The following is a 61,570-nucleotide window of genomic DNA, read 5'->3' on the forward strand; positions in this document are numbered from 1 at the left end:
TCTGGTAGGAAGATATCAGTAAGTCACACTCATGAAAGTCAATTTTTCAACAGAAGAATATAATATAGATGTAGAGCCTAAGTGAAATGTCACTAGAACTACGATCTCTGTCTTCTGTGGCATCATTCATGTCATTGTAGATATTCAAGTGAAGTGTGTGCTTTGCTTCATTTTTCCTTTCTTTTCATCTACAAACGGAAAAAAACCCACTAACTAAAAACCTCAGTTCTGTCAATGAGAAATAAAGTGTGCAAGCCCTTGTACTCTGAGATCCAAATGTATCAGACTGCAAAGTGAATTCACCTTTGGAAATCCAATTTAAATTTAAATTGAGGTCATGTGTTACCATTTTAATATGCAACAGTAGTATTGTTTTCAATTGGAGTCTGCTAATCACTCTGTGAAGAGCTCTAACAGGACTTTACAAATGAAACTGGTTGTAAAAGAAAGCAAGCTTTTCTGCTTTTTTTGCCAGTAGAAACCAGTTTGGAACTTAGCTGAATATTCACACTAGCCCTTCTTAGGTTTTTATTTTTGCTATTTTCATTTTTGTAGTTTGGAGGTCATGGAAAATATGAATGTGAAAAAATTCCATTATGATATACTCTACAATTGAGTCAAAAAAGAGCATTGGATTCTGGGAAATGCACCACAACAGAAAACAAACTCCATAAGGCTGTTGTTTGTCTTATAAAACTATGTAACAAGCAGACACCTGCATAGGAAAATATATTTTCTATATTCTCAGATTTAGTAATTAGTGTTTAATGTATACACATTTATACATATGAAAAGTTTAATGTGTATATATATATATATACACAAAAGTTAATGAAAAGCATGATAGTCAGAACCAACTGGGCAAGTATGGCAGGTGTCACTTTGCATTAGACTTTGCTCCTAGTGCTTTTTTGACTTGCCATTAGATCAATTCCTTGTCCAGAAACATTGTGTCTCATATCAGTAAGCAGGGGAATGGCATGATGGAAGAGCATCAACATCAAGCAGCAGAGGTTTCACCAGCACAGCAGAAAAACCTCAGGCATAGAACTTTTTAGAACCTGAATTTAATAGCCAAAGTCTCATTCATTGATTTTTGGCCTGTAGAAAGGACGGCAGAGCCACTGATTCCTGTGGGATATCTGCTCTGAGAAGGGCCGAACTTAACAAGGTTGGCTCCATTGACTATACCAGACTTCATGTTGGGAAGCAGATGGCTATTCTGGGTCAGACCAGCCTCTATCTGAACTAGAAGCTTGTCTCCAGTACTGTGATTTTAACCTTGAGGTAAGCTCAAGGAAGAGCTACAGAGGACAACAGCAGGATTAACATAGCTCACAGCACACTTTCCTCCAACCTTTCATACTTGGAGGTGGAGTGCCCTCCTAATGAAGTAGATCACCTAACAGATTGGATCCTCTCTCAGACTTCGATTGTTTCAGCCTATTTTTTAAAGTCATGCCTAAGGATATTGTTTTTCACAAAACCATATAAATATTTTGACTTGTTAGGTATATTTTTATACATAGTTGCAGTTGACCATGCTCCCCCCATCCACACAAGAAGCAAAAGCCATTTTGAGATCTGGAAGCTGTGTGAATACAGTTCATTTGCTGAAGAGTGTGACCTAATTAGCCATGCTGAAGGGGAATTTTACTAGCTGAGGAACGGTGTTTATTATGACAGTCCAGAATAGAGAGGACCCACTTCTCCCTTGCACCTGTCCCCCCAACCACAGGGATGTCTGTTACGTGATTTTTGATCTCTGAAACACCCTGTATGTCTTTACTTCTTTTACATCATTTGGATGCTCCACCTTTTGTTTTCAATTAATGTCTTGCTAATTTTGGGGGTGCTTCTGAGGACTGATATTTTTTCCCCTTCTTATAAAACAGACAGAGGAGAAGTTTTTACTTTGCCATCTGTAACCTGTATTTTTCTGTGTGCGTGTGTTTGCGTGTGCAGTTTGGAGGTCATGGAAAATATGAAAGTGAAAAAATTCTATTATGATGTACTTTCTCTTATTCATCGTGTTCCCTTGGTAGCCAATATCCCACTTTTTATACACAAGTTATTTTGGAAAGAATACTTTCCCAGAATTCTGACATGGAATTCTGAACCGTTATGTGTTAAGGACAACAATAATAATCTAGCAGAGGATTTATCTTTTTAAGTGCACTGAACTAAGGTAAGGCTGGATCACTTTTTCTGTTTCCATTGCTATTTTCTCAAGTTTCGAATAGATTTATACAAAACAGACAAACACACAAAAAAATCCTTCACTCACAAAAAAGCTTTCAAATTTCTTGAAGAAAGAAGGAAATAATTTATAGGAAGTCCTTGATGCCTACAAAAACATAGAGGCCTTTAGAACTCCAGATGACTGAAATTCTGATAACTGAAATGGAAAGACAGAGGTCAGACCTTGAGATCTGCAGAAGCTTGGAAGGAATTTGGTTGCTAGGAAGTCATATATTTTTAAATTTACTATATAAAAATATGTTGAAAGGATTTTAAAGAATTGCATATAAAATATTTTTTTAATTTACACAGTTATTTTTATTATATGCCCCACTTTTATTAATTTGAAATTATAATGTCAGCTGCTTTCTATCTTGCAAATGTACAGTTATGCAGATTAACCTCTGTGCTACTACGTTACTGTCGCATCAGAGATTATGCCTGCAAATGCCTATTCATCCATGTTTGTACATGTGGGTCACCCCATTGAAATTAATGGGAAAGTTCCTGAATATGTAACGTTTGTCACCTGTTTGAACTTTCTTCAGAAATCTATTTAGTTTACCACTTTTTTATACTAGAGGCTAAGGAGAGCACCCTGCTATCAGCAAATTCAGAGTAAAGCCAAAATAAATCTAAATTCACTGGAACCATCTGGGATTTACACCAGAGTGTACAGGGAATGGCAGCACTTCACTAATGCCAGTGGCAGGAGGAGCCCATATGCAGTGCTGCAAAGAGCACAGGGAAAAGGCAGGGGCAAACACGGGCAGTCGGGTGGGGAGCAGGTCCCTTGGGTCTGGGCTGTGCCTCCAGCACAACCCCGGGTCCACTCACGACGAGAAAAGGCAGCAGACTGTGCACACATCTTCCGCTTAAGGAGAATACTGCAACAACAAAATCCCCTGCTAAACAGCATGAAAATAAAACCATGAATAGACTTGAAATATTTTGATGCAAGGCCGGTTTCACATTTTTCCTTCTACAGTCTGGCTGCAAAATGACATCAGCAATCAGCTCGGACTTTATAGCTGTACATTTGTCACCATGCCCAGAATACTCCTCTAAGGCAGTGCAGTCTGTGTGATACAAACAAGATCCCCAAGGTAGGACGGGTGGCTATCTGTCCAGAGCACCTTCCCAGTGATTCCCTTTATAAATTTACATTCTTACGATTGAGGAGAGGAAAAATAGGATCACATCCTAAACACTGCCCTGAGAAATAGTCCAGCCGACAGTAACAGAGAGAAAAATTTGCAGTGATCTAATATTCCTATTATGCTATGATAATCTGCAGAGCTCTGGCTCTGCAGTCTTTCTCTCTTTCTCTTGCTCTAATCTATGTGGGCATTTCTATTATGCCTGTCAGCACAGCATCTGAATGCCTTCCAAGCAAGAAGAAATACTACCTCTTTTTCCGCGCCATCAGCAAAATATGGACTTTATCTCAGCTAGCATGGAGTCTTCTAAAAATGTCAGTATGCTGAGAAGGAGAGCATGGAGATTTATGATAGATACAACACCTCATTTTCCAGTCTGTTTTCTGTTCTGTTTATGCATTGCATTTGGGTCTCTCTGTGGCAATGAAAACAAGCTGATGACTGTGGTATTAATAGGGTATTTATATAAGGAATTGTTCTTTAAGTATAGTGACAAGGTTAAGCGTGATGTAGCAAGTCAAAAAGTGCTTTCGATAAACTGGGTAACTCCTCCCAGAAGAGCATCACCTGCTTTATTTATATTGCAAAGGGCACTTAAATGTAAGACACTTAGTGATGTTACTTGCAGTACTAGGTCTGTCTTCTATATGGTTTTGTCATACACAGTCTTTGTAGAAAGACACAGACCTACCAAAAGCCACAAAGTCACTGTGTAACAGATGCTTTAGTTGTGGTTTCCATGATGTAAAACTCATAAAAAGACGCTCACAGCAAGTTATGCTGTCTTAATGAGGCTTTAATTCAAGTTTCAACTCACTCAGCCCCTCTTCTGCTGCTGACCAAGGAAGCAGAGTAGAGCCCTCACACCTCCATTCACACTTCAAAATGAATGAACCTACTGACAACTCTTTGTTTGCATTTTCACGGAATAGAGGGAGAGACAGAGAGGTACTGTGTAAAGGTCCTTATAATTTTATGAACATTTACTTTACCTTCTTTCTTCATATTAGTAATTCAAACTGTCATACAGTATACTTCAAGAATGAGACAGGAAGAAGCTTGTTCACTTCTTTGTGTGTGGTTTTTTTTTTCGTCTCAGAACAGTCCTTTGAAATCTTATTTGCATTGAAAATACTTATTGAAAAGCTGAGTCTCATGTCAGGATTCCTATTCTACTCAGAGGATGTAATTTTGCTTTGTATATTGGTCTCTCATCTTGAATGAGGAAATAAGCATCCTGGTGGATGCCAATTAGATGAACTTTTGTATCCCAAGTAGAACTGCTGAGAGCAATTTTGATGGACTGATTTTGCATTTGAATATGCTTTCAACTGGATCTAAAACACATTGTAAAATCGAATTGATCTCTCCAGAGTTTCTCCAATGAAGAAGATTCCAGTAATGTTTAGACATTTTATTTGGACAGATTCAGAGCAAGACATTTTGATTTCTGTTTAGTTCCTAAGGCTTTTCTTTTTTCCTTTTTTTTTTTTTTTTTTTTTTAACTACCTAAATATCATATCTTAAAAAGCCAGTGTGAAAATATTTCAATTTTGCCAAAAGTAAACATTGAGAATGAGTCCAGCTTTTTTATTTGTGTGCTTTTAAGACTTATCTTCAAGGAAAAATCTGGAACACTGATTCCTATCAGAATCAAGTCAAACACTGAAATCCAGAAATTCTTTTGAAATGCAACTTCCATTCTCACAGCTCATCTGTAGAGGGAAATGCACTGGTTGCTTAAAATGTTTCCAGCTGCAATAGTCTAAATCAGGAATTTAAAAACATTTTTGATAGACGCTGCCTTTGGTAATGGCAGCACTGGGTATAATCACTGACAGGAATAGCACTGATTACTGGTATCAGTCAAAAGCACTTCCAGCTCAGATTGTCTATCATTTAGAGCCAGCTTCCATACCCTTAATGTTATATGTAGTGCCTCCAGAACTGCTGGGATTTGTACTGGGGTTTCTGGTTTACTGACTATGTACGAACCTGGACTTTCACTGCTTCCTCATATCCAAGGCTGATGTTAAGGACGTTCTAAGTAGGTTCAGGGAAACTATTTTTCAGGAGGAGGTGTCGATCACCATCCTTCCACGAGAAGGCAGGACTGGTGTCCACTTTTAAAACCTGTTCCACTGCATCCTAAACCTCCAAGGCTCCAGTGAAAGCACATAATTACTCCATCTTGCCTTTGGACAAATGATATAGCAGTCTTTTGCTGTAAAAATACTTTTCTCTCAGCTCCACAGAGCTACAGACTGGTGTTATTGATGTACTGTAATTCTTGTTCATCTGGACTCACACAGATAACAGCAAATCTTTTTGGAAGAAACTGTCAGGGAAGATCAAAGGTGCCGGACTTCCTATAAAACCACCTGTGAATTGTTAATTCTGGGTTTAAAAGATCAGATTCAGCAGCAGCGGGCATTGCAGCATGAGGACAAGCACTGGCCAGTGCTCTGTGATAAGGGATCACACCAAGCGGGTGAACAGAGCTTACCCAAGAAATCACTCCTACGTAGTTCCTGAAGTCTAAAATAAAATCTTGTATCAGCGAGAGGCATCGAGGCCAGCATTTCAGGCTAAAAAGCAATCACTAAAGGAAAGGCAGCTCAGTGAACATATAGACAATCTCTTATTCTTTAAGGTAGCAATGGTGAAAGTTACTGTGTTCCACTGAAAGAGAGGGAGAGCGAGCAGGAGATGCCTCTCTCCCTTCTTTTATCAGCAGTCTATTCTACATCAAGGACATTTTGCTAAGGATTTCCCAGCATGGCTAATCTTATCCCAATGCTAGACATGATGGCAGCCTTGATGAAGACATTTGGCTACTACTGTTGTTTTATGTAACCCTGATCAGAATAAATGCAACTGAATCAGTTATTTAAAATTAGCAACCAGAGGCTGAGCTGGAGGAGCTGTTCTGCGGGAAGCCTTCTCCTGCAGCAGGCTGCAAAGCGCAGCTAAGGGACTGCTCTGCAACCCAGAGTCTCCCGAGAGCGGCCATCCTCAGATGGCTGCCGGGTCCCCCACAGGCTCAATTCCCAGCCCCAGCACCCCTTCTCTGATGGAGTTTGCAAAAGACGGTGAATAACACCAGCCCTGAGGCGTTGTGCTGCTTCCACTGCTCTTACAGCACCTGTGTGCACTCAGGAGAACTGGGAAGGAAGAAATGTCTTTCCTAGCTTTTTGCCCTTTCTTTTGAACAGAGCTATTTTTTCAGTCACTGCCTTTACAATTCCCTCATGCTCCTGTGCCGTGCACTGCTTCTTTGTAGCCAAAAGGAGGCTGAATTTACCAGATGATGTCTGTTCAGCCACTAAGCCTGTATTGTGGGGAATGTTTCTGTGGACAGCTGAGGTAATGATGGGGAACCTTTGAAAGGCATGGAAGGGACGAAGGAGGGAGAGCTGTGTCACCTTGACGTCTCAAAAGGCTATCAGTTTCCACCCTTACCCCTTCCACACCCTACCAGCCATCAGATCCCACCTCCCCAGCCCCATCTCCCACAGAACTCTGGGCTGTATTGCTCTGTGAAGGCAAACCCCACATTCTTCACAGTCTTTACATAAAGATGCACACAAAGGCAGGCCGGTGTTTATAATGGCAGCTAGACAAACTTATAAACAATACCTCTCATAATAGCCCAAGTTCATTCAAAATCCTAGTCTTCAGGGAGCTGGAGGATAAACATGAATCTGTGTCGTTCTTTGCAAATGCTGAAGAGCAGAGCCTTAAATAGAACGTTCTACAGCAAATGACGGTTATCCATTTAAATGCCTGCCCCACAATTTTGGGGGATAAAGTTTGACTCTTTATTATAGGTTACTAGAAGCACAAGAAACACTTCGCTACAGCTAAGAAAAGCCTTCAAATCATTATGCATTTAAAGCTTCATGTTGTTCATGCCACTGGGTTAGCAGCTTCCTAACTGCTGTAATTTTTGTAGCTGCAGAAAATGGCATGTTACAGTTCAGAACTGTTTGGGAGAAAATATCTATTGCATACAGATGGAGGGGTTGGGATTTTTTACCCCCAGAAGGGCTCTCTGAAATGGAATATATCAAAAGCAACCCATAAACTTTTCATATTCTCATATAAAGATGCTTGCATGTATGCACACATGCACGTTTTGGCACACTGCTTTGTTCTGACTTATGTCCAGTGACAGCGCTTCATCTTGTAGGCCAAGTTTGCTTTAGCCATTTCTTTTCCAGACAGAGCTGGCCTAACATCTTCACCTCACTTCTATTCAGCTAGCCTGCGGAGAGGTCACAGTTAGAAGTCTAGTTTCCAGAGACTCTCTGAATAACCAGCACCACAGTACAGTCACCTTCAGAAAGATTATCCAGGTCATCTTGCCCCTAAGAAATTTGGAAAATGGCAAAAGAAAAAAAAAATCCTTAACAGAAGGTTCAAAAGCTTTTGGATTGCTTGGCACAAGGTGTGGGGGAAAACACCAGCCTAATCCTCTGCTTGAGCTTCTTTTTGTTGGTGGTCAGCTGGTGTTGCTGACCTGGGCCCCTCCTCGGACAACACGAAGGGTTACCTGGCAAATGTTTGTGCAGTGCTTTGGAAGCCTGAAATGGAGATTTGATGCAGTCCCGCTGAAGGCTGCAGGCTTGTCTGGAAGAAAGTGAAGGCAAAATCTGCCCTCATTACATTGCATGTTTTTTCCCTCATCATACAAAATTGCCGAAGGGCAGAATGTTTCACTGCAAATCACTTTCCTCAGAGGAAGAAAGCGAAGCTAATGAACCTGGGAAAGGAAAACTCAGTGTTAGCAATACAGAACCTCTCCTATTCACGAGGAACCCTCTGTTTCAGCCTGCCAGACTGAACAGTCATTATTAACCTCATTCCACAGCACTGATTACATTAACATTATTCTATTGTACAACACTATATAACACTGAAACCTTGAGGAGATAGAAGCTAAACAATGAGGCTAACAAGAAGAAACCATTACTCCACAAGCTAAAAAAGTCTGACCTGTGGCTTCTGCAACTTGAGTAGGAAAGATCCACTTCCTAATAAACTATTCAGAGAGAGGGAGAAAGAGAGAGAACAGGCTGAACCTCTTACAAGATGCTAAGTGCAAGTTTTTTCTTGGCTAACATTTTTTCAGTCATGACAGCTCTCAGTCAATTCCAGATGAAAGCAGCTGCTTCCCTAGAATGGGCTGAGGCTTTCCTGACTCCTCTCTCTTGGCCTCATGTCTGTCAGAATTTGATATACAAACTTTCATTAAAAAGCATATGTAAGCCTTTTTTTCATTATGAAAATATTCTTGCAATAATCTTTAAAGCTACCACATGTTCCATTGCCTCAGAAATGTGTTCTCTGTAATACCTTTTTTCAATACTCTCTTTATAACTACTCAATGTGTGGCTTTTTTATTTATTTTGATTGTATATGTAAATTCTATGATATGTTCCTGTTCTCTGTCACTAGGTGGATTTTATTTGATTTTAGCATTCAATTAACATTAAGAAAATGGAAACATTGAGGCACATTCTGACTTTTGGCACTTTTGCTTATTTTCACAAATCCTGTACGCTGTTCTTGTTGCAGAACCCATTTACAAAGCAAGTAACATTTCAGGACCCAATTCTATCAAGTGCTGAGTACTTCCAGCAAAGGGCTCAAGTCCTTTCACAAAGGGACCTAGGTAGCAAGGTCTTTCTTGGTATTAGATTCTCCTTCAAAGAGGTGTCTGGGTTCCCACTTATGTTTAGAAAAGTCAATCTCTCTGCAGCAAAACCTTCTTTACAGGATTTCCTATTGACTGCACTGAGCTCCTTCTGCAGTATGCTGGCTCTTGCTGCCTCACTGACTTGCTGAACTCTTCCCTCTCACTTTGTCGGGAACTTCACCACTGTTCTCAGGGGGGAGAATTTTGCTTCAAGAGCTGTTTATCTGTGTCTAAATCCCTTTACCCTGCATAAACTGTGGGGTAGATGCATTTCCCAGCACCCAGGTCTCGATGTCTGCCTGAGCTACCTGCTGCAATGAGAGCCACCACCTGATTTTGGGTGCTTAAGAACTGATAAATCTAAAAGCAAAGGCAATCTTTGAATATGCTGTACTTTAAAATCAGTGAGTCTGTTTGCATTTGCTTTCTGCCTCCTACTTCTTCACAATCCATCTGTTGGACCTGTACCAGCAGTCAGAACCACATGACTTGCACTACAGGATGAAATGACTTTAAATGGCAACGTGGCACTAGTACAGCATTAACATCTCAGCAGCAGACAGTGTGAGATTAATGTCACAATTAGCAAGTGGATGTTTGATATCTTAACCTCAAGGATTCATTGCACTTGTAAATCTGCAGGGGCTCAGTTGGGTGCTCGGTTATTACAGATCAGAGAGATAATGTAAACAGGCATTTACTGGGGCCTGGTGGAACCAGAAGGTTTCTGTTTGCATAAACAGTCTTTTTAAAAGGTAGAAATCTTGTTATAATATAAACACCAAGGTATACGTATATAAACATTGTTTTATGGAAGAAAATTTAATAAACCTAAATTCAGTAAACAGAAGCTAAAAGCAACTCCATATTAAATACTGAGAGAGGAAAGTAGCAGCTTCTTCATACTTGTGAGCTCAGGGGTGATAAGTTTAAGCAAATAGTCTGGGCAGAATTCCTCACTGTTCATGTCAACCTAAAGAAATATAAAATATAAAAAAAATATAAAATATAAACAAGAACCGCAAAATACTGAGCACTATCACTTGTGCAGACCCTGAGCTGGGAGTACTAAGGCATAGCAAGCAGACCTGATTTTGCGGGGGCTTTCTGGATGCCACCTGTAAGTTAGTGCCCACAGGCCCCACTGCCTACCTAAACCAAACAAACCCCACTTAGATCTTGCAGGGTCTAGACCTTCATGATGGGGGTACTACTGCTCTCTGCTGGTGCAAAGTCAGACTTAGTAAAACATTGCTGAATGCAAACCAACCCTGAGACATTGAACGCTGCTGCTTAGAGCTATGCACAGAACAGGCATTCCCCACCAGGGAAGATTCTGAGATTTTCAATATTTGCCTTTGTTTCTGTTTTTAACAGATGCTGGTAGTTCTTCATATGTGAAAAGGGAAATAGTTGGGATCTATCAAAATATTTTATTTCAACAAAAACTATTTTGTCTGAACTTTGAAACTTTTCAGTTCTAACATGAAAAATTAAAAAAATAAAAATAGTTTTGAAAGGGAGAAAATGGGTGTTATTTAGTTTGAAAATGTGTCTGTCCTTCATTTAATTCCCTTTCCTTTGAGCCTGGCCACTCTCACTTTGTTTCTCTAGTTCTTGCCCTTTGAAGCCCCCAAATTGTTATACAAGTATTTTCAATGCCTCATGGGGCTTTTCAGAGGGAGATTTATTTAGAATTTCAAATTACTTACAGTATGAAAAACACTGGCTGTAAATGAGCTCTAAAGTAAATGATAGATTGTTTATTCCAAAGAAGAGCTGTAATGTATTTTATTAAGATCTAGCTGCCATTTTACTTTCGTGTAATTTCTCCTTACAGTCTCTATTAAACTAATGGCTTCTCTTTTTTCAATGGAAGAAACCCTGTTTTTTCTAACTGTTCTCTATTCTAAGCACTGAATTGAAGTGCATTAGATTAAACAACAAGACACATTATTCAGCAGGGTCATTATTGATCCCATGTGTTGTGCTTGAACCCCAGCCAGCAACTAAGAACCACACAACTGCTAGCTAGCTCATACCCCCGTGGTGGGATGGGGGAGAGAATCAGAAGGGAAATCAGGGTGGGAAAACTCGTGGGTTGAGATAAAGACAGTTTAACAGGTAAAGCAAAAGACACACACATAAGCAAAGCAAATCAAGGAATTCATTCACTGCTTCCCACCAGCAGGCAGGTGTTCAGCCATCTCCAGGAAAGCAGGGCTCCATCATGCGTAACGGTTACTTGGGAAGACAAATGCCATCCCTCTGAACGTCCCCCCCTTCCTTCTCCTTCCCCCAGCTTTATATGCTGAGCGTGATGTTATATGGCATGGAATATCCCTTTGGCCAGTTGGGGTCAGCTGTCCCGGCTGTGTCCCCTCCCAGCTTCTTCTGCACCCCCAGCCTCCTCGCTGGTGGGGTGGGGTGAGAAGCAGAAAAGGCCTTGGCTCTGGGTAAGCACTGCTCAGCAGTAACTAAAACATCCCTGTGTTATCAACACTGTTTTCAGCACTAATCCAAAACACAGCACTATACCAGGTACTAGGAGTAAAATTAACTCTATCCCAGCCAAAACCAGCACACCATGTAAAATAAAAATAAGGAAAGAGAGAAGAAAATAAACTCAGACATTGACACACACACATACACATAAATATTCAGTGGAAATTCTTAAAAGAGCCAACATATGAACTGACCGCTAATTGCTGTTCTATTACTAATACAATATATAGTGAACATCAATTTTAAGCAGAACTCCTAAACAAGGTTTGTATTGGCTTTCCAATAACAGCACAATAAAGGGAGAAAAAAGTTATCAGATCAAACTAAGCACAAGTTAAAAATATCCCCTATAATACATCATGTTATTGATGTTAAGCAGAACAACCCACTAACTTTTAATTCCTGGTGAGCTCTGATCAAAACTCAGTGGCATGATGTCATCCACCTATAACTACACTGGGTGTAGCTCACAAACCAACTAACCACCTATTTTACAGGGAAAAATACACTTCAGAGAGACATTAAGGTTTCATTTTTTACAAATCTCTATTCGTAATAGGAATGAACATGATGTCCCCTTAAGCTGCAGCTCTTTAGCACAGATTCAATCAATGCACACAACTTGTAAAAATATCCTCAGCTCTACTATGTTCTTTCCCTTCATAAACCGAACAGAGTATCAGTCCATCTCATTCCTCTCCACACATTCTGCTATCACAAAAACAGCCACTGAACAGTGCTGCTAGGTAGCAAATTGTAGTTTTGTATCTTCTGAGTAAGATCCCATATGAATGTATCTCCTGGCTGTGTAATTTCATTTTACAGCTTCTTGCTCCTATGTGGACAGGATTTGCACCCATGGGTAAACATAGTGCTTTTGATCAATGCGTGTTCAGCGTGTAAGTGCCCTTGGATCTTAGGTCTCCGATGATCCTCCTATGTGCTTCTTCAGAATTTATGCTTTGTTTTTAATGAACTGTACCAAGGATAAGAAGCTTTTACAATGCTCATCATCAGAGTCTCACTGTCCTGTGATTTATATGCCGTTCACATGCTTTTAAAATGTTATAGAAAAGGGCTGTATTTATGGCAGGTTTTCTACAATGTAATAGAAAATGGTTTTAGGACATGTAACGTATCTTATAGATACACATTATAAGGAGGGTATATTATCTTTTCTGAGTGCCTTGCAACCTTCATTGACACTAATAAGATTTACATGTCCCAGTGGACGAAAGAATGGACTGCGAAGTCTTTAATTCAATTTATTAGAATGAGTGGCTGACTCAGAGTCAAGAAGGAGCATGACCTTTCCACATCAGTCATTTGCTCCTAGGGCCAATGCAGAAAAACTCCGTGTAATCCCCAGGGAGAAAAATATTCTTTGGGTGTTTCTCGAGTGGCCTTTCTGGCTATTTTGGCCCCAGTACAGTGGCTCTACAGTACAGCAGTTTCAATTGCTTAAACAGTTCTTTTCACGTTCTCAGTGACTGGTGTTTTTTCTAAATCAGGGCCTTGGGAAGTGTTTCATCTTCAAAGACAAAGCAGTGCAAAAGTAAATACATCATAGGATGACTTGTTTCCTTCTCTAAGACTTTGCATATTGCCAGATCTCAAGAGAAGAGTTAAGGGTTTTTTTTCCTCTCTTATGATAAAAGGAGTCAAACATTGGAGCAGGTTGCCCAGAGAAGTTGTGGATGCCCCATTCCTGGAAGTGTTCAAGGTCAGGTTGGACGGGGCTTTGAGCAACCTGGTCTAGTGAAAGATGTCCCTGCCCATGGCAAGGGGGGTGGAACTAGCTGATCTTTAAAGGTCTCTTCCAACCCAAACCATTTTATGATTCTATGGTCCTTAATCCCTCTGGATGCTTCCTGGGATTAGATGCAGGAAAACAGAAGAATGAATGGGGATGCAGTAAAAGCAAACATTTAGTTAAAAGAGAAAAGAGGAAGAAGACTGACAGAAACCTAGGAAAGGGAAATCTGGACGCATGTAGAGACACCTTGTCGCTGAAGTGGTGCATATCCCAGATAAGACCTCACAGATGTTTCACTTGTAACTTTTGAATTTCAGAAAAGGTGAAAGCAGTCAAGGTCTAGTCTATTTCTTGAAATTGTAGGGATAATACTATTAGTAATCAATCAGTCATAAAAAATAAAACCCTAATGTCCTTGCCTATATAGACACCCTCTTAGCAATGTTTAAGGTTGATGCACAGTGCTTTATGCACTCTTTATATAAGAGAGAGATATACCATCAGCACAAGTTCGATGCATGAACAAAATTATCTCACGCAGCCAATCGAGCTGGATTTGCAGTGCTACAGAAAGCAAAGCCGCTCTGCGAGGTTTTGGATGCCAGTTTCAAATTAAAGATGGGTCATTCAAACATTCATGGACTGTCAAAGCCCCATGTACAATATTGTAACCATGGTACAAACTAAAACCAACTTAATGGCAATGCACTGAAAGTTGGCAGCTTTTGAGCATTCCTTCTGTTGGTTAATGCTGCCTGTTGAAGAGTTTGCAAAGTAAGCAAAGGCAATAATGTTCTTTACAACAAATCCTTTCTTTTCTCTCTTGCTATCTTCAAGAGTCCATACCCACAATGAATGCTGAATAAACTTAGGAAATGGAATATACAGAATCAGAACTGTAGTTCTTGAAATAAGAATCTCAAAGAGAATTACAAAGAGGTGTGATGTCAAATGCAGCAAATCTTTTGTCATCTTATCCCATTGGAGTGCATGCATCCCTGGAGGCCATCTAAAGTACAAGGGCAGGGGTAAGATTGCCAGTTTGATACCACTACTACCCCAGAGTATTTCTATATGCCACATATGCTGTGCTTAAGCATCTTGTTATGGGCAAAGAACGAACCACATCTTATACCGGAAGCCAAAATTTTATTGTTAATCTAATTTAAAGATGTGACTGTATAACCAAAATACAGAAAACAGTTAATGTTAGCTTAAATGCAGTTTAAATTTTCCACATTAAAAGAATACACCTCATCAATGATATTATAGTTAAAAGTTGCAATAAAAACCTCCTCCTACTATCTAATGCTTTTTCTCTGGTGCTACATTTACCTCTCCACTGCTCCTCTAGCTGGTAATGCTGATGGGTTTTGTGTGAGGGAAAAGATGTGACAGAAAGCTGTCCTCCTGAGATATTTGCTGGGAGGAGTATGATGTTCATGGTAGGGTTTTTTCTCCTCTTTGCTAGGAGGAGCATGATGTTGAGGTTGATGGCTGCTTCCTCCTCGCTCTAGGGGCCACTTGGGCCCATTTTTACACGTTTGTTAACATGCTCTACACCCTGACTTTTCTTCCTTGGTCCACAACTGTTATGCTGCACTTAACTTTACTATTTATGGTAGAGTTTATATGCATAAGACACTTTTTTGTTATGCCTATAACTGGTTTTACCCAGCTCCTAGGTTTGCAGTGCCCACACTGGGGAGTTACTGATTGCCCTGGGGCCTCTGGTATTATCTTATGCTCAAACCTTTACAGCCACCACTGTTGCATGTAACTTTACTTCTTTATGCTTCATCATTAGTCTAGCGTCACAGATAGTTCGTTCTACACAGCCGAATTACTTGTTATTCCTATTGATATAAGAACTTTTAACAACAGACATTACATGAATTATGCAAAGCTAAGAAAAACTAAAAGAAAAAAGGTAAGAGCCACCTGCTCATTAGACAATTGCTGATGCAGATAAACAAGCTGAAACAAAGCTCCAAGCTAGTGAAGACTAGTCCAGACAACACCTGACAAGCCCTCCGGCCTGTGTTAACTTAACACAAAGCCTGTGGCTTGTTACCAGCAACAGCAATACTGTATTTACTAATGCATGGGGCTACACAGGGCACTCTTAACTAAGAAGGAGAAGAGATTCCAAGGGATCTGGTAAGAGCTTCCAAGAGATTCCATCCTTTTTCTACTACTTAATGATTAATTTTACATCTTTGAAATGCACAGTACTTGGATTGAAAGGGTGACAGCTGACAATAGGATTACGGTTTGGACAAGAACAGTTTTGAGAAACCTAAATTCTCAATGCATCATTGAGAACCCTGAGAAAAAGGAAAATGGCTCATCTTGGTTTCAAGTTCTACTTTACCTTCTGTCATTTACTTCTCAAGGACTGGACCTGATTTCTAGCCTAGGGTAGATTTAAAACTAGGAGTAGGGCTAGAATTTGGGAAAGTGCAGGCTGAGGAGCCCAGGTTCCTGCTGCACCTTGGAGGTCCCCAGGAGCTGGGAAGAGGACTCACACCATTTTCTTCAAAACTGTTTTTCCTAAACCCCTTCTTGGCTCCTGTCTCATGCCTACCTTTACATTTTGAAACGAGGTAGGACCAAGAGCTGGGTTACAGCTAGGGTTTTGGAAAGTACAGGCTCATGAGTCCAGGTTCCTGCTGCAACTTGGAGGTCCCTGAGTACAGAATAGGTTTCAAACTGCTGAAGACACCTTTCCTTCATCATTCTCTGTTCATGGGATCAACTTCCTTTCTAGCTAAGGCAAAAATTGCAGTTCGGGTTAGGGATTGGGAAAGTTGTTTTCCATTCTTTAGTGCCTTTTCTACAGAAAGTGCAGACACATCCCTGTGAAGACTTTTGGAAACCTCTGGCTGTCTTTTCTCTGGAAGTTATGTTTCATGTTTCCATCTGGTCTCCAAGATTTCTTTCCCTTGTGAATAATAACTCATTTTCAACAAAAATAGGAAGATGGTTTTTCTGTATGTACATGGAGAGAAAAGTATTAAAAGTCTACCATGTACGAAAAACACGACAGGTACTACGGTCTTCCCTCTTCCTCCCCCCAAACACAGCCTGTTCACCGTAGTCCTCCTCACGCCTCACTTTTTGGCCGTCCCTGGGGACTCAGGCGCAGCCGGGGCGACCGCAGGCCTATGGCAGGGTCAGGCGTCAGTGCCAGGTGCGTGTCAGTCCAGGTCTGGCACCGCCAGCCACGGGATGGTGCCCGAATTTAGACGCTCAGTGACTCTGCAAGGTAAATTCGGAGATATTTAATGAATTTAAAGGATTAGCCGGCCTTGAGGAGAGAGCGATCCAGCTCGCCCTCTGGGGTCATCCAGGCCAAGCGGGATATAGATGACCTGGATTACACCCCACATAGCACGGGGAACATGGCAGGTTCCCTTAAAAAAATGAAGACGATTATGAACACCTCTCCTGCAGGACAGCGGGCTCCCTCTGCCTGCCTCCCTCACCCAACCCAGCGCTGTCTCTGCGGGCGGGAAGCAACGCGGCGCAGTGCCCAGCTTGGCCCTGGCCTGGCCCCCCCGGGCCTGCAGGCGGCGCCACGGCGGCCCCTGGCGGCCGCGCCTGGCGGCGCTGAGGGCCGCCGGCCAGGCGGGAGCCGGCGGGCGGCCCCAGGGGAGGTCGGGCGACCCTGAGGCGGGGCCCTGGGCCGCCCAGCCGCCCGCTCCTGCCGGGTCGGGACTATTGGGGATCTAGCCGCCGGTTCTGATGGGCCTGTACCCAGCAGGTGCCCGCAGCGCGCTCCGCGCCCCGGAGCGCTGGTTTTGCTGGGAGCCGGAGCTGCCGGCTGGGCTGTGGCAGCTCCCCCGGCGCTGCCCTGCCCTCACGGCTCGGCCCTCCAGCCCCTCGGGGAGCCCAGTGCCACCGCCCGCAGCCCTTTCTCTTGGAGGATCACCAAGCCTACAGCTCACTCTTCTCACTGGTTTGCCAGAAACTCGGGCAAACTTAAGCTGGCCTAACAATTTAAGCATGAGTAGGAAACCCAATCTGTACAGTCTTACCTGTGTTAACTTTCAGGCTACAGTGTAAAGTCTGTCCGATTTCTTAGGGGTTTGAAGAATACTTCTGAGAGATGCGTTTGCCCATGGATTTGTTTCTTAAAGATCTTGGCTTTTATTATGCCATCAGGGATCCAGAAATTAATGTTAATGCCACCATAGTTCAAATTATTCATTTTAAACTAGATTTATTGCTGGAAATGAATCCAGAAACCTTTCCACTGGAAATCCATTATTTTCAGTACAAACAAGGAATGAATCAAGTGAAGCACTACAGATCAGGCAGCAAAATCCAGACCGTGCAAAACGTATCTTAGCTCTCCCTTTCCTACGTGTGCTGGGAGACCTGCAGACACCGATGACCTTGCTCACGTGGGCAGCGTGCAGGACTCTGTTCCGTGACCAAGTTGCCTATTTATCATGGTTTAACCCCAGCCAGCAACTAAGCATCACACAGCTGCTCGCTCACTCCCCTCCCGGTGGGATGGGGGAGAGAATCGGAAGAGTAAAAGCGAGGAAAGTCATGGGTTGAGATAAAGACAGTTTAATAGGTAAAGAAAAGCCATGCGCACAAGCAAAGCAAAGCAAGGAATTCATTCACTCCTTCCCAGCGGCAGGCAGGTGTTCAGCCATCCCCAGGAAAGCAGGGCTCCATCACGCGTAACGGTTACTTGGGAAGACAAAACACCCCCCGCTTCCTTCTTCTTCCCCCAGCTTATATACTGAGCATGATGCCATATGGTATGGAATAGCCCTTGGGCCAGTCTGGGTCACCTGTCCCAGCTGTGCCCCCTCCCAGCTTCTTGTGCACCGGGCAGAGCATGGGAAGCTGAAAAGTCCTTGACTAGTGTAAACTCTACTCAGCAAGAACCAAAACATCGGTGTGTTATCAACACTACTCTCATCCTAAATCCAAAACACAGCACTCTACCAGCTACTAAGAAGAAAATTAACTCTATCCCAGCTGAAACCAGGACAGTATTCCAGTGTTTTCAATAGTTAGATTAACCAGAACACAGTGAGTGTATGGTAAAAATCAGATTGAAATGTATTTTTTAAAAAAGAAAAAAACAGAAGGAAACATTTTGTCAGTGATCACATTTCAAAAGTGAGTGTTGTTTCATAACCAAATTTCAAAATTCAGTTGAATGTACTTAGAACTCCTATTCAGTTTAATATTGTTAAATATTTTCTGTAGTTATAGTCACAGTAAATGAGGAGGAGTTAAAGAGGTGCAGTTCTTCATTAGCAAGTTCTTTGCATAGATGGATCTCTGCGCCAAAGTCGCAAGAATGTGTTTTTGCCACGAGGACTGGTGGGCTTACATCTGCTCTGCACTGGTGGAAATGGCTGTTGGAATCACAGGCACTGGAGAAGCTGTCCAGCAGCAGAACTATTAATTATTATTTTAAAAAAAGTCTCATCTTTAGTTGTTAAAAAAATGTTTTGAATTGTCTTTATGGCCTATGCAAGAACCGACAGTTGCTATAGTATTTTTTTCTGCCTTAGGGATTCAAAAAACTTGCCTCCATTTTACTGTGTTTTATTTTTTCCAAACTGGATAGCGGCATTTGTGAATTTTATACATGTGTGGTTTTTATGGACATGTCCCTCAGATATTCTAACAAAAGACTATAATTAAACATTCAGATTTGCCCTGCTCTTTGTCATACATCAGTTAAGTCTGGGGGGTTTGCCTTTGTTGAATTAATGGTATGTCATTTTTAGTTGTGTATGTAAGATGAAACCAAAAGAGTACTGAACGGAAATTATCTATTGATACTGTTTAATGCTATAGCTTTCTTAAGGCTTCAAATATAAATAAAAGTAAGTTATCTGTTATATATTATCTTTTTTTCTCTGATCACTAGAAAACACAGGACACTGAGGTGTCCCCAGTTTCCAGAGAAGTGCTCATTACCTTCAAATCATATTGGTTAAAATAGGAAGTTCCCTTTGATTCCAGTAGGATTTATCAGCAGCTGGCATCTCTGTGGAGCAGGAACATTTTTCTCAACCTTCTTGTGACCTACAGAAAGTCAGTGTTGATCTGCAATGCTCAGGCTATACCCAAGGCTACAACTGACAGCTAATGAAAGCCTAATTGATATTGTTTCTTCCCTAGAGTGTTTTGTTTCAGTCAGCACACAGGATGAAGAGAGCAAAGTGGACTGAGATGAAGTCAGGCTATGAGCAAGGGAATTAATGGCTAGAAAAGCCCACAGTCTTTCAGATTTTCTTTGATTATTATGTCTGTGACTGCATCGAATACGAACTTGACATTCTGGGTGTCTGTGGCACATGTCAGGTGAGAATATATCTCTTTATCTGCTTTCCTTGTGTTCAAGTCTAGGAATTGTTTCTTGATGTAATTTCCAGCTTCTTCAAATGTATTTAGTCCTAGTGGAGAGAACAGTAAAAGAAAGAGAAGACACATTTCAAGTGGTACTTCCCCACAGCTGCTAAGAAACAAGAATTCTTTTTTTGGTTTTTTTTCTTTCTTTCTTTTTTTTCTAAAGGGAATTAAGTTCATGCATCAGGTATGAAAATTTTGTACCTAAACTGCCCACCTAAATTTAAATTTCAATGCCTAACCAAAGTCCTTAGTTCCGAAGTGAAATGCTCTTGAGTAAGCCAGTGTGAAACAGTTAAGGACCTTAGAGAGGGAGCCGAAAGTGAGAGAAAGAGAAGAAAAAAGGAAAGAGCATAAATTCAAAGGGAATAGGGTAGATAGATAGACAAAATTGGTGGGAAGTATAAAAATGATGAGATAAAGAAATGAAGAAAGAAAAAGGGTAAAATTCAGATGCTTATGTATTCAGTCATAATTCATGCGGCTTTTCTGCCCAATGAGACTCGTGGCGGCAGGCTGCTGCTGAGAGCCCTTGCTGGCTCCCATCCTGTCTGAAGCCTCAGGCAGTGTAAAGTGGCATAGCTCCACTGAGTCTAGTACATAATGTTCGATTATCCCAGTGAAGCACTGAGGAATTTTGGGTTGCTGTGTTGATGTGTCCTGAGAAAGGGCGCGAGGGAGCTGGTTTTCAGGAAGTGCACAGAACCCGTCTTCTAATAATAATATTGCTTTAAGTATGTTTAATTCTGGACATTCCCTATCCCAAATACATTAGATTAATAATAAAATACCATCAGATTTTGGTTTTTCTCTGGCACTTTCTGACATAGCCTCATACATTCTCTTGTATCAGCTGGGAACAGCTGCTGTTTTTTATTTCCAGTAGACACTACTGTGACATACAAAAAAGAGGCAGACTTCCTTCGTGGCATGGGTTTTCAAAATAGGGACAAAAAACTTGGATTCAGTTATGGTGTGTGTGAGTGATAAGCCACTGACTTGTACTGAAATATTGGCTGGGTTCATCACACCACACTTCAGCCATCTGAAACTTCTAGTTCTCTCAGCTTCTTCTACCGCCAATGGCGAGAAATAAGCATCTCCAGAAAGAGGTGACCCCACCAAAGGATAAGCATCATAGGTAGGTGAGATGAATTGGATTCTGGCCATGTCTGTCCCATACCATTCTTTTAAGAGAAAGGCTAGATGCTTAGATAAGGTGCTTAGTATTTAAATGGTTATATATAGGTGATCCAAGTCAAAGTCTCAGTCTGTAATGCATGGCCTACACTAATCATCTGAATGTATTTTCTTCTGAAAACCCCAAACTTACCATTATACTCAGGAAAGCAGATATTCAGGTGAACTTTTGTTATTTTCTCTTGAAAAACGTCTTTTTTGTTTAGAAACAGCACAATGGAAGTGGCTGCAAAGCACTTGTGGTTGCAGATGCTGTTGAACAGCTGAAGGCTTTCATGCATCCTGTTCTGTTGAGATGCAAAAGGTAAACATGAGAGACTGACAAATCTCATCCCCATATGTCATTTTTACTGTAATGTTCTTTACTGGCAAGAACCAGTACAGCATAATAGCCTTTAAATGGTTATCAGGGAACAGGAATAGTTCTGATATGCCATCAAAGAGTACATTAAAACTTAGAAGCAAAAAGGGTTGTTTGTCTCTTCTGACTCACCACTTCTTTATCTTCCACCAGAACCATGTCATAGGCACTGAGTGCAGCACAGAATATGATGCAAGTAACTCCCTCAAAGCAATGAATCCACTTTTTTCTCTCTGATCGCTGTCCACCCACATCAAACATCCTTTGCAGAAAAAATAACATATGTACAATGTAAAGCACTAGCTGATAAGGATGTAGTCATGCTGTTAATGTGCAGAGTGCAACTGGAGATGAATGACAATGAAATATCCAGCTTTTCCAAACATTGGTCTGTTTCTATCCCAACAGGTCAAGGAGTACTATGTATTACTTACAGCTTTGTAGTGGGCATAAAATGAAACGTAAAGGCTTAAATACTTGCATATAGGGAATACATTCAGTAGTCTCAGGTGGCACTCCGTGTTGAGGAAGTGGGGCTCCGCATAAGAGCTCAGTGCAGGACTAAGCCCCGCAGGCAAGGATTTATTCAGGACAGGGTTCATACAAGAAACATTGACAAAAGACAGTAAAGTCCACAGTCCTTTGTTACTTCATCGGTTTGCCTGTAGTGAACTGACACATAGATCAATAAGGCATACGACTGGAACTTGGCATGTTCAGCTGTATAACCTGCAGCATTAGTTGCTGTTTAAGCAGCAGTTCATGGGGAGCAGGGATCCCTTCATTTGTAGAGAGGACAATGCAGGGCTGTCCTCCTCTGCATTAATTTCCTTCAGTCTTTGCCAGAAATTACTACCTTTGGGTAGGGTCATATGAACTTTTTATGGACTCTTTGTATGGGGTCCAAAGCCAACTGAGCATAGAATCATAGAATCGTTAAGGTTGGAAAGGACCTCTGAGATCATCGAGTCCAACCTGCTAACCTACCTGCATACCTAGCTGGGACCTTGCTAGGGCCCTAGTTAGGGCCCAGCTGAGATGGAGCTGTCATCAAAGCTACCATTGTTCTGCTTAGCACTGGCATTCAAAATTCCCACTTATATTTGCAGTTCCTCAGTGATAAGGGATAGGGCTTTCTTTTCACTGTTTTTCTGACATAAAAGGTGCCAAACCTGAACATTTTTCAAGTGCATTAGAAAGGAGAAAAGACACGTAAAAGAAATTTATCCTACCCTTACTTTTTCTGTTTCCTTGTGTGCATGATGACTTTTCCCTGTGCTGCCTGTTGTTGAACTTAAAACTGTAAAACCTAATCCCCTGTTGCATTATCCCTTCCTTCAAGAAAATGCATTATATCTTACTCTCTGGATGTATCTCCTGCAGTATCTGAAAATTAAACACAACTCAATATTGGAATTCAGTCTGAAAAAATCATGTCAGTAATAAAGAGAGCAAGAATAATTTGTTACTGAGACACCATTTTTTGCAGTATATTGATCCTCTGTTTTCTTCACCATCAGCGATGCAGCTGATGGAAATAAAGGTTATTGTTTATCATTTTTCATCCTGCTTAGAAGAAATGATACCCTTCCCAATGCTCATGATGAACTCTTTCTGTGGCTGAGGAGTAATGAGAGAAAATTATTTTTTTTCTAGTACATTTCATCTCTTTGTCCAATCATTGGGTGTCTATAAATGTGAATTATGAGGAAATCAGGAAGCTGTTGTGGAGCAAGATTTTGATAACAGTAATGGCATTCTTCCCAGCATATCTTCACTTCGGTATGCCTACTGAAGAGTGAGGTCGGTATGAATAAAGCATCTCGACTTTTGGCTATGCTTAGTGCCCAAAAGTCACCTGCCATTACATGTCTTCCTTGATTTGTGGTATGTAACTCTGAAATCAGGATTATGGGGGGGGAAAAAGCTTCAAAATTTAGTCTACAGTAAAGTTTCGCAAGCATATATAATCATATGAATCCGTATTCAGTTCCTGCAAGCTTTTAGCATATGGTCCTGTGAATATTCATGAGAAGTCAGTTAAAACAGGACAAGATCAAGGCCAGAGGCAATGCTTATGGGCAGTTTTTGTTGTACTAACCTTAGTTTGCTTAGCTCTTCTCATGTCAGCCCAGAACTTAACATATGCACATGTAAAACTGAAGTCCCTCTGTGAGTGGTAGAAAATGTATTTCTGAGGTGATCTTTTGTTTTTACCAAGACAGTCTAAGAAAACTTAGCTGCAGTTATGGGACTAGCTGTATATTAATTTGTCCTAATGGTACATATAGTGAGACCTGAAGACTAAAATAAAGCTTGCCTGATTTCGGTCAAACTCTTCCTAGCACATAAATGAAAACAACAACAGGAGAGGACCTGTGAAGATCAGACCTTCTTTTAAAAATATTTATGTTCTGGGCTCTGGAAATCAAAGTCAACATTAGTGAAATAAATTGAAGAGCACAACAAAGCTAAATTACACTAAACCAGCAAGGTAACCACTAAGAAGATAGAAAATAACAAGAGATGTTGTCTGTGCAACTGTAATTCTGTTCCCTGGAGCAGTACTGGGATTTAGGCTTTTACTGCACAGATACGAAATGTTTTCTGCCTCATTCAGTTCGGAAGAGGGACAAGCGTTTAGTGAATGAGGCATCTGTTCATGTTTTCTTTTTATCCATGTATAGCTTGTGACCCCAAGCCTCATCTAAGTACATCAACCAAAACTCTCTCTGAATGTGGAAGTGTTCCTCTCTTTATAGATGTTTCTATGGTACTTATCAAACTAAGTGCAGAGTCATCAGGATCCCCCAGCTGTTTTGCGCTGCTCTGGCAATGCGAAGTAGCAGTAACTGGCTGGTTAAGATGGATTTATAGCTGCTCTGCAACCCTATAGCAGCTCAAAACCCTCAGGCTATTTTGTAGCGTTTTTACCTCATGCTACTTAAGTGCCTAAAACCACCAATGAATTTATTCACATAACACTACCGTGATGCATAGCAGAAAGGCTAAGCACAGTCATTTTTTGTGTTTGTGGTGGCATTAGGAGCCTTTGTCTTGTTTACAGACACTCAGGTAACTTAATTCTCAGTTGTGTTGCATTTTGGTTGTACCTAGACACCAGTTCTGGTATTCTAATCTCAGGACTGGTAGCATTCATGTCAAAGAGGGTTTGCATTCTGATGATTTCTTTCTCCACCCTGTTTTTGGTTTTATTTCTTACATAAACTGTGGTTGTAACTGAAGGTGCTCAGATTTCCAATGTACAAAGCTGTCTGCAAATATGCTAATCAGAGAAAAAGATGATGTCAATGACGTTGCACCGTAACATTTGTGCATAAGTGCTAAATTTTTATGAGTGGTCAGTGTATTAATAGGTGATAGTAATTTATTTGTAGGGCCTCTACTTCAGGGTCTTATTTTGTATATGTAATCTCCATTGTGTAAAAGCATGTGTGGTAGCATAGATGGTTTGGGGGACATTTAATTGCCACATGAAAAAAAAAGAAGTCCAATGAAAAATGTAAAAGTTACAGTTCTGGTGCTTTATATTTCTGTCTATCTCTACAGACAGTTTCTTGTCTAGACTACATTCCTCAATATGCACTTCAGCCTTTAATTTAAGAATTAAATGGAATTCAGTCCGTAGAGAAAAGCATTGTAGAACACGGAAACTATCATAATTCATTCAAATACATTTTCATGTGGAATTAGAGGTTTTTAATTGATTCACCAAGCATAACAAAATCTTGAGTATCTGAAAGTGTCAATTATTTTCAGTCAAATTTCTCAGAGACATTATTTTCAAGATTTTTTTCTGAACATTTTGCTTTTTGTCTTAAATGAGCATGAAGGCATGCATGCTAATACTGAAATTTCCCATGGGACAGAAATTATTATCTTTTTGCCAACTGTAATGCATTCCAGTGTTAAGAGCAGTTATTTCTGTTCTCAAAAGAAGAGAGTGAAAGGTTGAGAGTGCATGCAAATTAGTAGTCATCAAATGTTTTGCATGCTGTTAAGGACATTTAGGTAGGCAAATTTCATAAATGTCACAAACAATTATTCAAATAGCAGGATACAAATAATGCTTTTTAGACACTTACATATGTAAAAATGTCCTTTTAGAACCCGATATTCTGAGATCTCTTAATGCTCCATTATATGCTTAAAGTTGGAGTACTGGTACTAAAATATCTTGCTTTTTTGGCTGTTTCAAAATACTAAATAAGAGTGGATTCAAGGATATCACAATGGGATTACCAATATTATAATAGGTCAATACCTTTGAAAAAAAAATACTTAAGAAAGATAAAACCCCAGAAAACTGTCAAATATGGCTTTCGTACCTGAAGTTCAAATCCTTGAAAGAAAACTGAGTCTCTATAATCCCAGTTGTTTTCACTCGGGAGCGCAAAACATCTTGCTCACTGGGCACATAGTCTGGCATTGCTAACCTATCCAAAGCGTTGAGGTAACTAAGGAGAGTAAAAAGAAATGGTGACTGGTGAATTCAAAAGGTGAAATGAACATTACATAATCACTTCATATTGAGCTGCTTTTAAAAATTTTATGCAACGTACACATTTAAGTACAATACTATTGTTTTTTATACAACCTAGATCCACAATCCAGAGCCTTTCTTTTTTTTTCTTTTTTTTTTCCTTGTATATAGAAGTGTAATTTAGTTGCATATAATAAACATCTTTCTGAGAATTTCAGTTCAGGAAAATCCTTATTTTCCTCAGGGATGCTAAAAAAACACCTGGTCAGGAAAAGGGTTTTGTCCATTTGCTTTCAGCAAGTAGGAATTGCCACCACAGGGGAAGAACCGCAAGCATCTTTCAGAAGCAGATTTACTAGAAGTTATTGCAGCCTATCAGACCTGTTGTGACAGTATCTTCCTTCCTAAGTGAAAGGGACGGTGCAATATTTTGGAGGAATTCACATTTAGGGGCTGTTTTGCCTGCAGACCTATCAATTTACAAGAGGAAGGTACATGGTAATTTAAAAAAAATATATATTTTGTCATCAAAACCAGAAGTTTCAATGAAGCTGAGGACCCCCTAGGTTAGTATTCTCACAACCCCCTGGCAAAGAGTGGATTATCTGGTTTTATGTCTGGCATACAGAGGTAAAATCTGCATGAAAGCAGAAGCCAAACCAGATCTTTGAAGCTTGTTCTTGTCCTACCACCAACCCTTCTCCTGTCTTTTCCAGGGGCATGCAGCTTTCTTGAAATGACTGGACAGAGCCTATGAATCCTACTGGCTGGTCTACGAACCTGTGTAAAGAGGTTATGAATTGACAAAAGGAAGAGAAGAGGTGATGTATGGGTGGCTTCCTACCTTTTAACTACTAATGTTAAAATACAGAACAAAGCTAAAAGCAAGAAGCCACATACAATAGTTGAAGCATTTTCAAGCTTTCGGTGTCCCAGTTGGCACCTTTCCATTTGTAGCCTCTTGTCTCTGACAAACAAAAATCTCTAATGTTTATTAGGCTTCATGCCTTTTTTTTCTTCTCTAACACAAAGTCTGCCCAGCACGAAGTTCTGCTGTTCAGTTTAACCAGACAACTACCAAATCAAACTTCACAGCTCATCATCCTTGTCTGCAATATTTAATACATCTGTAAGTAAAAAAATAAAATAAAATAAGGTAAAATAAAATAAAATAAATTTTAAAAAAGCTAGAATCTTCCATATGGAGATTTTTGCAAGTAATGCTTGGAAACAGGATTTTCTTATTTTAAGTTGAATAGACTGAATCTGCTTGGCAAGGAGTGCTGAAATTGATCTGAGTAATTCAATGTTTGCCCATTATTTGAGTCCAGGAAACAATCTGTTTTTTAAAAAAATGCAATGTAGCTCTGGTTCTCTGGGTAGGGCCTGAGGCAAACTCATCTCAGCTCACCTTTGTGGAAGGCAGAAGCAAAAGACGTTTTGCAATTTATAAAGCATGTAAGCACTAAAATAAACACTTGTATATAAAATTCATTATAAAGATCTGATAGTTCTTAGTCACAAATACCTAAATTCAATTCAACACAGCCAATTATAATTACATAAAAAATTAGACCAAGTTAATTTTCTAGTTAATGGAGCAAGAGAGGCATCTTCAGATTCTTCCCAGAGCTGTAGGCAGCTCCCAGGGGACGCTCTGCAGGCCGGCTCTCCACTGGCAAAAGAGGGAACGCAAACTAGTAGGTTAGTCTAAATGACTGATCTTTCCTTCGCTTGAATTAGGTGACACAAATCCTATCCTGAGAGGCAAATGACTGAGCAAGCAAGAAGCACCATGTATGACCAGTAGCAGTACAATGACATTTAAGGTCACAATTTAGAATCCTGTTTTTGCCCCTTCCTTACCCATCGCTCCATCTTAAAACAGGATTAATTCCAGGTGAGTCTAAGGAAGAAATTCCAGCCAAATTTGACATACAGGGCATTTTCTATTATTCAGAAGATCTCTTTTTTTTTCAATTAAAACACACAGAGGAAAGGCAGTGATCAAATATATTAGCATGAATTAATAATGAAAAGACTCAGAGAATAACCTCAGAAAGTCAGAGTTTACACAGTATAAATCAATACCCTGTGTAGGAGCTGATTCACAGGAGTGAGAAACAGGGTTTTGGTTTTAAAAGAAATTGAAAGGTAGCATTAGATGGTTGATTGACTCTAGCTGGTTTTGAACTGATCATTAGAAGCCCAGCAGCAAGGGCAAAAATTAAGTTCATTTTAATGGTTCAGTGCCAAAGGCTAGATTTTCAGAAGTATCAGGTACTGACAGATGAACACAGAGGATTAGCAGGATTTTCGGATATGTTCAAGCAGATGAAAAATATGCCACTGTTGTTTTTAATGTAACTCTAGCAATAAATAGTGATTATTGGCTCCTTTGCAGCCTGTACCAGCTCCCTCAAATACTGAAATCCATTGCAGGTTAAAACATGACACAGCCCATAACACTGAGAGGGAATTACTTCAGACCGTCCGATCTTCATTTTAGGCAACAAAACCTAATATGCCAAGTATAGTGAAAACACTAGAATGTTAGCTGGTAAACAGGTAATAATTTTTTTTTTTTTTCTGCATTAGGGTTGTTTGCTTGGTTGTTTTTCTAAATTTCAAGAATTCTTTTTCCTTTTAAATATGATGACTGACTTGTTACGGGCTTTTAGTGCTGGGAACTGCAGTGTGGCCTGTCAGAAAGGATATGGTAGGAAACAAAAGATTTCTCTGTACTATTCCTATAGAAATACAGGGCTGCCATAAAATACTGCCAAATCAGGCACAAATCAACACAGGCAATATTTTCTTTGTTTAGGTATCTTGCAGAAAGGTCTTCATTCTTATTTTGAAGATATAAAGACATGAAGAGTTTTTAATATTTCATGCATATCTCTTCTACTATCTACAATTAGTGAGTGAGCTATTACTGCCTTTTGTTTGCCTGGCTCCTGGCCCAGACTCGGATCATGCCTTCCCTGTAGAAGGGACACCCAACACCTCTGCAGGTGCCCTCAGCCTGTAGGAGGAGCTGAAGGAGCGGAGAAACCTCCAGCTGCAGATCTTGGAAGATGGACCTCAGCTGGAACAACCCTCTGCCCCAGGTCTAGAGTCAGACTTAGGCACTCTAGGAAAACTCCAGCCCAGGTCACACCTCCCTTCTGGCTCTTGTATGACCTTACGGACAAAACAGCAGAGCAGGACCACTCAAGCCTGCAAGAACAGCTGTGGAAGCAATGAAACCAGGGACTCCTGAAAAGTCTAAGCTTACTGACTGTATCTAAACTAGGAGATGTGCCCCAGCTGAATGCTGACCCTTCATGGAGTCGGAGCTGAGCAGCCCCAGTCCTCTGCTTATGTGCCTGCCACCTCCCAGGCCGCAGAAAGGGAACCAGGGCTGTCAGGCTGGAGAGTGGCTGCAGCACCGCTGGCCAAGACCAGCTGGATGCTGAGACGGTAACGGCCCAGGGAACAGCCACCCATGCAGCCAGATTAGTTTAGAGGAAACTTTTTATAGCTTTCTCCAGACTTATGTTTAGCAGCTTGAAATTTATACATTCGAAGTACAACTCCAGGTAAAACCTAAGCTGTTTCAATTCATCTTTTCCCTCATTTTGTCAATCTTAGAATTACCTAGAGAGAGAACAGACTTTTTTTTACAGTTTAAACAATCTCACAGAAACAATTTTTTCCTTGTTTTCACGTGTTTCCCTCAGTGAAACATTTCTAATATATTATAAACATTAGCAAAAAACCTCATTCTTTTTCAGGTTAATGAGCAATAATTTTCGTAGGCTATTCTGCATGAGGAAGGGTTCTTCTTGCAAGCTTTCCTGCGCTGTCTGTTACGGTAATGGCCAGCTGTGTGTCACCTACTAGGCAGCCGAGTCATTGAGCTGGTACTCCGCTGCCCTTGCGAAGCAGGCCTGGGTCCCACCATCGCTCCACAGTTGTTTGATGAGTTCAACCAATTCAGAAGACATGTCGCCATCCTCCAGAGCTGTTGCCATGGCACACAGCTTCGTTTCATCTTCCTAAAGAGAAATTTTGGTAAATATTGTGCAAGCATACTGTGCCCCTCCACCGCCTTGAAGACATACTTAGTTTACAATGAGTTGCAGGGGCAAAATTTCTCATTTTCACCAATTTTTCCAGGTAGCTGTGCTCGCCTGTGTAGGTAGGCATCCTTTTACAAGCTCACTTCCCTTTAGTTAGTGCCAAGGTTAGACTTAAATTGCGATACACAGAGTTTTCCTCTTTTTATTGTTCTGTTTTGTTCATATAAGGGCTCAGTTTCATCTTACCATGGATGTTCACAAAACGTCCAGCTTGGAAGGAAGGCTTTTATTGTAAGAGAGAATGGTGGCATACCGAAAACTAAATTAAAAAGGATATTTAAAGCTTAAACATTTTATAACTACATCAAAGCAGGACTATATAGCTAAATATATATTTTTAATGTATTTGGAAGAAAAATTTTCTAGCTTTAGGCCACAGTGAGAAGTGTGGCAAAATGAATATAACTAGTGAGTGCATTTCCCATATGTTTTTTTTATTTGGGGAAGAAGAAACCTGTAATTGAATAAAATCGCAAGTATTTTAAATGTATTATTCTGTAATTTCTTCCTTTTGCAGTCAATCCAAAAAGACTTCAAGTAATCTATTGCATTAAAAATATTTCTTTTCAGTGGTTAACAGCTTAGGAATGTACTGTAAATAAAGAACATGATTAAAATAGGGTCATTTGATACACTGTCACAGCAGTGGATAATTATAGCATATAATTCCTTCCTAGCCGTATAAGTAGACAACTGAAGTGACTTGCAGTCAATAGTTGCAAAAGTATAAATGGATCCTGAGAGACACTGTTTTGGCAGGGAGTATGTTTTATTCAAAAATAGAAAACATCTTCACAATAATTTGTAACAAATTTATTTTAGGAATGTAGTATATCTTTATGTTTCAATAGAAATTGAAGTTTATGGAAACTTTGTAAAAGTCAGAGACATCAAAAAGAAAACACTGAAGGTTTTCTAAAATGTTGCAGAAATTGAGTTACCAGGGAGAAAAAGAAGAAAAAGGGGGAAATACCCACTAGAGAATTGCCTTCATTTGAAAGAGGAAGGAGGACAGCCATACAATTGCCCTTCTACGTTAACCAACATGGGCTCCATTTACACCCCCATCCTCTTGCTCAGTGCTGCGACCAGCAGAACTGAGTCACGCTTTCTCGTGCGTGCCCCTCATTTGTCTCCAGGGCTGCTCTCCAGGGCGCACACTTGCTCAGCTTCAAGATAAGAGTCGGAATGTTCTATTCTTCAAGATATCACATATCATTTAATGATTATAGCTAACCTCCTACAAGGTTGGATTTGTTGGTTGAATAGCTTACAATGAGAAGCCTTGAGCTCAGACCCTCCAGGTGTACGGTAAATGTTCACTGATTATTATGCAAAAGGCGGCACCTGTGGATTTTGACGGTTACATAAAACAGGAAGATAACAGCAAATTGAGTTTATCATAACCCTGATTTATATAATGTTTTGTTTCTCTCTGGCATTTAGACAGACTTCAGATGATTTTCATATTAAAAATAGATTGCAATGGCACTTTAGGAAGAAAAAAATACCTCTCTCCCCAGAACAGATGTTGTTCAAAATTATGTGCTGAGGCATTTTCAGGACCATTAAGAGATATTTGCAGGCAGTCCTGGAACATGGATAAACCCATTGCTTTTGGGCCCAAGATAAGCCCAGTCTTTGGGCTAAATAACTTTAAGCAGCTAAATCTGGACCAGAACACAGCAAGAACAAAGTCCAGCTGAAATCAAAGCCTATATCAAAACAACTCAAGCTTATAAATGGCTTATGATTTTACAGAAAATGTAAGCTAAGTTTGTTTTTGGAAGAAATGGGAAATGTTTAGTGGCGATTCAAATAAATGTGACCAAAATTTCTATTTTCTTTAAAACTCACATCCCGGTTGCTTTTATGTGGTTCTGGGGAAAAAGAAGGCAGGCACGGCAAAAATTTTATACATCCAACTGTATTCCTAGAGGCCTATTCTGCTAATGACAGCAAGAGTGGACTTACTGTGCTATAAATGATAAACTTACAAAAGCTGTATTTTCTGCATTTGGTTATATATAATGCTAAGAAATGAACTGGGCTATTTAACAAAAATTTTCAATGCCCAATTCCCGAGGCTGTGAAATCTCTTGAAAATAATGTCTAGGAAACTGGCATAGATGATTGATAGAAGAGGAGTGAACATGTATAAACCTCTCAGAAAGGTTAGCAGGGCTGAAAAAAGAGGCTGAAGTACCGGGGCACAGGCAGAACATATCTAAATTACAGATGGCAAACAGAGTTTGGACCACAAAATGGATATTAGAGGCTGAGCCAGGACTTGTGGCTAGGTGCTGCAAGGTTCAGCTGTCTTAGGCCATGTAGACTGATAGCTGGGTCCTCATGTGGTACACGTCTATCACAATTGAGGAGACAGGCCAAGTTGCAGCACATTCACACTGGCCTGTTTTCTGTGTGCCGCTTTTGGGCACCGTTACGTTTATTTGAATGACTTGCATTCATGGACCCTTAAAAGAATACAGGAAGAAAACATTTAGTTTCTATTTTGTCAAATGACTGTATGAGCTTCAGTAGCCTCTGAAGCATTTGTTTATCATTTTTGGGTCAAAGTTGCACATGTCATTGTAATGAAATGTAGACTTCTGGAACAAGCAAAGCTCTTTGAGATAAGTGGATGTAATTCCATCTAAGATAAACCTCTAGGGAACAGGCAGAATTTGCCAAAACTGGAACCAGCTGATATTCTGACAGGCCTTTGAGAAATTCTCAGCAAGGTCTGAATTACAGGCAATAGGCTAAATTGCACTGAGAAGGAAACTATGTGTTTTTCCTTTACTTCTCTCCCTGAAAATTCAGGATGATTGCCAGAAGATAGCAGGTCTTCTTACTGTGACTTCTTCTGTGTGCGCTTATGCATAGGATTGCTAACCGTGTCAGGAAGGTCAGACTCCACTTTTCTGCAGTGCCAATGGGCGAGTGCTGCACCCGTACAACGGGGAGGTCTCTGCTCAGGAGCAATGCCAAACTGAAATATTCCCAGCATGTCTAGATGACCCTTCCTTACATGGCTGAGCCCCAAGGTTTGTTCATAAAAGGGAAATATTTATTACATTTCCCAATAGCAATAAATGACTAAGCAGCTAAGAAAAGGTTCTTTTTTATTCTTATGTCTTTGCAAGTTGAACATTTCTTTTGTAATAAACAAAATGGCAGTTTATGCAAAGGTTAGGCCTCAGGCATCAGTCTTGAGAAAATAAAAATAATTAAGGACATCTTGTCACATATAACTCAAGCAGTACTTAGTTTCCACTGTCATAAAGCAAATACCGAACCCTCTTTGTTCTACTAGTCTCTACTATTATATTAAAAAAAAAAAAAAAAAAAAAAAAAGTATTCTAATGCCTATGTCAAGAGAAAGGGTGTCATACTCACAATTCTAGCTGGGTTTTCATAACTGATTCCTAACTTAGTCATTGCTTTCACGATAGACAGGATAGACTGCACTGTGTTACTGTAAATGACAGGTCTGAACTCCATGCGTTCTTGGTAGGTGAAACCCTCTTTATGGATGATCCTGGTGCAAAAATAGAAAACAAAAGGTTTATGGGATGCATTAAAAAAAAAGAAGGCAATGAAAAGTTGGATCAGATGCTTTTGTTGTCAGCCTGAGAAAGAACTGAACCCATCTGGCCCTTGGAAAAGCATTTATCAATGGTTGATCTGCCTGTTCTGCTGGAACAGGTAAACAGCAGTTTCTACAACTATGTGAGGTTAAATTTAAGAGGCTAGGTTTTGACTTCCCAGTCTGAGTGAATAGGTATTGTTTTTTGCCTTGTTGGTCAATATAAGATAATGTATGAATCCAGAACAAGACCCAGGCCCATTCCTGCGGATACAGTGCAAGATGCATAGCTGTACTTAAATCCCAAATCTTTTATTATTGGAATTTACAATGTTAGTTGTGGGCTGTCACATTGCTTGTTTAATCATTCTCATTTTTATCCAGAATCTTACCTAGAGTAGAAAAATTATTGCAAAAAATATTTCTACACTGCGAGGTACTTCCTCAAAGAAACAAAATATCTTTAATATTTCTTTGTACATCAGGTGCAATTTCTAGTTATTGAGAGGAGTTACTGTTATTATCTACAGGCTTTGGGGACATACATATTACTCCAGAGGATTGGCCTGTATTCCAGAGGACAAAGAACCTTAGCAGTTAAATTCAATTAATGTAATTATAATTTCATAATCCTCCTTGGCTGGAGAATAGCATCTGGTTAAAGTTCTCCAAGATCAGTGTGCAGGTTATATCATGACTCAGAGACATCTTTTTCCATGAGCTGTGAAAAGGGATGAAAGCTTCGCCCGTTTCGGTGTAGCGTACTCTCACTGAACAGATACCAAACTGCTTTGGCTGCTGCTGGAACCAAGGTTTTATTCTGCCTCACCTCAGTTGTTCAGAGATGAAGGACGGGTTATTAAATAAATAGTTTCTGGGGTCTGGGGTTTGTTCTTCTTTCCCTCTCTCTCGCCAGAAGTATAGTCTGAACAGAGCTATACAAGCAGAAAGGGGTGATGTGAAAGGATCTGACAGGTTAGCCCAAAATGAGTATACGTGTGTGTCTTGGGGAGACTTTCCTTTCAAGGGGAGAAGTCAGCCCTGTCAGAAAATAATTCACTTACACACACACACACAAAACCCAGATCACAACTGAATGTCTCTTAACATCTCTCTGACTTATGGTTGTCAGAAAATTCAAAAATTGCATTCTTGTGTCTGTAGGAGTAGCACCTGGAGATAAAAAGAGTTCTCTAAAGGTTTCCCCAATCTCTTCTAGACCAGACAAATCTATAAACTCTGTTTTGAAGCTTTGTTTTTTTGAATGCTGTTTTCAGCATGAATTCAAGCAAATCTGCAAGATTCAAAGGAATCCTATTGAACTTGGGAGAAAGAAAAAGGGGAGCTGTGTTATGCAGTCTGGTATACAAGTGAACCTTTTTTTGCCATCCTCTGAAATATCCATGCATCCCTGTGTGAACACAGTGATTTGAATGAAATAATAAGACTTGTTCAGAGGGGAGGCTTATTCACTTGGTGGAGTCTAATGTAGCTCCGTGACAGTGCACTGGATAGCCTGGATTGCTGCTTGGGGATGGCCTAAGCAACGTCCTGTGTGTTAACTGCCACGGAGCCCAGAGCTCCCCACTGGTGTAGGTGCCCTCCCTTAATGGTCCAGGTCACCTTTAACAGCTTTAATTTCAGCTGCCATCAATGTTGAACCTTGCACTGGTACTTAAGCATATTCTTCTCATTCTTGCCCTTAATATCTGTGAAAGCAGCAGCTTTTCTATAAATAATGGAATGAAATTTTCACATGGTGAGGACAAGGGGTAACGGGTACAAGTTACTGCCAGGGAGATTCCAATTGGACACAAGAGGTAAGTTTTTCATAATGAGAACAGTCAACCATTGGAATAATCTCCCCAGGGAAGTGGTTGACTCCGCTATGCTGGACATGTTTAAGACGTGGCTGGACATGGTGCTGGGGCATCTCGTCTAGATTGTGCTGGAAAGGTTGGACCAGATCCTTGAGGTCCCTTCCAACCAGGTATTCTATGATTCTATGAAATACATAGAAGCTCAGACCCCATGAAGTACATGAACTTGGTGTGTCTCACAGCGGTGTCCATAACAGGATTTCTGGAGAAGATGGATGTTTTTCCCGTGGCTGCAAAAATCTGGGATGAGACAGAAGGAAAGGCCCTAACAGTCCACAAATGGCTATTTTCTATGTTGTTTTCATGCTTTCCCTTTGAAGAACAAAGGGAGGAAGAGAATATAAGATTCTGAAATAAAACTAGATTCTGTAATTACAGAAAGAAAACTTGGTTTTGCTTGAGGCTTTTCATGGGTTTTGCCGTGTTTTTGGTTTTTTTTTTAAATAATTTATTTATGTCCTCTGGCAGAAGGTACGTTAGCCAGCCTGTTAAATCAGTAGTGAATTTTGCTGCTTTTATTAAAGATCTGTCATTCTTAAGGAAGGATTGTAAAACGGGCTGACATCTTGTATGGCCAGAAGGGGCATTTTAGCAAATGGAAAATTTTGTTCCCTGATCCTCCTTGAAAAAATAAACAACCTTTAAAAAATAAATGCAGGATGCTGAAGGGATGAGGTGTTAGGCTACCAGTCATAATATCTAAATTACGTTTCTGTTGGAGGAAAAAAGTTAGTCTCTTGTTTTTTTTCATGCAAGGAGGGCTTCTCACCAGATAGGTGGAGTTGATTCAGTCTCAATAAGAATGATGAGTTACCAAATATTTTGTTTCCTCCTTTTCATTTACTGAATTATTTATAGTAGGTTTGTACTGCTAACTTAGGGCATAGCACAGAAATACCCAACTTGCTTTTAAAAACATTAGATCACACGTTGGAAATGATCTAGTCAGAAGCACAGAGCTCCAGAGAAGCTTATTCTTTTTTCCTTTTTAGTTATCCCTCTTAACCATCCTAGCCTCTTGAGGGCCTTGCAGCATATCTATATTTTAAGCATCAGAAAAAATTGTGCAAAGCTTAGTCGAAGGATTTAACTTTGGTTCAAATATTCAGTCTGGGAAGAATGAGGTTTATGAATTACAAAATTATATTAATAGGAGTAAAATTACCCTGATTTTGGTGGAAAATTGTATTTTCAGCAAAATTATTTCTTTTGTAAGCAGCTATCAGTCTTCTCTAGAAATGTTATGCTTCACTGAAAAAATTAATAATGGGAATTTTCTTTTTGCTGAAAAATTCCCCTTTTTTAAAAAAAAGTCCATAGTTGTGACAGAAAGATGACATTTTATATGAAAAGTGATAATTTTCATGAACAGTTTTCTTGTAAAATAATTCATATTTGTGATCAGCTTGACGGCTCATAAATGCACAGGGCTTTAAAGATAACTCTCAGCTTTGCAGCTTTTTGCCCCCTCCTTGATGCTGTTAAGGGTTATCAGCCTTCTTAAAGCGCTCAATTCAGAAGAACATCTTTAATCTGCCTCTACTTGGGGAAGTGTTCAGCACAATACCTTTCAATGGTTTGCTGAATAGGGAGGGTCTCCTGACTGGAACTTGAAACAGAAATAAAATTATCCATCATTTAACTGGAACAAAAAAGTTAGCAAAGTATTTGATGGATGATTCTGAATCTGTCTTATTACAAAATGAGTTGCTTGTATAGTAGAAAATTGCTCTTATGACGTAACATTTTTTACTTCACTCTTTAAAATGCATTGGTAAAGATATGAGATAGTTAGGAGAACTTAAATTCCGAATAGTATTACTTATTTCGTAAAACAGTCTGCTTGAATTTTACACAGGAAGCGATTCGTGATTATGAAGTGGGGTCACGTCTAAACAGTTGCAATTCCTGTGTATTTTTTTTCTGTATTTAGACAGGTCTAGGAAGCAGTCCTGGACACTGTCTATGAAAATAAGGCTAGAAACAGCAGCAATATTTTAGCAGGTTACACAGTGAAGGAGGAGTTTTGCTGCCTGTTAAGCATGATCTCTCGAACTCAGGTGGATTATCTATTTAAACCAGATAGATACATGATTAGTATTTTGGCTACCCTTAAAAGAATAACATGAATGAATTTAGTTTTAGCCTGTTTTGCTAGATGTGAAAATATTGTGATAGTAAATTGTAAATGGACACACACACACACACACAAATTTGACCTTCTTCTGAAGCCTGGGGAAATAAAGCTACTGAGTTCAATCTGTGTGGCACCATGTGCACTTTGAACAAACATCTACAAGTATTTTTGTAGTAGATTTATGGTGCAGTCACAAGATCTTCCTAACCAGATACTCGGTCCAAATTTGAACAGGGATTTCTGCATTTGAGCTTGTTTTTTCCCAGCTTGATTACTGTATGAAAACTTTTTGGGGTGATACTTTCCTTGCTAAAAGCAGTTCTCATGACTGTCCCTACCCATGCTAGATGATGGGTAGCAGCTGCTCACTGTGTAGACTGGTGGCTAAATATGTTCTCACCTGGCCTGTGGGAGACCTGAGAACAATCTTTCTGACCTGTGGCAAGAGCTGGAATAAGTCTGTGGAGACCAAGAATGATCTACAGAGCACAGTTTGGGGAAAAAAAAACCCACAACAAACAACAACAAAACTTTGCATATTATACAATGTGAATACTTCAATATTTTCTCTTGCAGTACAGTGAAATCAAATGAAATTAGTAGGGACCAAATTAAAATTTAACAAAGGGAGATGATTCACATCATATATAATTAAAGTGTGGACCGACTTGCTGTAGAATATTGGTGATGTTACTAGTTTACTTTTGTTCAAAAAAGTTTCAAGAGAAACGTCAGCATGAATTAACTGAGGCCTATTAAACACAGTGATACCATCTCTGGTTCAGGATGGTGCCTGAGTCAGAGATCACCAGATACTATCAAGGTATCCAGCGCATTACTGTGTGTTTGCTTATCTGGTTTGACGATCTTCTGGAAACATCCTTCATTAGCTACTGCAGGAGACAGGATACTAGGCTAGGTGAATCCGCCACGGCTGGTTGTCTTATGCATTCATGTTCTCAGTACAGTACTGTAACTCCTACCAAAGCCGATGAAGAAGCTTCCCTGGTCCTCACTCAGGAGCTGGACCAGTGCATGATTTGATCAGACAGATTTGATTACCAATCCAGCTGTGTGTCATAGTCATTTTGTATTTTTCTTTATGTGGTTGAATGAGAACTTGATTTGAATGATGTTTCTTTGCATTTTATTCAAATAAGCATAAATATTGTAATAAGACATTAGCTAGATAGCTTATACTACAAATACCAGATTCAACAGCTGATATGAATATTCATATACTTACTTCATTTGCTTTACAATCGTGCTCTTTCCTGACTCTCCAGCACCTGCAGAAGGGGAATGTTGAGAAGATGTGATTGATACATGAATAAGTAGCAAGTATTAAAAATAACTCTCTGCAACACAGAATTTTGTATCTATGAAGAGACATACAGATGTTTTAGATCTCCATTGTACTAACTATAGCCCTCCCTAGTGCCCATTCAGACTTAAAAAGACTGAAATCTTGGTAAAAGTATTAATTCTTAAAAGGAAAGGGACATTTGAACAGAAAGGAACATTCATTCAATTAAGAGAAAAATACAGACTTTTTAATTATCAAGGAAATAAAATATGGGTCATATTTTGATTTCATTCCAAGCACATGGGCAGAAAGACATGAACAAACTACAGCTTCTGACACTGGCCCTTCATTACGTGGTTTGTAGCTGCTCATTTAATGTGTATCATGACCTTTTGTAAGCCAAACCATCCAGTTCCATGCTCTTCAACCAGCTGCTTTGAGCAACTGGAAAAACAGAGCGTGGAGACATTCATGTGGTCTAGCTCATGATGCGCTGGCAGCACATGAGCAAATGTCTTGACACTGGTGTTCTGCCAGTTCCCCTGCCCCGTGGTCTGCTATGAAGTAGTGTGGCTGGAAGTGGGAAAGCAGAGCAATGCAACAGATCCAGCTTGGGAACGATTCTGCAGGAAATCCCCATAGCTGGCGGGGAGGTACAGGCATTTGCTTGCACAGGCAGTTGCAGAACTAGGGCGTAGATTTGGTCAGATTATGTACAGTTAATTTGCCCTTCTTATCTCAGTCAAAGTGAGTAATCACAATGCAAACCTTCTCTATTGGAAATCAGTGCGAGTGACTATCATCAGTGGTGAGGCTTGGCAAGAACTGCCAAACAAGAGCCAGATTTTGAAAGCACCTGAAGAGAGGATTTAATTTGGACTGCGAATCCATGGGACAGGATTCCTCACTGCTTTTCTTTTTGCAGATTATCATTTACCTCACTGGATGGTGTCAAATACTTTTGACAAAAGAGGAAATCTGGGGCATAGCTATTTTAACTGAGGGCGTCTCAGTGAATGGAACAAACTGATTACAGACTTTCCAAACAGATTTTGTAAAGCTAATAACATTTAAATGACAGGGATTAATTTACTCAAATGAATCACAACAGACAGCCAACCATACGCAAAGCATTTTCTAAAACCCATGATGTGAACGGCAGAAAGTGCGAGAGAAAAACGAGCCTATGCAAAACGGGCTGATGCTGCCATCTGCCACAGTTTGGAAAAAATGCAAATTTGCCATAGATCATCTATTATTCCTTCAATGCCCTTCTGAAGAACTTGGTAAAGCCCTGTCATCAAGGTGGCGTTTGCTACCCTTTTTGTAGGGAAGAGAGCAGGCTGTGCTGAGAATTCATACATTCACCTCCTGGAAAGATGCCGGGAAGCATAATATACAAATGAATCTCTCTTCCAGATCTAAGGCAAAGTTAAAATAGAGTGGGAGGCATAATTTATGTCTTTTGGGTGCATTTTTCTACCTCTACTCATCTTTAATTTATGATCCAGTAATGCCTTTGAACAACAGATGACTCTCAGACTTTAGCTTCACTCTAGAGTACCGCGTTAGTTGTAGCAGCATTTGCACCCCAGGAAGTGGGTCAGAAACAATTTGCTTTACACCTGCTTCCTTTCTTCCTTCCGCCTCCTGTGCAGCCTGCTCCTCTGGCCAGGGCCCCAGGATGGGAGAGCAAGGACAGGGCTGTGTTTCCACCCGCCGCAGTAGCCTTCCGCTCGCAGAAACAGCAGCAAGAGTGCATCATGATAGCCCTTACGTGACTGCGTGGGGATCTGAAGGCAGCTTCCCTTTAGGAGGCAGTGAAAAGCTCAACTACAATCGGGCCCAGATTTTCTGAATAAAGGACAAGAACTTAGGCCAAACTTAGTCCTGTCCTGAAGCTTGGAAAGTTTAATTGCCTTTTGAAAAACTCTCTGTCACTTTGAAGATTTATAGCTCAGCCTAATAGGGACCAGGGATAATATGCCATAGCCTGTATTTTGCATTTCACATGTTTAAGATCTCGCTTTTTCAAATTTACCTCTGGTTTCTCTACCTCTATTTGGATGCCAAGTTTCCTTGAGATGGATAAAGGCACAGAAAATAAAGGCACAGAAATCTCAGTCAGTGCCTGAAACTCTGGCCCTGCTCCTGGGAGCTGAAAGATGTCTCCACTGCCAATAAGGTTGATGGAGGTTTTCTCCCATACTTCTTCCCAGAGATCACTTTCACCATGCCCTGGGCATGCCACATCCACCTTCAGCGCGGTGCTGTACACCCAGCAGTCTGGCAGACTGTAACCTGCCTCTCTTCTTGTTTGGGGTATTTCAAACTGTACCCCACCACATCCCAAGCCCATTATGTTTCTGGGCACACTGGGGCTGCAGAGGAGACTCAAGAAGTTCCGTTGGCGTGGCTCCAGGCACCGAGCCACAGAGGATCCGTCCCCCAGCAGCCTGACATGAACTGCCCCGCTGCTCTGGGACCGCCTGACCCCTTCCCTGCAGGCCACCAAGGCATATAGACAGAGCAGAAATAGAGAAAAAATTGGAGGTGGCTTGAAAGCCAGTGAGAATCTCTCAAATTCAAGGGAAAACAGAACCCAGGACCCCAGCTGTAACTTGACATTACTGGTTTTCTAAGCAGAATTTGTTTGAATAGTTGTGGAAACTGGAGAGTGTATGAGCCCTTTTCAAGGTTAGCATCTGCTGAGCTGTTGAAAAAGGTTCTTTTTATATATTAAGTTGCTTTTGTGACTCAAAGCAAGAGCTATTTTTTCTTTACAGTTATTATTTATGCGGAAGTAAAGGTTTGGTTTAGGAAAGTTTCCAGAAGTGAAGGTAAGAAAATTAAAAAAACTACTGCCTGAATATTTTGTTTGAAACCTGTCGCAAAAGCCACTGACAATGACATAAACCAGCAAAAAGCAGGAAAAGAAAATCTTCAGATTAAAATCAGAAAAGGTTTCACACCTCTGCCTAAGCCCTGTCTGTGCCATTCTGAGCTCTGGAAACTGTGAACTAGGGTGGAAATTGTATCTTTCTGGTCCTTTTACCAAACTGAACAAACTTTCTCCATGGGAGAAAGAAACTAAAGAAAAGATCTAAGATCTAACCCTCTTGAGGGAATAAGGTCCCTAAAAGCTGCCCCACCCCCAAAAAAAGAAAATCAGTGTATTCCAGTCAATAGCATTATTGGGACATCTTTGTGCTCAAAGTCTTTCCTTCCAGTGCAGGTGTTAATAACAGGAACTTAAACCTGACTTCAGTACTACAGTAACTGATTCATTTAACTGGTTTTAAATGTCTACACTATAAACTTCTACTTTCAGGCTACTTATCAGAGACCTCTTATAGTCAGTGGAGAAAAATATTTGCTACTAAAACTAAAACAAACAGACAAACAAACAAACAGCTTCAATTTTTGTCACCCTGAAGCAGATGTTTCAATTAAATTGGGTGAGTCATGCCCTAAAAGTGAGTATTTCTCAGTAAAAAGCTAAGGATGACCAGCTCAAATGAGGGTGAATTTTGTCCTGCCACTGAAAACTGTAGACAATGAGGCCATAGAGTAATACTTTGAAAAGAAATAAGTTCAAAGTTTAATGATATTTAAACTGAAGCTAAGTTCCTATTTCCGTGAAACATCACTGTGAGCATCAACTGTTTTGGCCGGGTTTCAAATGTGTGCTGTACTTTGCACACAAGTAGATTGCAAGCTGGCTTCCTACAAAGCATATAAACTGCATGTGATGGGGGTAGGTAAGATATGGCCCTGGTACAACGGAAATAAAACTTTCACCTTGGAGTTTGTTCCAGACTCATAAAACAATCTGAGTTTTTGGAAGTAGAAATATGTAGAGGCTATGTTTGTGGACAAGGTGGCAGTGTGGGATGGCCTTAACAACAGGAACACGTGGCACAGAGGACATAGTCCTCCTGGCTCCTGGACAATTTGCGAAGAACGGCAGAAAGTGCCACCATTTTCCGTCTCCCCCAGCTTATATGTGCTGATTTTATGTGCATGTCATATAAACTGTAAATTATCACTTCAACACAGACAATGCGTTTGCCCACGTCCTGGAACTTAACATAAAAAAATGTGGTGTCTGATTTCTGAATATGATTTCATTTTTGTAAAGGGACCTATTGGAGGACACAGATATTAAATAATCCTCTCAGGAAGTGGTCAGAATACTTTTTTTTTTTTTTTACAGTTTAAGGGTAAGAGCATAATGATCACACTGAAAAAATTATGATATACATATCCATTTTTTTCTGAGTATTTTCTACCAATCTGCCTACTGCAAAAGAAACAGTGGTGGCATTTGGTCCATAATAGAGGCAACATATTCTGAATGAAGAGAAACCCTGGACTAGGGTAGGACTAGGCTGGTTGGCTCGAATGGAGCTGCCCTTGATTCATGAAGTGTAAAATTTAAATCATTTCTGAGATCACCTCAGAGGTATGGAAAGATAACAGGCCCAGATCTGAACGTGGCAGATTTAATCCTCTCCTATCTGGCCATTTCACTGGTTGACTGTGGAAGGGGCTATGTGCTGCCCCTTATACCCGTTGCTTCAGCAGCTGTGATTCCAGGTGTTCAAGAGACACTTTCACTCTAGCTGTGTAATAGGCTCAAAACAGACTCATGTTTTATTCACCTCTTGCTTTTTTAAGAACAAGAAAATTCAGGCTGTTAAGTCTATATTTTTTTTTCCCCAACATGTTTTTTACCAAGTCCTTGGTTCCCTGTGATTTTTCATAATAGTTCCCAGGAGAAAAAATCTTCCAAAACATTACCCACTGACAAATTTGAATCTTTACCATGTGTGACATGAATAAAGGAAGATATTATAGAAATATACAGTAAAGAAGACTTCAGCAAAAGTATTTCAGATTCTGATGATCATCTTGCCTCATGAAAAGAGTGCTTGTATAGTCGATGGAACTGAAATATGTTCAGATTTGAAGTGAATGAACTAGAAGTCTTTTTCACATAGCTTGCAAATAATCTCAAAGTATTTTACTAAAGTTATCTTGAGAATGTGATATTAATAGTGTCAGAAAAAGACTGCTTGTATACATTGGGAAACATTAAAAACTCATGTTCTTAATACTAAATACATACATGTGTTCTGGGAGGGGTAATTTCGTTTGTGTCCTAGTGTAAGACAGCCTCCAACACTGCCAAGACATGAAGACTTGAAGATCAAAATATATCATGAAACTGCTTATCTTATAAATGCCTCTTTATCTTATAAATGCATCTTTATCCTATAAATTCCTCTTAAAGGATTTCTTACCTCTTTCTCATGTATCAATGTTGGATAGGGTCAGAGACGGGATGCTGGAGTAGATGGACCCTGGTTCTAACTTGATATGCCAATTCCTTTTTGTAAGAGTATATAGAAAGTATTGAAACTTTATGAAAATTTAAATGAAAATATTGTTCTGGTTTTTGACCAACTCAAGCTTGTCTCAGTAGGGGCAATATTTTATATTAATGTGGCACAGAAAATTTTCATACTCTCCACTGGACTGAAAAGCTTTGTAAACCGCAATCTGAATACTGATGGTACATAAAGTGTATCAAACTGCTACTTTGCTATTATTATTTGAGAAACCTGCATGGTTGTGTTTTTCTCTTATTTCTGTATTAATAATAATAGTTAGATTCTCAGCAGGTATAAATAGGCTTTTTGCATAAGACACAAAACAACAGAGATAAGCCGATTTACTTTATCGAAGGGATCTAGCTAAGTCTGAATAAATTTCCGTTTAAAAACATTTGTAAGAATTGTGGTTACAATGGAGAAAAAATAGAAACATTTTAATGATCAAAGACTATTTTTCTATTCATTTGATGAAACCAATGTAAACTGTCATAGCAGGCATCATACTGCTAGAAGAAAAATATTAAGATGGTGGCAGTGTTATTGTGCTCTTGGATATTTCTTGTAGGCTACGCAGTACCATGGAAAAAAAGAGAGAAGAATAAAGCTGTATCAAGAAAGAAATAATTTTTCTTTTGCCATTACACCCGCTGGCTGTTAATAAATTGATCATAGTGTGGATTAGAAGTAGTAGTCTGTGAGAATATTCATCTGTATTCATCTCATTTCATTACCTTCCATTCCACTCTCCACAGCATCATTTTTATACATTGAAAAAAGCCCTTTTAAGTCACTTTCTGCTTCTGTAAAAAATGAAGTGCAACAGTTTGGAAAATAAACAATATCAATACCTTGTGACACCTATGGATTTTCTATGTAACCAGTTACGTCACTTAATCCTGCAAATGAATCCATATAGATCCATGGGGAAAAAAAAAAAAAAAAGATAAGTCTGTGCTACATTCTGTGTAATTTCTCAAATCTTTTTAAAGTCAAGGATTTATAGTATTTAAAATTGAATACATGCAGTGACATGGCCATTTCCAGCCTGTTCCTTGTGACTTAATTGGTTGCTTCATGAGTGTTCACAACTAGAAAGCCTTTTGTGCATGTATTACAGGATTGCCTTCTTTAAATAAAGTAGTGAGAGGTGGGAAGTTCACCATACTGAAATGTAATTCCAGAACAAAATAACCCCTCAGTGGAAAAGCATTATGAACAATTTCCATTCTATTTACCCAACAGCAGTAGTTTGACTGTCCTGGCTTCCCTCTCTGCATCTGCCTGGAGTTTCTTTTCCAGTTCCCTGGATCTCCTGGCCGACTCCCTTCTCTCAGAACTGGCTCCACTGCCCATCTTGAGGTGTGAAAAATCCTCTGTTTGTCCAGCTGATTTGCTTCTTATCAGACTAGTTGCTTTAATTCAGAAGGACAACAGCCTGTGCTTCAAGAAAATTTAAGAATCCCATTCAACCTCTGTGTTCAGTCTTCAAATCAAACGGTCCCTTTTCACCTGTCACATGATCTGGAGATGCTACAGGCAAGGATTTACATAGGGACATAAAAATACTGTTGTGATGTCATAGAATTAAAATTAACCATTCAACAGCAAAACCAAGGTCTGGGTAGATCTCTGTCCTTCTTCAGACAGGTTCTAGCTTCACATGCTTCAAAAAAATGTGCAGAATATCTTGAAACAATAAAATTGAGAATAACTCAGCTCAAGGAAAAATTTTTCAGCTTGTGAGTTAGTGTGGGTGCCCTGAAGCAAAAAGAGGTTTATATGTCTTTGAAGCATTCGCATAATTTATTTTTCATCTTTTTCAATGGTCATAGCTCTAAATATATGTATTCTTTATGTAAAAATGACAGGATTTGGATTTATATAGTTAAGACATATTTTGCTTTGAATTATTGATTAACATGCAGAATGTTTGCTGCATTTTCATATTATGGCAAGTGCATTTATTTTCTTGTAATGGTAATGGGTACTTTACTGCAATTTGTAACATCTTTGGGATACTTTTGTGCAGCCATTCCTTGATAAATGCCATAGTCTTTTCCATTTTTCTATGACGTTATTAGCAGTTATCAGTTTTGGCTGAAAGCACCACAACCTTTTTGTGTAAGGAAGGACACAAGTCAGATTCTCCGCACTGATGCAATAATTTCATCTCAGTTTCTTCATAGTACAATAGTAATATAGAAGTATTTTGTGCAATACGGTGGAAATATTACTTGGCATGTGGTGTCAGCAGTATACTGAGAATACTCTACTGTAATATTGTGGTAGTGGGTAAGAGTAGAATTACTGTCAGGACTAAAAGATCAAAAATACTTTCTTTTTGTCCCCTTCTCTTCAGATTAAGAATTTCAATAAAATAAATATTATTATTGTGCAATACTGTAATTAATTGTAATATTATGTGTATTCACTTTATAAAGTATTTCAATTATATGAAACATGCAAACATAAAAATGATATTACAATTTTAAAATCATTGACTAGTAATAGTCAACAGCACTCTGACTGGCTTATAAGCTTTAGCCTGGAAATAATGTTGAATGGAAATATGAGCATACAGGTCAGTTTGAGTGATGTTAGACATATTTGAGGTCAGAGGATAAATGAGGAAGAGGGCTAGAAGCAAAGCATTTAACTCATCCTGTCCTGTAGAAAAGCAACTTTCCCACAGCAGAAGTAGGTGGACTCCAAATGTTACAGGAAGGCAACTGGTACTGGATGGGGAAGATGGCAGCGAGAGGAATAAAGATCATCAGTGGTACTAATGAGTTGTGTGCCATTAGAGCAGGAGAGAGCTGTCTTCTGAGAAAAGACAGGTCCTTTGCTATGCTTATCCCGTTCAATGTGAGTGTCTTCTCAAACTTAAAATTAAGACCAGACACTGCAATAAAGATCTGAAGTTGTTCTTTTTCGGTATATGCTTCTCAATCAGTGGAGCAGGAAGCCCTGTTTTCAGTCTCTTTGCACTGCTTTGCCAGAAATGAATAATCAGTCTTGTTAACAGCTGAGTTTTTGCATATACATTTACAATGCAAGAAAATGCTGTTTTGTTAAGCCTATATTCTTACTTTGTTTATTCTTTAAAATAGGCCAGAATAAGGTCTTTATGCAGCCATAGTAACAACTGGTTTGTTTAAAAAATGAAAATAAGCAGCTTCAGAAGTGCGATATGAGTGCCAGGTGTCTGTTTATCAGAACCGCAGGCAAGTACAGTGCTCCTATGGATTTCAGTGGGTTTGAAAAGTAAGTCTGAGCATTTCTGAACACTAACTGAATTTACAAATTAACTGATACAGTCACAAATCATGGAGAACATCACCATCTCCAGATTAAGGGCCCATTTTACTACTGAGTTGTTCCAGGCATATATATGACTCTACTCATTTTGCATTTAATTTTTACAGTATCAAGCTGGAATAGTGTAATGGTGAACTAGGTCCTATTCAGTTATATCAGAAGAAAATGAGTGTAAATAAATCAAGATAGAAGCCTTTACATCATTCTTCCTAGATGGAAAGCAATGGAAAATCAGGTGTGCATCCCATAGCATGTTTCCTACCATCCTCTGTGGCTATTATGACTACATACAGGAATTGGCTTTAAATAAGTAGGTGTCTGATACAAGCAGGCTGTAAACAGAATAAAGAAATAAAGATACGAACAATTACTTCATAAACATACGATATCTATAACATCTTATCCATTTGATTTGCTCACTTCTGCCTTCAAACTCTTAACTAAATAGTTTACTGAAAAAACAACAATCTATTTCTATTTCTCAGGAGAGTCAAAGCAGATTTAGGAGAATGAACAGGATTCTGTTCTGCTTCGAACATCATCATCATCATCATCATCACTGACTGTATTCTGATTGAGGAACTCGCTGGTGATGATCAAGCCAGAAGCAATAGACACTGCCTTACAGGGTTCAGTTTAATCTAAAATGTCTTGTGGTATCTTTTCTCCACCTTTTCTAGGTGCAATAATAAAAATATTGCCTCTCCCTGCCTCTCTTTATTGTATCAGCCACATATATTTGATATGGAAGCCTTTGAAAGACAGTAAGTCTGGAAAATGTTCCCCTTAAATACAATCACATTTTGTAAATAATATTAACTTTACGTTTTTGGAGTTGTTTCTAGTGATGCACTCTAGGTGGTGCTGATAATCTAGAGTGTACACTAAAGGCATTCTGTAGTTAGTAAGAGTTATAAGAGACTTTCTGAAAGGCTCTTCCAAACGATATGTTAAGAAGTCATGGATTTGTGATTCTGGATTCCAATTCCAAATTTTTATTTTGGCATTTATATTAAAGGTGTACTGGTTTGGGATTTTTGTTTGGCAAATAATATAGATTGGTCTGTTAATAGAGTCTTTCAATTAACTTAGGGGTTTTTTTTCAGTTTCTTCTGAAACTACTATGCTCTTCCCAGTTAAAAAAAGAGGGATAGTTTAGGGAATTCACACCTTCTAAGATTTTCTCTCCTATTCTCTTTCCAGGTCTTTGCATTTACAAACTGTTCAGACTGGAGTCTGTTCATCTTTTCCACGTTTCATTATAACTAATGTTCTCCCTTTTCCCTGATGCAATTTGGAGGAATGACATTGATGAGAAAGGAGGAAGTTTTAGTAAGAATAGGATTCTCTAAATTTAGCAACTTTCAATAAATTTCCTTCAGTATGCTCCTGAATAAAGGAAGTCTGAAAAATCTTCAGTACAATGCCTGTTACAATCAAAGGAAACCCTTCAGCTTTTTCAGTTGGCATCTGAATTGCTTTTGATGCACAAGAAGAAAAAAAACAACTCTGAATTACTCTGTTGCACACTGGCGACATTTAAGTGGAAAAAGAAAAATTTCTCTTACACCCTGAACATTGACAAGCCCATCTAGACTTTTGTAACAACTGGTGTGCAGAGATATCTGCTGAATGACAGATACTCTAGAGACATAACGAAGCAGGTACAGAGACTCTTTATATGCTCCCAATCAGCACTGGTATTATCTTGGATCCATGGTAAGCTGTATTAACATGGCACAAAGCTAGAGCTTTTGAAACCTGTTAAGAGTCAAGGTTTATTTCCTCTGGCACTTGGCCACAGTCATGGGGCTGAAATGTTTATGGATCTGAGGTACTATGTCCACATAGGGCTGTGTTTCACTATGTGATGTTTACAGTTTGGATTGTCATCTGCCTTGCACAGTGCAGGCATACCCATATTGCTTGACTACTATAAGTGGTATACCAGATGGATGTTAATCCTTCTGTGAGCCTTTCATCTCTCAGACTCGCAAGAACATAAGATGGACCTGGAAGAAGCTGCTAGGGTTAACTTCAGAACTGGCCATCTAGCCTAGTAGTAAAGTGTAAGAGCTGGAGAATCTTTGGGTAGTAGATTGGCCATGGACGGCTTCTCAAGCTATTTCCTCTTGCCACTCTGATGCTTTTCCAAGGTATTGTGACTCAGTCACAAAACTGAAACTGTTGAAGCATGAGTGTTTTGTGAAGCCCACAAAAAATTATCTGGATAAGTATCTAACTCCTCTTGAGAATCATATCCACACATCTCAAGCCAAAGGGAAAATGTATCGATCTCAACACCAGCTGTACTATGGCACTGAGATATCTGACATAGACCAAGTAAATGTGACAGTCATCAAACTGGTGTTACCAGCCAGCTTCATACTACTGTAAATGTTTATATAAATGACAGTAAGAGACTGAATTACTTCTGTTATTCATCATTTTGTCTCCATGATGGAAGCAGACCTTCCAGTGTTGCTGGCAGCAGGTTGTCCAGGTTCTCTGGTTTTCCCTGTAGCACTACTGCCATCTGTTCTGCCAATGCACATATCTGACGTGCTCAGTATTGTTGATTCAAGGGTAGTCAGAGCTCAGACTTCCTCAGTTTCCTACTGGGGAATCCAGACACACTCCTTTGGGCACACTATCTGTAAAAATTTGGCCACAAGATCCAATGGACCTTCTGTTCACTTATCTTATATGTATAAGATAAGGTGACTTTATCAGAAAACCCCCTCTGGACTGTCTGTCCTCTCAGCAGGGGACTATATTGAAATTCGTCGTTGCAGATCAAGTTCAGAGGTCAATCATCTTCTGTGTTCTATGCTGGATGAACAGTAGTTCTGTTTGTGAGTGTGCACAATTATAAAGTGGGATCCATTGAGTTTATTGACAGAAAAGGTTGAGAAGGTATGGGATGGAGGTCCGTTTATACTTCAGATACCTATGCTGGAGGAGTCCAAACAGAATACATTAACATGAAAGTCAGATAATACCTGAGATACATCATTCAACAGCAAGGATGGCTCATCTTTTCCTAATCCCCCCTTCTCCAGACAAACACCTAAGTGGTCTTTTCTGAAATGATTTTATATTAAAATATAGAGGTTCCTTAAGAAAGAGGCATTGCAGATTGTCATGTCAAACTCCTTGAGGCCTTAGGAACTCATAGACTAGCTTCATAAATTAAAGTTAAGGTAAAACTAGCTGAGATTTCTCTAATAAAATAATAGAACAATTTAAAGTTTAAAGTTAAAATTTCTCAGGGCTTTGCATTGCTAAATTATGAAGTGTCCAGAGATGAAAATTTCTCAGCCTCTCCAGGTAGCCTGTTACAGCACTTAAACACTCAGTGTGAAGAATTTTTTCCATTTCACTGGTTGGAATTTCCTTTGGTGGAGCATGTGACTCTTGACTCTTTTTTTTCAGGAGAGTTTAGCTCTGTCAGCTCCCCTTTTCCTTAATGGAAGACTACAGTTAGATCCTCTCCTTGGTCATGCTGAGCAAACCCAGCACCATCTTCCTCATGTGCTTCAGCGTTCTAATCTTCTTCATCAGCTCATGACAATCTCTTTTTTTTCATTAGTGGTCTAAAACCTAGAAACGTTTCTCTGAATGTGCCCTCAAGAGAGCTCAGTGGAGGCATTCCCTTGATCTGATGGCTGTATTCTTAACGCAGCCCAGTATATGGCTGGCCTTGCCTAAGGGCATGTTGCTATTCATACTTAAGTTACTGCCCACCTTTCAAGTCCTTTTCTGCAAACCCACTTTCTCTCTGGTCAGCTCCCAGCCCATAATATTTCATGGAGTTATTCTGGTCCAGATGCAGGAGTCTGCATTTGCCCTTGAGCTTCATGAGGTTCATGTTGGCCCATTCCTCTGGCTTACTGAGGTCTGTCTGAAAGGCAGCCCTGCCTCGTAGCGTACCAACCACTAATAAGCACTGTCCAAAGTTAATGTTAAGTAAGTTAACCCAGAGCAGTATGCAAGCACACTTGAAATTCAGTGTTTGGGCAACAGCACTATTTGAGACTGTAAAAAGTTAACAAGTTACTTGAGTTTTTTCAAGCACAATTGAAAGCATATCCTCCTAAAAACAGACGAGCATTTGACTCAGAGCAACTCAAGTATATGATCTAGCAATTCCTTAATATCATTCCTATTATGTACTCATTGTGAAGCCTTTTCTGTATGCACCGCATGCTTCCACAGTGATTTAAATATTATATTATATGAAATATAAGTTCTTGTAGTCCTGGTGCCTGTAATCATCTGTGTTTACTTCAGATTCCATTTATTGATGAATCCTGCTGTTTATCCTCTTCAATTTAAAAAAAAAAAAATCAGATCTACATAGCTTTCCTCATGATTTTTCAGAAATTAAAATAACTCTAACATAGCTGTTTCAGAAGGGTCACATAACTGAACTTAGTGTTCTAGATATCATCCTGGATGTTTGTGTGGTGAACTATCATCTAAATTTTCCATGCTATGGAAAAAAGCCTTATTAAAGTAAAAATAACTAATATAATGATAATTGGTAAGAAAAAAATTATGTGGTTAACATCAGCTGAGACACTTTATGTCTATTTATCAATACTTCACATTTTTGTGCTCCTTTTTTCATACTAACTCCACATTTTGACAAAAGAAGAATATTTTGCAGATTTAATATCCATGTTAACTGTATTCATATGGGAAAAGGATGTCATTGTGGGGTCTTCAGCTCTGTGGCTTCCTTTGTAAGCAATATTATTCTTAAACCTTAGGTTCCTTAATTTTTCCATCTGAAAACAAAAAAAAAACACTTTTACGTTTTTCATGGGGAGGAAAATATTGTGTCTGTGAAAAACATTCAAAAGCTAAGAATACATTGATAACTTACTTAAGTTGAAAATTTTGCCTTTTTTCCTCAAAATATTAAAAAATATAAAATTTGGATTATTTTCTTTTTATTTGCTCTGCTCCTTCCTAATACTTCTGTTTCCTTTTTCTGCACTGAGTATAAGTAAGTGAGTGAACTCTAAGATTTTTGGGTTTCCCTCCCCTAATTTGTCATCTGCTATCTAGGAAACATTACCAAATAGCAGAATAAAAAAGGAAATCTTGTCCCTTAGCTCTCTAGTAATATCACAGTAATGACACGGTAACATTGGCAAAGCCATTTAGTTATATAAGAAAGGGAAAAGGAATGGTGTAGTCATTCATTTTTACTGCTTAGAGAGGTGAAAAGGAAGTAGAAGAAGGAAAGAAACAACATTACAAAAGTCAAGAGGAAATATTTTTAAAATAATAAAGAGTTGTTACATTTTGTCAAACAGATTTTTTTCCCAAAATATTGACATATGCAATAATTCTATTCTCTTTCTGTGAAAATCTCAAACTCACTATATGTGAACTGTACTAGCTTCAGTACCCTCATTATCCTTGGTTCTATATTTGCAACACATGCTGATGCAATGGAATATGTGACATTGTGTGAGCAAAGATTATTGAGCACTGGGTGGGTGCTCACTGGCTGAGTATCGGTCCAGATAAGACTCACATAATTTTGGCAAGCTTACCAATGCTTCAGCTGAACATAGTCTGTGCTCTTAGTGAACCTACACCAATTCTGTGACAGTAGATGTATGGCTGAACTACTGTGTTCAGATTAAGAACTCTTTATTCCAAAAGTTTGAAACTTGATGTATAGATTTGGCTCACCAGTGAAAAAGCAACATCCAGTGCAAAGCTATAAAAGAAGCCCAAACCCTTCAGTCTCTCCTGGACCAATACTCTGACTCCAGACCACGCTTACGGGATGTCTGTGATATATTTGAAAGAGCTATGAACTGCACTGAGCACTGCTTTTTTCCCCTGATTTCTCACATGAGGACAGCAAATATCTCAGGGTCTGACCTTTCTACAAAGATTAACAAATGATCTCTCTGCTATGGTGAGTTTAAATTTTCTCCTGGCTTATTCCTGATTCACCCAAGAAAATTAAAAAGAGCAGTCAGAATGTAATGCATTATAATGAATAAGTGACTTGAGGTCTTTGAACTGATTCCCATGTATTTTCCACTGGAGTGTCTGACACTCTCTCCTGCGGACTCCTGCAAGAGGTGCATCTCATATTTTTTGGGGGGAAACAAAAGAAAAAAAAAAAAAAATAAAAAGGGAATCTTAGCAAGAAAATGGACGATGCCTGCTATCTCTGCTAAAAGGATTTACTTTCTAATACCAGGTGAACAGTCAACATAGTACATTAAAAAAAAAAAAAAGCTTAAAACAATGGGGAAATATTTTGTCAACATCCCACTCTGAACATTTCCAATTCCCAGTAGACCCATATATTAAGACCTGCCAAGTCCCACAGTGCCTTGCACAGCCAGAAATGAACGAAGAATAAAAGCAAACACAATTCTGATTTGACTTGTAGAACTCTGTGACTAACAAACATTTTAACCTTTCCTTTTGGTGTCAAACTAACATGCAGGAAAAAATATGGAAAAGGTGAAAAGACATTTTTCCCAGCAGACTAGCATTCCTTCCCGTTTATCTGGCAGACTTGTTCGAGCTAAGCCAGCCTGTGACTGCAGTCCCTTCAGCAGAACACGAGCAGCTCTGTATTGTAACACAGCTGTGTAGTGGCTGGATAAAATTTGATTTCTGAATGCTGAAGAGGACATAAGTAGGTAGCTTCAGAGCTTACAGAGATTTCCAAGATGTCATCTGAATTGAACTATGCTGTGTGGAGTGTGTCCACAAAATTTCTTTTCTATAAGAGCTGTTGCTGTATTGTAATAATCCCTATAGAAAAGACTGTAAAAGAAATTGTTCTGCTGCTGAGATAATGCACTGCATCTGAAGAGATCTCTTTTATTCTGTATGGATTCTTATACTACATACTTATGGAAGCTGGCTAACATCTGCTGCACGATATTTGTTCTTTCATTCACACTCCAGGCCATAATAATAACTAAATAACACTCTTATTTTGGTAACTATTTAGAGTGGATGGTGGTGGTAACTTTTTTAAAGATATATTTCACCATAACTCAGTGTTAGACCTGATTAATTCAAAGAATGGAGTGTGGCAGCAAAATGTGGTAAGGCAAAAGAGAGAGAGAGATTTCCTAGGGAACTCAGTCTATAATATTGAAATTATTCTGGGAAAACTCTGTCTCCTTCTCAGTGTAACTTCTGGAAGGAACGTTATTTCTCCACAGGAGCAAAGTTGTCTCACATTGTCTTTGTGGCTTGTAACCATTTTCGACTCTGATTGAGCCCTACACGTTGTCTTCTGTGGTCAGATCTGCTTAGCTTTCAAATGTCTTCAACCGAGATACCTAAAGTACTTGCCATCTTGATGGTATCCTGAAATACAGTGAGATAGTGGCATGACCTATCTCATCCTGACCCATGTAGCATGAGGAGGAAATACTGGGAATTTTCACTCTTTGGAGATTGTAAGCATTAATGATGTTTTTAGTATTCTTCCATTCTGGTTATAAAGCAGTGTTCTAATTAATACAACTCTAGCTGACACTTCCCCTAGAAAAATATATATTGTCCTTGGAAGAATTCAAGGGAAAACGGAAATTATCTCATTCTTCTCGGCTCCCACTCCCCTTTAAAAGGAACTTAAAAGCTGAGCATTTCTTCCTGAGCTAGGCTGGCCTCCACCCCAAAAATGTTCTGTTCTTAGAGAGGGAAGGAAAAACAAAAACAAAATGGTTTTACTACTCTCCTGAATGGAATGAGCACAGATCAGACTCCCTGGGTATTTGGGAAAGGAGATCCTAAGCTCATATGTTAAGAACTCCACCCACACACAATAAGTTGATGGGAAAAAAAGTAAACGTCTGAATCCTCAGGTCTCGTAAGAAATGAGGTCAGGACTTAGGTGCAAAGGAAATGGAAGAGCCTAAAAGACTAGCCAGATGGTTTCTGAATGCCAATAATGTCTAAGTGTTGTTCAATAACAGCTCACAGCTGGGGGTGGGTCTCCATCTTCAGTGCCTAAAAGGAAGTGTGAACCTCATTTGGTAATTATAGAATAACATGCTGAGATGGGGAACCTGTACCTTCAGGCAGCACACTAGTTTATGCCTTCAAGAGTGATGTTTTTGTTCCTCAAAGCCACACGATCATTTCCAGAATTAAATATTATCCTTCCAGTTTTATTTGCAAAGTTGTAACTTTAAGTAGAATTGCTTTCTAGTCTCCTGAGGTCTTGTTCTCTTGCCGTCTACAGATGCTTTGTACAAATGTCTCTCTCCTTAATTTCTTCTCTTTCCAGCATTTATCATGTCTCAAAGTTGGCTTTATCTGAGTCTGCCACTAACTGAAGTGCAGAACAGAATCTGCCCATTCTTTGGACAGTGACTGTGTTTTCCCATTTGCTCATTTGAGTATTTTTCTCATCAAAGATTCTGCAAGGTAAGGCTGCAGCTATTTAAGATAGTCTGTGGGATAACTTGAGTTAGCCCATGTTATAGTGTCCCATGTCCCAAATGTTTTGTTTGTTCTGGCAATTGGTTTCATGTTTTCATATTTATTATTAAATCTGTTGTGGCAGTACTTTCATGGGGTGCAGTGTGCGATTTCCTCCAGAAGTCATTGTAGTGCCTATTCCTTTTTTTAAAGTGTTGTGCAGCTGGCAAGCTGTGTTACTGATATTCCACACAACTCTGTCAGGCTCTTTATTTATCTGCGTGCCCTCTGCTGCTCCAGAGTCACCCTGATGGAAAGTCATCTCTGGGTGGAAGAGTTGGCCGGATGCCATGCAGTGCCCTGTGTGACTCCAGCTCCATGGAGGGAGGGGGTCACATACCAGTCATGGTCCTGCTGGCTGAGCAGTCATGCCTCATGCTTCAGTGTGGTGCTCTGCTTGGGTCTTAGATTTCATTTGTGCCTGCTCAGTTTTTAAGTCCCTCTGCAGGGCTGAACTCCAGCAGTTGTGATCAAACTCCTCGTATATATATTCAACCCCATATTCTGTTCAGATTTCCACTTTGTAGTTAAACCATTCCCTACATATATAGCTTAGGAATGCAGGTTGCTTTTCCAGATGACCGGCTCTCCTGGATTGTCCTTTGGTATGTGACAGAAAGAAATAAGTCTTCTCACTCAGTATTTGCCCCCTACACTCATTTTTCTGTTGAATTTATAGGCAGCAGCTATATTAGTACATTCAAGAATGCCTGGCAATTATTCTGTAACTGGATTGTCTGTGCTTGTAAATTGTTAGGGCAGTCCCAGTAAAGAATTTGGTGTGTTTGTGACATTCCCTGGACAATTCATAGACTTGGCTTGCCAAAGAAAATTGGCACAACTAAAGGCAGATTACTTACAACCTGTTTGGTTTGAAGGCTGTGACAGTTTATAAATAGACTTGAGGTGGACTGTGATAATTGTTCTCGGTTACTGTAGGTGCAAGCCATATTTTCTGAAGCTGACATGATATAAAGGACAAAGTGTTTGCAAGTTGTCACATGCAAGCTTGACTCTCAAAGCCTTATTCTGCATTACACCTTCCCGTGCTTCCTAAGTTAGCATTAGAGTGTGAGAACAGGCTGAGGTGGTTTTTATGCCCACAATATGCACAAATCTGCAACATCAGAGATGGGAGTTTTGCTTACAGCAGGAAGAACTATTTAGATCACAGGTATGATCTAAACTTTAGAGAAAGTCTTTCCAGTATGTGATGCGATAACAACATAATATTATTGTATTGCTTTGTTTCTTTATGTCAGGATTCTGGCTGCCAAGATGCTTTAGCTTCCTGGATTTTTGAACCTTTATTGTAGCCATCTCTTCTCTCTCCTCATCTGCTGAAATCCCTTGAATTAAGAGTGCCTTTAGCATATTAATAGGCTTAGAAAAAAAAAAAAAGGTCAGTAGAAGCATTATTTGTCTTGTGGCTTCATTCATATCTTCAACTGTTAGGGCAAATTAGTCAATAAATGGCAGACAAACACTTTCAAAAATGCACTTCTCTTCAGATGGCTGCAGCATCCTACTTATCGTATAGTACAATCTATGCTGATCCGGGTGCGCAAGGAAGCCAATACCTGTGTCCCATAGGAACACAAAGACTATTTAGCAAAGCCGTCCTTTCAGTGCTGTCTGGGCATCTTGCGGCTCCCTTCCACTCCTGCCGCAACCCAAAGCACTATCAAGCAAAAAGAGCAGCCCATTTTCCTAGTTTGCCCACCAGTTTATTTCCTAATATCCTTCTCTGATTTGTGGGGAATGCTCAAGGTTAACATCTGGAAAAGTGCTGACTTCAGAAGTGAACGAGCAATGATGAGCTCCCTGCTACTCTGTTGAAATTATTAGTCTGCCTCTGGTCTGTGATTGCATCAGTATCCACAACTAGCATTTTTTGGTCAAGGTGCTGATCGGCCACCTGCTCAGCATCCTCCCCATATCATCCTCTTGGAACACATGTAGTAAGGGTAAATGGTGAAAATGTCTTGCTACTTCCAAGATCCAAGACTGAGGAGAGTTTTTGGGAGAAGAACACCAAATAACAAAGGAAAACAGGTGATATATCATTTTTAATAGAGAACTATAGTGTGGCAATACTGTCCTTTTCCTCTCTTTTTTTTGTATATCAAAGATGTCACAGTGGCCAAAGGTAAAAATGTCATGAGCTGTGTGAGAACTGTAAGAGTAGGAGGAAGAGATGTAACTTTTAAAAGATTCCCGAGAGACATGCCCAAGCACAGAAGAGGATATTTCTCTGACATATGTGTACTTTGGGAAATGCTCATCATGTTCTCGGGGGGCATTTCTAATTATGTGACACTATGCGAAAAAGAACTGGAAGATCCTTTTACTTTATCACCATTTGATAGCCCAAGATGCCATTTTGAGCATCCTTTTTGCACAAGTTTGTATCTATGAAAACAAAACAATGTTTGTAGATTATATCATATTCTTTTAAAAGTGCACATTTGTGTAGAGGCAACAAAAATAAATATGAATATATATAAAAATTTATTGTTCACTTTTATGCTGTGTGTTCTTTATTGATAATTCATTAGAATCATGAATGCTTAATAGAACTACCTTCTGTCACTGCTGGTACAATATTGAAATGTATTTGTTCACATTAGTTGCAACTGTCTGCAGATGCCTACAGTGTACAAGTCTACATCTGGACTAGTCACCTTCTGCCCTTTTCATAGGCAATGAAAAATAATAGGCATTTCCAAAGTTCAGTTTCCTCTCACACTTGCAGCATATAGTATAGAGGCCTCATCTTTTGCTGCTAAAAGTCTTCAGCAAGAATGCTAACATATTTTGATCTCCGTCTGCAGTGCTCTCACTGTTATTCTCACTAAGGTTCTTCTGAGCATGGTTCTCATCAGCATATCTTTTGCATCAGAACCCTCCAACTTTTTTTCACTGCTCCAAATTCAGCGATTCTCCAGGGAGAATTTGAATAGTGTCCTTCTCCCATGCAAGTATCTGGTGAAAGATTTCTTAACGACAGAAGCTAAGGATGAACTGTTTTTCTCAGAGTCATTTGACAAATGTCCGGAGAGACTCCAAGAGCCAAAGTTCAGTTTCTCATTTTAGGAAAACACTGTGTAAAGATCTTGAAGTTAGGAGCCTTTCCAGACTTCAGTGCATGAACATGTTTAACTTGTTACCGGAGGTTTCTTGCAGTGGTTAGTGGCAGTCACTCTGGAGACATCCTGATAAACTCCGAGACCTGCTGGACAAAAGGTCCACGTGAATCTCATGAGTGGCTCCAAAAAGGTTTGGAAAACTATCAGAAAGTTGGAAAATGGCCAAAGCTAGTGATAATTTCCAACACACTGGAATAGGAGTAGCAAGATGAAATAGATTTATTGATAGAAACACATTTTTCATTAAACTAGTCCAGTGGTTGGTCAATGAACACAAAATGAGGAAACAGTGATCAAGAGCAATGGGAGACAGGGAGTGTCCCTATGATGATAGCCATGCATCTTTGTGTTGACAAGAGTTCTTTTGTGTGTAGGGTGGTTGTTTTTTTTCCCTGTTCTGCATGCAAGATAACACATTTAATTTCACTTTAGTAGATTAATTGTGTAGTCTAACCATTCATCTAGGTCTCACTTTTGAAAGGACATTTTTATGTCAGAGGTTATATCTAATTAATAATTAAGAATGAAATCCATCTCTGGAATAAATTCTACCTGCTTCATTGGCCTGTAGTCTGAATATTAAAACATTTGTTCAGAACTCATGCCTTTCAAAATGGAAAAAAAACCAAACCAAAACAACAGAAATAATACAGAACTGTTTTCTCTACCAGAAAAAGAAACATTAATGAACTTTACAGGCAAACAAAATTGTCTGCTGTGTGTCAGACTACAAAGACTTACAATCCACTATAGAAAAACATCTGTTTTACTACAGGCCAAGTTCTGCATTGTTTTGAGTCTGTGTGGGTGTACGTGGAAATTATATGGAAAAAAAAAATAGAGACATAGCTCTAGGGGCAGGAAAATATTGAAAGCCTCGGTTCTACATATATACTAAGGGAAAGAAGAAAGTGGATATACAGACGTCTTCTGAATATGATGCCTGTCTTAGAGTTGCAGATTTGTCGTAACAGGCATACCTGAAAGGAATTGTAGCTGATAATATCCAAGTCAACATAGTCAAGGAGAGTTCTTCCCAGAGATAACATTACACTGCTGAAATACAAGAGGCATTTCATACGAAACAGTGCTCAGTTCCATCGTCTTCTTAGAGAAGCCTCTTAGAGCCAAGTGCAGAAGCTCATAATGGAGGCAAAAGTCTAAATTAGCCTTCTTTCTCCTTATTACACATTTTCTGATTGAAAATGTCAGGGGCATTCTAGACAAAAAGGTTGTATACATTCACCTTACCACTTTGTAAGTAAACACCAGGTGAATGCAATGGGCAACAGACTTCTGCTATGCCCTAACTTTTACAAGAAATATACAGCAAAATTGTTTTGATGTATTTGTCTGATGTAATATATGCAATCTGAAAGTATGACCATGAAAATTCTTTTATTTGTAATAGTTTTGACAGCTTAGATGTGTTTTTCAATTATTTGTTAATAAAGAATATACAAGAGGGTTATGGTGTTTAAGTAACAAAGCAAAGACTAGTTGTATTAAGCATTAGGAAAAAATGAGCTTATGGAAATAATGGTCATAGCGAAAAAAAAATCACATATCTTTTTAAGTTTGGAAAATAAACTAACAAAGAAATGAAGTGTGGAAGTGGTCATGCTAGCATGAAAATACAAAATATGCATTTTGAGGAGAATGGAGATCAGATGTTCAGGTCAGGAGAAAAAAAAGATAGTCACAAGTTGTAACAAAGAAGGTTTCTATTAGATCTTATGAAAACCTTCTAGCTGTACTGGTAGTTAAGCACTGGGACAAACTATATATAAAGGTTATGGAAATCCCTTTGTTTTGTAGGAACAAATAGGATTAATTTCTACCAGGGACTTTTATGGCACACTAAATCCAGCCATATTTAACCCAGAGAGACAGAATGGAACTGTTTTTGATGTCCCGTGTACTCCTACATTTCTGTGGTGTCTTAATAAGAATTAGGGCAAATCTGAAGATTTTGTTTCAACATGATTTCTATCCTCATTCAAGTGAATCCTAGTGTGCCTTTACATGTATGTAGCTTGCTCAGTGACCTCTTCTTCCTCAAATAGTCTTTTTGGCTACTTGCAAAGATCCTCACTGTAGTTTCCCTTTCCTTCCTGAATGTTACACTGAAATATTGTACCACATGCCTTAATGATGTATGCCAGATTAAATCATAGCTCTTTACTTACTTTAAAGAAAATTACAAGGATTTCAGAAACTTTTTTTAGGCTGAGGATTTTTCCTACAGCCTCCAATCATGTGGTCATGCATTGCTTTTTAACAGGACTCCAGGGCTCAAAGGGGAGTTCAGAGTGAACAAAACAGCATCAAAGAAATAGAAAGCTGTGTATAAAATT

General features: G+C 39.4%; 1 protein-coding gene across 1 annotated transcript; it reads right to left on the reverse strand.

The window, feature by feature from the left end:
- Positions 1 to 19,609: 19,609 nt before the first annotated feature.
- Positions 19,610 to 45,612, reverse strand: GNAT3 (G protein subunit alpha transducin 3; the record flags this gene model as incomplete). Its single annotated transcript, XM_082308349.1, has 8 exons — positions 19,610 to 19,800; positions 21,087 to 21,240; positions 21,447 to 21,576; positions 25,664 to 25,792; positions 29,704 to 29,861; positions 33,348 to 33,489; positions 38,801 to 38,843; positions 45,495 to 45,612. The coding sequence occupies 8 exons, from the start codon at positions 45,610 to 45,612 to the stop codon at positions 19,610 to 19,612; spliced, it is 1,065 nt and encodes a 354-aa protein (XP_082164475.1).
- Positions 45,613 to 61,570: the final 15,958 nt, after the last annotated feature.

Source organism: Platalea leucorodia (assembly GCF_965183815.1).
Source record: "Platalea leucorodia genome assembly, chromosome: 4".
In the NCBI taxonomy this organism is placed as follows: Eukaryota; Metazoa; Chordata; class Aves; order Pelecaniformes; family Threskiornithidae; genus Platalea; species Platalea leucorodia.